The sequence below is a fragment of the Nuphar pumila genome, chromosome 2 (assembly GCF_984573655.1).
Source record: "Nuphar pumila chromosome 2, dmNupPumi1.hap1.1, whole genome shotgun sequence".
Taxonomy (NCBI): domain Eukaryota; kingdom Viridiplantae; phylum Streptophyta; class Magnoliopsida; order Nymphaeales; family Nymphaeaceae; genus Nuphar; species Nuphar pumila.
The window spans coordinates 147,503,571-147,575,659 of NC_143250.1; the positions used below are offsets into that span (position 1 = coordinate 147,503,571).

Here is a 72,089-nt window from a genome sequence, read left to right on the forward strand (position 1 = left end):
CTTTCTTTGTTTATAAACCACACAGTGGAGTTATTCAAGAGGGAGAGAAAGAAAGTAGAGCGAGAGAATCGCAGAATCTCTTGGCTTCTCAGAGTCACAAGGCCTTTTCCTTCCTCGCTTTTGTTTCTCAGGTCTGCTCCTCGTACTCTCTCAGTTTCTTTCTCCTCCTATATGTTGTTGGTAATGCACCTTTTGTTCTGAGGATTAACAAAATAACAGATCGGTTTACCACCACGGGATCGCCCCGTGACCAGCGGAGTGGTTGTGAGGGTGCTGAGGTGCCGGATCCATGTAAGGCACGGTGGTCGCGAGGACTCATCCAGGTTTTTTTTTTTCACTTCGACGAGTGTTGCTCGTCATAAAAAAACAAATAACAGGTCGGTTTATTTGTAACAGAGATGGCAGGAGGCTCTGAGGAGCATTCGGAAGATATCGAAGTAACGGGTAACAATGAGGCGGAGAATGACATAAGTAGGCTCAAAAGCTTTTCACATCTCTATGCGCCTAAGAAACTTCCAGCAAAGGTATACCACTCCTTCTGGCTCTTTTGAAGTTTTAAGAATTGGAGGAGTGCAATGAAACAGAAAAAAAAATGGGTTGTTCTTAATTTTGTTGTTTCTTATGGAAAAACAGGAGTATCAGACAGCACAGACATTGCTTCTTGCTTACCAGTCCCTTGGAGTTGTATATGGAGATATAGGGACGTCCCCACTTTACGTTTTCTCATCCATTAACCTTCCAAATCCTTCAGAAAGGGATATATTATCGATCTTTAGTTTGATTTTTTGGACTATAAGCCTGATAGCTTTGACAAAGTACGTCTTCATTGTACTGCGTGCAGATGATCATGGAGAAGGTAAATCATCCTGCTTGATTTTATGTGAATTGACTTTTGAATCGTCTGATTTCAACACCAAGTTAGGTTTTTATAAGATTCAAAAAAAAATTATCCTTTTTCTCAAAAAAAAAAAAAGATTTAAGTGTGATTTCCTAGCAAATGACGATGCAGGTCAGATTTTTGAAAAACAACCTCAAAACCCCTGCCCACTGGTGGCAGGCACAAAAAGGGTGAGGCACCTGCCCGTCTCTCTCTCTCTCTCTCTCTCTCTCTCTATATATATATATATATATATATATATATATATATATATAGAGAGAGAGAGAGAGAGAGAGAGAGAGAGAAGAAACCCTGGCAAAAAAACAGGTCACTTAATTAGCCCACCTCCCTGAGAGGTAAACTCCAGGTGGGGTCATTGACACCCAAGCTCTTACAAAACACTAGTTTAAAGCAACCACACATCCAGTAAAAAATAAACCTGGGATAAAAGGGTCAGCACCTTCTCTCGAAGCCTGCTGCCACGGCGAGTGTAAAAACTGTATTATATGATGTTAGTGATCTTGTTTTCCTTTAGAAAGAGTCTTAATGATCCTCTTTTGCCGTATCTACTGTGCAGGTGGCACGTTTGCTCTGTACTCGTTGTTGTGTCAGCACATAAAATTTCATAACAAGATCACGGGGAGGATCATAAGGCTGGATTCAGACACAAAGCTTAGGTTTCATAGCGAGGAAAGTCTTTTAAAGAGCAAGACAAAGGCGTTCTTGGAGAAGAGCCCAGGCACCCAATCTTTTATAACCTTTGTTGTCTTGGTTGCTACATGCATGGTCATTGGTGATGGAGCACTCACTCCTGCAATTTCAGGTAACAAACTTCTCTTTCCTTAAACAATTCCTGCTGCTGCTGCAAACATTTTGTTTAATCTAATTTCACGAGAAAATACTTAGCTGGCATCTTCTTTCCCTTTCTTTTCCGTCATGAACAAACATCAAATCATCATGGTAGTAAAGTGTCATGCTGGCACAAGCGGGACCTAGATTTTTCCCACCACTTACTACTTTTCATATGTAAAAGTGTCAGTATAGTTATCCTGAATCGTTTGGCCAACAATTCAGGTGAATCTGCCAATACTGATATTGAAGTGAATCGTTCTGAATCGGTCATAAAATAATTAAAAAATAATGTGTCAATCAGAATATGACAGGTGTTAAAGCTATTAAAATAATATTAAAAAATAATTGTAAGTATTTTTTTGTATTTATTATAAAATAGCCGATTCAGGGGTGATGCTTATCGATTTTCTGCTTATACGAATACGTATAAGCCGATTCGCACTGATATTGACAATATCAATGTTGTCAGTATAGGTGTCGGCCTTGAATTGTTCAACGATTCAGGTGAATCGGCTGATACTGATTCTCAAGTGAATCATTTTGAATAGGCTACAAAATAATTAAAACATATTTAATATTGTGTCAATCATAATGTGACACGTGTTAAAACCATTAAAATAATATTAAAAATACTTTTAAGCACTTTTATATTTATTAAAAAATAGTCTATTCAGGTTAGTATAATATCGATTTCCTGCCTATAAGTATCGGCTCATACAGGCGGATACTGACAACATTGTGCAAAATTTTTCATACCTCCCTCCAATGAAAGCTTTCTCACGAGAAGGCTGAGCTGGCAGGATTTTTAGAAATCTGTGTTCATTCCCATAAGGCCTCCTTTCCTTCCATGGGAATGAAACAAATTGACAAGCCCGTAATAGATTATTCCTTCTTTATGTTTCCAAAAAAAACATTCTTAGTTTGATAAATAATATGATAGTAAGAAATACTTGGTCATTTACTTTTGGCATTTGTATTTGCAGTGCTTTCTGCTGTTCAGGGCATCCAAACTAGATCTTCACAGATCAAGACTGGTACAGAATGATATAAATTTTCCTTGGTTGGTTTTTATCCTCATTTATTTTCACTTAATGATGCTTAATTTTTTTGGGGGGGTTTCCTAATGACCAGAGCATGTTGTGATCTTCTGTGTCATCATCCTTGTTGCCCTCTTCATGTTCCAGACCTACGGTACAGGCAGAGTCAGCTTCTCCTTCTCCCCCATCATGCTTGTTTGGTTTACATCAACTGCATCAATTGGTGTCTACAACACCATAGTTTACTATCCAGCAATCTTCAAGGCACTGTCACCACACTATATCTATTATTTCTTTTCTAGAGACCTTAAGACTGCATGGCAGCTTCTTGGATCAGCGTTTCTCTGTGTAACAGGTGGGCTGACAAATTTAAATACTGCTCCACAGATCACATAAATTCACAATCTTCCTTAGTTGCCTTGGCGTAAATCTACAATTTTTTTGGGTTCAGGTGCTGAAGCTATGTTTGCAGACTTGGGACACTTCAACAAGAGAGCAATTCAGGTTTTTTGAATTACTTGAATCATATGTGACTTGTATGCTTATAAATCTATTTTTTCTGTATAATAATGATGCACGGTTTGGAGATGCAGACAGCATTCTCCTTCATAGTGTATCCAGCACTGATCTTAACTTATGCTGGGGAAGCAGCATTTCTGATGAAGAACCCAGACAAGATCAGCACTACCTTCTACAGCTGCATTCCGAGCCCGATATTCTGGCCGATGTTCATGGTAGCCACACTGGCAGCCATTGTTGCAAGCCAGGCTTTGATCTCTGCAAGTTTCTCCATTATAAGGCAATCTGTGGCACTAGGTTGCTTCCCTCGTGTGAACATACAGCACACCTCCAGCACCCATGAGGGTCAAGTTTACTCCCCAGAAATCAACTATTTCCTCATGGTTATGTCTGTTTTGCTTGTTGTTGGATTCAAAGGTGGTGCAGAGATTGGCAATGCATATGGTATATGCTCTCTCTCTCTCTCTCTCTCTCTCTCTCTCTCTCTCTCTCTCTCTCTCTCTCTCTCTCTCTCTCTCTCTCTCTCTCGAGTGATGCCATTGTATTAGGAAATCAATTGATGCATTTTCCTTGTGATGCAGGAGTTGCTGTTGTGTGGGTCATGCTCATTACCACAAGCTTGATGGTGGTGGTTATGCTCACCATTTGGGATGCCAATATATTCCTGATACTGCTTTTTTTTATACCATTCTTTTTTGTGGAGGGTGTCTACATGACATCCTTGCTTAACAAAGTTTCACAAGGTGGATGGGTTCCCTTTGCACTGAGCACCTTCTTCTTGATTATCACACTGTCTTGGACATATGGTAGAAGCAAGAAATATGAGTACGAGGCCAGCAGGAAGTTGAGCCTAGATGGCTTGAAACAACTAGCCTCTAACCCGGAGCTTGCTCGCACCCCTGGGATCTGTTTCTTCTGCACAGACCTTGTCAATGGTGTCCCTCCCATTATCACACACTATGTTGAGAATGTCGGGTCTCTTCGAGAAATCATGGTGATAGTGACCGTAAGAATTCTTCCTATCAAGACAGTTCTTCAAGATGAGCGCTTCTTGGTAGGAAAATTAGGCCCTGGAGTGTATAGGTGCTTGGTGCAGTATGGCTACAAGGATGTGCCTAACATGGAAGGAGAAGAATACATTGCTTGTATAGTTGGCAAGCTGAAAGAAGAGACTGAGAGTGCCGAAGAGAACAGACAGATTGAAATGGCTGCAGGCAAAGGGGTTGTTTTTGTTGTGGGAAGAACCATAATGAAAACAAGTAAATCAGATGGTTGGTTCGAGCACATTGTAATTGACAAGATCTACAGGTTTCTGCAGAAGAATTTCAGGTCAACAGTTTCAACGTTGATGGTTCCCCCAGCAAAAACGCTGCAGGTTGGAATGCTGTATGAACTCTAGAAATCTTGATTATGGTTGGTGTCAGCTGGTGATCCAGAAGTCATGATTCTGTGGACTCAGACCCCTGTCTTGTTTTTTCCTTGTTATTTTTAGTGTAAGATGAAGTTATTCGCAATCTATTACTGTGGAAGCAAATTTGTTCCGTCGAGTTTTTTTGGTCATTCTATATGCATGGTGAGATCAATTACCATCTAACTGGCAATAGTTAGTTAAACAATTACTCTCTAACAGCAATAGTTGGTTAAACTGACATTTTGCTCTCTCTCTCTCTCTCTCTCTCTCTCTCTCTCTCTCTCTCTCTCTCTCTCTCTCTCTCTCTCTTGTGGACAGTGTGAAAGGAATAAAAAAGAAAATTGATGAGGGAAGTTGAAGGCCCACCCGGTCAAAATGGATCTCCTGGTATGGTTTTGGGTTCATAATCGATCTGCCCCCACTATTTATCCACACAACAGGGAACGTATATTAGAACATTTTATTTCCTTCAACCGTACATTATTTTAAGTAAATGATCAATGGCATATATTGCATCAACATAACAACCATCCTAAAATAGGCCAAGTAGGTATGTTAAAGGCAACCGCATAGGAGACATACTCAATCTGCCAAGACAAACATGACCTTTGTTGAGTGGATGCATACAAACAAAAAGGAATCATGATTAGTTGAGACAAGCGATATGCTGCCTTTTTTTTCTTTTGGAGAGAAGTATGCGGCTCTTTCCACTCCTATCAAGTTCAACAAGGCTCCATAGTTCCTAAGTGACTGCGGACAGACTTTTTACCTGGCATACCATCGAGTCGATTCATCAAGTTACACACAAAGGTGCTTATGAAGCACTCAAAGTAAGCATCAACAGGAGACTCATTGCTCAGGAAATGCAGAAACTGCTTGATGCTTTTTTCAGAAGGAATATGATTCAATGACATTTGCATTTCAACAAATAATGACAACAATTGCATCAAAACTCCAGAATGCCAAGAAGGAAAATGGATTTGCTATAAACAAACGTAGTTCTACAACATTAAGGGACACAGGCAGTTATCTGCACAAAATCAGGAACACCATTAATTTGACCAATATGACCCTGCAGTACATACAGATGTGCTTTGGCAGGATAAGAGGCTTTGTTTTCACATGATTATAAGCTTTCAGCAATAACTTAAAGACATGGGACATCTGGGCGGACTGACCTCGGGCCTTGGTCATGAAAAAATGGAGTAAGATGAATAGTTGAACCTGGTTTACCAAATGCCGCCAAAGTAGCTTGTACTAAATCTCTGCGAGGTCATAAATTTGCACAACCCGACAATGGATACAGAGGTCAACAGTTTCCGTTTAATAAGGTCTGTATCTTGCTGTTGTTCTAGGAGCTCGACTTGGAGCATATTCATGGGACAGCTCTGTGCTCCCACTGCCTCTGTACTGTGCCAACTATCAAAATCAAGCAAATGATAACCGGAATCAATATGTGTTGGTGAAAACCACTTCATATGTTGCACAAACTAAATGGTACATACATGAAACTGACAAAGGCACGCAGCAGCAAAAACATTTGTGGACAAATGCCATGAGTAGAACGCAAAATCTTGCATTGGTGTGTGTGTGTGTTGGGGTAGGGGAGAGGAAAGAATGGAGCATTCAAACAGATATTCCTTTTTGTTGACAGCTAGCTAAAAAACTTAAGATTGTCCACATGAAATTATGCTTTTTTGCAACCAAAGTGATGAACAGTCAAGAAATTATCTACAAAGTGGAAATTCTTGAAGTTCAGGAACTCACCATAAGATTGTAAGATTGTTGGTTTGTCAAAATCTTGTAATGACTATCCCAAACTTGGGTTGTAGATGATCCACCTAAAGTAGCACCAACCATTACAGATGACGAGGGATCTAAATTACCTCCACTCTGTGCTTCATCAAGAGGAGCTGGACGATCCAACACAATCTGTGAGACAGAACAACGGCAAAGTCAGTGTAAGATGAGCAGCATGGATAAAATCATGGGACGGATTCACAAGAGGTTCAGAATAACCAATGAGAAACAGTGCCAGAAAACCAGCTGCAGAAATTCTTACAAAAAATAAATAACTAAATCTCCAGCAAGTGATTAAATCATCATCAGCAATTCTAAATCATGAAGCAATTGCCCGCTTGACGCTTGACAATTTGTGACACCAGGTTGAGAACAACAATCTAGATTTCAAAGATCCCGTATCTGGTAGAAAGCATACATTTTTTCAAATGAATCCTTGCATCTGGAAAGTGATGAATTTTGCAGATTATTCAGGATAATCTCCAAAGTGTTTCACAAATGTTAACTCATGTTAACCATTTCAATGTATCACAAGAAAGTCACTTTACATGACTGTTAAGAGGCAATCTGGTGCAATAACTAGGACAAGGAACTCTAATGGTAGGAAGGCATAAGTGCCAGGTCATGCTAGAAGATAATGCCCAGTGCATGCATGTGTTAGAGAGAGAGAGAGAGGCAATTCTATGATGAATATTAAAAAAACTCAACCTTTTACATAGAATATATCAATGACTCTGTTAAAGACCTTCGTGCCGATTCGACTAGTGCAACCCACCTTTAATCAATTGAGAAGAAATCTCTAAAGAGTCCATCTCTGCCACAGGTTCCTAAAGAAAGTAGTCCAGCAAGTAATCTTGATATCAAGGAAAGACTTGGAGATCAAGAATATGGATATGGAAAGTTTCTAGAAAAGTGTAATGAAAATATAAAAGAGTACAAGTTGGTCCCCCTTATGGGCATACAAGAACACAAGAACATATACAATCAAGACCACTTATGGGTCAATACAAGAGCACAACCACACAAACCACTTAGGGGCTAAAACACAAGAAAAAGTATAGAAATATTATTAAGAGAATGTTTATGAACAAGCTTCCCAACAGCTCTATTCCAAGGGCATTATAAGGACTATAAAGACTTTGAGAGAAAAAATAAAATACATTAAAAAGAAAAACTTTAAAGTGCCCTCTAGGAACACCACTAATTACATAATGTGTAATGACCAAAATACCTCTAATGGGTTTCACTTATATATATATATATATATATATATATATATATATATATATATATATATATATATATATATATATATATATATATATATATATATACAAACACAGTTTAGCACTCCCCCCTTAAACTTATGGTATAATCATCAAAAGTTTGTCAAGCAAAACATAAAACCAGAGAGAAGGAAGAACTTTCATAAAAAAGTCGGCTAACTGAAATTCCGATGCTACATAAGGCAGGATGATGGTCGTCTTTAGATACCCTTCACGAACATAGTGGCAGTCCATTTCAATATGATTGGTGCGCTCATGAAACGTGTAATTGCTAGATATGTAGATGGCGCTTTTATTGTCACAGCATAACCTTGAGGGTGCGAGCATATGCACCTTAAGTCTTCCAATAATCTTCTCAACCACACGATTTCAGATGTTGTGGTGGTCATGACACGATACTCAGTTTTAGTGAACGACAACAACACCTTTTATCGCTTCTTGCTTTTTCAAAACACCAAGAAGTCACCTACAAACATACATAAAACTGTAGTTGAGCATCTATAATTAGGATTTCCTCCCCAATATGAGTCACTGTAAGCAATTAATTCGAGTGGGGAGGAGAAAGACAATACAATCCCCTTAGAAAAAAAATTTGTAAATATCTAATGATACGCATAACGGCACTCATGTGCATAGTGGTAGGATAACGACACTCATGTACATAGTGGTAGGAGAATGCTGAAATTGACTGACCGAATAGATTGCATGTAAGATATCGGGTCTAGTAATGGTCAAATATGTGAGGCCCCAATTATTTGGCAGTAAGGAATAGGATCATCCAGCGGTGTGCCATCATCTATCTTCATTTTTGCATTTATTACTTTAGGAGTGTCCATCATTTTCTTATCTGTAATGTCCGACACGACTATGATGTCAAAAGCAAACTTGGATTGAGTTAGAAAATAGCCATATAAGCAGAATATGCAACCTCAATCCCTAAAAAATATCTAAAAAAGCCTAAATCAACTGTTTTAAAGCTTTGTTTCAAAATATTTTTAATAAAACTAACTCTTTGTTTGTCTCCACCAGTGATGATCATGTCGTCAACACAGAGGAGGAGGATAACAATACATACAGCAGATCTCTTAATAAACATAGTAGTGTCAATATAATAGGAAGCAAAGTCAAGTTTAACCATAACAGAACTAAAACGATCATACTAGGTGGTTGTTTCAAACCATACAAGGCTTTCTTTAAATGAATCACACTTCCAATAGGAACCTCATATCCAAGTGGTAGGTCCATATAAACTTCTTCCTTCAATTCACCATTGAGGAAGGCATTCTTGACATCCAATTGATAAATAGGCCAACATCTAATGGCAACTACAACTATAAGGGTTCTAAAAGAAGTCATTGTAGCTACTGGAGCAAAAGTTTCATCATAATTTATGCCATACTCCTGAGAGTGATTATGCCTCTTTAAAGTTTCATCACTTTTTTGTTTTAATTTTAAATACTCATCTACAGCTTTGGACTTCTCTAAGGCTAGTATTTCATCATTCATAACATTCATCCATTAAAAATAACTTTTGGCTTGTTTATATGAGAAGGGTTCAAAGTAAGAAGATTTTGGCTAGACAAATTCTATATTGAGTAAAGTATTCCTAGGATACAAACCTATCTAAAGGCCTATGTATTCTTTCTGATTTCCTAAGAGTGTTTTGTTCAAGATTTTCAATGCTAGAATATTGTTTTAAGGAAGTGGAATGTCTATCATCAGTTCTTCTGTATTGGATAACTAAAGGTCTATCATTAATATCATGGGACTCACCACACTGAATGTCATATTGAGGTTCATCATTAACAATATCATTGTTGTTTAACATTTCATCCTTACATTTAAGAGACAATTCCAAAAAAGAGTAATCATTTTTTTTCTTTAATAGGCACATTTAAATCAAAGAAACTTTTTTCCTATAAAGGTAACATCACTTGATATATAAAGTTTATTATGCTTAAAATCATAACATCTAAATCCTTTTTTATTTTTTCTATAACCAAGAATGGCTTTTGGAGAAAGTTTGTCATTTTTATTGGTAAGAATAAAACATTTACATCCAAAAGTTCTTAGTTTGAAATAGTTGGGGTAGTTTTATAAAGTTTCTACAACAACAACAACAACAACAACTACGCCTTCATCCCAAAACAATTGGGGTCAGCGATATGAACCAAAAAAGAAATTCATTTTGGGTCTTCCACATGAATCCTTTTCCTCCAATCATTTCTATCCAACGCCATGTCCTCGGTGAGGTTCAAAGCATTCATATCCTTTCCTATCATCTCCATCCAAGTCTTCCTAGGCCTACCCCGACCTCTTTTAACTAATATATTTTCCCATTTCTCCAACCTTCTAACTGGAGCATCATTAGGCCTTCGCCGAATATGTCCAAACCACCGTAAACGATTCTCTCGCATCTTATTTTCAATGGGTGCAACACCTACCTTCTTACGTATCTCTTCGTTCCGAATCTTATCTTTTATTGTATTTCCACACATCCATCTAAGCATCCGCATCTCAGCTACACTCATTTTTTGAATATGATGTCTCTTGGCAGCCCAACATTCCGTACCATATAGTAAAGCGGGTCTAATAGTCGTCCTATAAAACTTTCCCTTCAACCGCAATGGCATTCTACGATCGCACAGCACTCCAGTAGCACTTTTCCATTTCATCCACCCAACCTTTATCCTATGATTTACATCTCCATCAATTTCTCCATACTTTTGAATGATGGATCCCAAATATTTGAAATAATCATTCACCGGTATATCTTGCTCACCAAGCTTCACTACACTCCCATCCCTACTTCGTTGCTTACTAAACCGACATTCCATATATTCAGTCTTACTCTTACTCAACTTAAAACCTCTAGCTTCCAATGTCTGTCTCCATAATTCTAACTTAGCATTAACCCCAGCTCTAGACTCATCAATCAAAACAATATCATCAGCAAACAACATACACCACGGTACATTTTCTTGAATTGATCTCGTAAGCTCATCCATCACTATCGCAAATAGGAAAGGGCTTAAAGCAGATCCTTGATGTAACCCAACCGTTATCGGAAAATTGGTTGTCACCCCTCCACAAGTGCGGACATTGGTTACTACTCCTTCATACATATCTTTAATTATACTAATGTACTTTAGAGAAACACCTTTCTTCATCATTGTCCACCAGAGAACGTCCCTAGGTACTCTATCGTATGCCTTCTCTAAATCAATAAAAACCATATGCAAATCTTTGTTCCTCTCTCTATATCTTTCAATAAGTTGTCTAAGAAGATGTATAGCTTCCATAGTTGATCTTCCAGGCATAAAACCAAATTGATTCTCCGATATCATGACAACCTTCCTCAACCTAGACTCAATCACCCTCTCCCAAAGTTTCATAGTATGACTCATGAGTTTTATACCACGATAGTTTGTGCAATCTTGTATATCACCCTTATTCTTATATAAAGGCACCAAAGTACTCTTCCTCCACTCATTAGGCATCTTATTTGTTCGCCAAATCAAGTTAAAAAGATTTGTCAACCATTCTAAACCTTTCTCTCCCAAGCATTTCCAAGCCTCGATAGGTATACCATCTGGGCCAACTGCCCTTCTTGATTTCATTTTCTTCAAAGCCTCTGCAATTTCTTTCTTTTGAATCTTGCGCATGAAGTCACGATTTATCTCATGAAAAGGAATGGAGAAGTCTCCAAGATCTTGAGCATGACTATCATTAAATAGCTTATCAAAATAATCTTTCCATCTCTCCTTAATCTCCTCATCTTTGACTAAAACCCTTTGCGTTTCATCTTTGATACATCTAACCATACCCAACTCCTTCGATTTCCTATCTCTCATCTTTGCAAGCCTATAAATATCCTTCTCGCCTTCTTTGGTATCCAACTTGTCATAAACCTCCTTATATACCTTAGCCCTAGCGTTTCGAACAACTTTTTTAGCTTCCTTCTTTACTATCATATACTTCTCCAAATTCTCATTATCACGACTCTTACTTAGATTTCTATAACACTCTCTTTTAACCTTAATAGCTAATTTGACATCCTCGTTCCACCATGATGTATCCTTACCTAGTGGTGCACCGCCTTTAGACTCACCCAATACCTCCTTAGCTACTTTTCTCATACCACCCGCTATCTTATTCCACATTGATTCTGAATCCTCCTCGAGACACCAATCAACTTCCTTAACTACCTGCTCTACAAACATTCCTTGTTTAGCTCCTTTCAGTGCCCACCACTTAATTCTAGGATCTATCCTATGTCTATCCCTTTTGCGGCATTGTCTAATTCTAAGATCTAAAATTAAGACTCTATGTTGTGTAGCTACACTTTCTCCTGGTATAACCTTACAATTGATGCAACAACCCTTATCTCTCTTTCTAAGTAGGAAAAAATCTATCTGACTCGTATTAACCCCACTTTTAAATGTTACTAGGTGAGACTCCCTCTTCCTAAACCAAGTGTTTGCTAAGATCATATCATAGGACAAACAAAAATCTAAAATTCTTTCTCCACTTTCATTTCTTTCTCCTATACCATAGCCTCCATGGATATTCTCAAATCCATCCCTACTAATGCCTACATGTCCATTAAGGTCACCGCCGATGAAAAGCTTTTCTCCATAGGATGTCTCTTGTACTACTCCATCTAAATCTTCCCAAAATTGATGCTTAATGGAATCATCTAAACCTACTTGAGGTGCATAAACACTAATAATATTAATAATATCCGTACCTAATACTAATTTAATAAGTAAAATTCTATCACCCTTCCTACGGACCTCAACTACATTATCTATAAACTGACGACTCATAACAATCCCTACTCCATTCCTATTCCTATTTATTCCTGTATACCAAATCTTATATCCCCAAGGTTCTATCACTTTAGCTTTCTCACCTACCCATTTGGTCTCTTGAAGACATAAAATATCAATCTTTCTCCTACACATAACATCTACTAACTCTACCAACTTACCAGTTAAAGACCCTATGTTCCAAGTGGCTAACCTAATTTTATGGTCTTGGACTAACTTCTTTACCCCCACCCGTCCAACAAAGTGAGGGAACCCTTGCCTATTTGACACCACACCCGGGCGCCGGTGTGACGCGTCGCTTCTGGGCGACGACCTAGCAACCCTTGCACATTTATCACTGCCTCCGGGCCTAGAGAGTACAGCGCGTCGCTCAGTAGGGAACGCCCCAACGAAATTCTCATATTGGTTCACTTTCATAGGATATGACAAAGTTTTTATGCTGGCTGTCACAGGCCTACCGCAACCCTCCTCCTTTATCCAGGCTTGGGACCGGCAGTTTTATAAAGTTTCTCATAAGGAGAAATATTTTAAAGTTTGGATGAAGAAAGTCTATTTATAAGGTATACCGAAATAAGCGCAACTTCAGCCCAAAAATGTTTTGGAGTATATTTGAAAATAAGCAATGTTCTAGTGGTTTCAATTATATGCATGTGTTTTCTTTCAGCCAAACTATTTTTTTGAGGCATGTTTGCACAAGATCGTTGATGAAAGATGCAATGATTTTCAAATAATCTTTAAAGTCATTTGACATGTATTATCCTCTTGAATCAGAATGAAATATAGAAATATTGGTTTTAAGCAAATTTCTAACAAGGTTATGAAAAGTTTTGAAAGTTTCAAAAAACTTCATATTTGTGCCTAAGAAAATAAATCTACGTGAATCGAGAATAATTATCCACAAAAATTACATAATAAGTAAATCCTCATTTAGAGGCAATAGGAGCAGGACCCCAAACATCTGAATATATTAATTCAAGCAGTTTGGAAGCAAAAAAAGTTCTCAATTGAGATTTTTTCATTTTCTCAAGAATACAATTCGTACATTGGATTTTTTCATTACAAAATTTTCTCAATTGAGATATATTGGATATTTTAGAGATGCTGGATAACATATCCACAAAAATTTAGTCTATGATGCCACAAAAACATATTCATTTTTTGTACATTTAAACAAAAAGTATCTTTGGTCTCCTTCTCTATGACCTTCCCCAATCTGTTTGTCGGATTAGAAATCCTGGATAAAACATCGATCAAAAGTGAAGAAGATACTATAACCATGGTCAATAATTTGGGAAACTGGAAGAAAATTTAAATTATGTTTTGGCACAATTATGACTTTTGAAATAAAAATTTTTGAAGAATTTATAAAATTTTCAATTCCTTTAATTTTAAGAAAGGATCTATGTCACATGTGTGCGGGTGCGGGGGTGTGACACTTTCAACAGGGGTGCGGCAAAATATATATATATATATATATATATATATAAAGTCCAAAAGTTGGACATAAATGACTCCGGGTGCGTTGACCGCACCCAGGGTCAGGTTGGCTGCACGTGCACCCGCACCCGACGCGGGTGTGGCACCTAGTTGGCCGAGTCCGTGTGACATAGGAAAGGATCCAGCTGCAATAAAATAATTAAATCTACTTGAATTAATGCTATAGTCGAAGAGTATAGTTTCATTTGGGGTCATATGAAATAAAGCACTGGAGTCTATGAGCCACGTGATCTTACCGAGAGGTGAGAAAAAGAAGACCACGACACCGGTTAAGAAGGATGAGCCCTTAAGGAGCGGTTGTAGAGCTTCTACGAGTTGAGACAAAGACATGTTTTTGTAATCGGAGTTGTTGATATCTTTGTCTTCTTGAGGAGCTTCTAAGGTAGCTACTCTTTTCTCATCCTTTTTGAATTCTGGGCAAAAAGGTTTGATGCGCCCTATTTCTCCTCAGTTATGACAAAAGATTTTCCCTTTTCTATTATCATTTTTTCAATCATCTCCCATCATTGTTCTTTGGCTTACAATTATTTTTGTCGAAATGAGGCCTAGAAGGATGAATATTGGCATCGGATCTAGAAACCATCAATACATTATCCTTGGACTCCCTAGATTCGGTCATGGATTTTAGCATTATTTCTTCCATGCAAACTTGGGCTAAAATTTCATGTAAAGGTGGAAGCTCCTCTTGATTTTTGTTCCAGTGGATAATAGAAACTTGAACATGTTCAAACTCGGGCCTAAGCCCTCTTATAAATTGAAAAAATTGCTCCCCAAGGATTTAATTTTTTTTACGGCGAGCATCATCAATGGTATCCCAAATTGGCTCCATTTTGGCCATTTGGTCCCAAAGTCTTTTAAGAGTACAATAGTACTCTATAACACATTTTCACCTTACTTGCAATTGTGAATCTTATCTTACAAGTCCCATTTATGGGCACCATCATGTTAGGTGTAGGTTTGTTTGATAAACCCACACTTCATCCGCCCTCCCAAATTCAAATATATTTTCACAAGGTTATTCACACATACTCCCTATAAATAGGGATAGAACCTTGGCATAACCAATATTTCATGCTTTAATAGTTTTTTTGTAGTCTAAGAGAGTTTTCTCTCTCTCTTTGTCTTTAAGAGTTTCCTCTTTGATTTCACCATCTTCCCCACAAATAGATTTTATAGGAATAGGTTGAGGTTTCGATATGGAGTCATCAACATAGTCCCACAAGTCTTTGTTAACTAAGATTTTTTTCATGGCGGTGGCCTACATATTATAGTTTTTTCCATCAAAATTGATGAGAACAACTGTAACTACTTTTTCAGTCATTGTACGAAGAAAAGAAAGAGTCGAGGAAGATAAAAAAATAGAGAGAAAAAAGAGAAGAGTAAAGTAAGAAATATGTTGAAGAAGTTTGATGGCATGGTTTTCGAGGCAGCAAATCAAAGATTCACCACTCTTCATGATCTTCCTTTTGATCTTCACTTATGAGGTACAACCCAAGAGCACCAAATGCCATGTAATAAAAATACAAAAAAAGTAAAGTGGGTGTCTCTTATGGGCATACTGTTAAATATATATATATATATATATATATATATATATATATATATATATATATATATATATATATTCCTTTTGATTCAAAATACCCGATAGAGGTATTTTGGTCTTTTCACATGTAATATAAGTTGTTTTAAAACAACTTATTTTAGATTTTTTTCCTTTCTTTATTTTATTTTTTCGCCTTTTATTTTCTCCCTTTTTGGATCATCGGGGACCCCACAAAGGGAGTTGTTGGGGCTCCCCAATGATTATTTTGTGGGGAGCCCCAATGCTCTCTCTCTCTCTCTCTCTCTTTTGCTTTGTATATAAAGGGGTGCTCCCCCTCACATTATGTTGTCGTTCTCTCACCTCTTCTCAATAATATTGATTCATTTTTTTGCCTTTTGGCATTTTCCCTTAATGGGTTTGTGTATTTGCACTTTATGCGCTTGTGATTTTCCCTTAGTGGGTTTGTGTATTTGCACTTTATGTGCTTGTGATTTCTTGTCCATTATTAGACCTTCAAGTATTATCACTTGTTATTTGTATCTCCACATATTTTCTTACACATACAAGAACACAAGAACGTACACAATCAAGACCAATTATGGGTCAATACAAGAGCACAACCACACAAGCCACTTAAGAGTTAAAACACAAGTAAAAAATATAGGAATATTATTAAGAGATGCTTGTGAACAAGCTTAAAATACAAAAAGGGTTACACCCCTTATTTATACACAAAAAGAAGCAAGAAAGAGTCATTGGGAAGTGCTCCGAACAGCTAGAAATATAGTTGTTGAGAGCACTCCCAACACCTATATTCCAAGGGCATTACAAGGACTATAATGCCATTGAGAAAAGGAATAAAATACATTAAAAAGGAAAACCCTAAAGTATCTTCTAGGAACGCCACTAATTGCATAATATGTAATAACCAAAATACCCCTAATGGGTTTCACTTATTACATATATATATATATATATACACACTTTAACCTATGTCACACGGACTCGGCTCCAAGGTCGCCGCACCCGCGTCGACACGCACCGACACGGGTGCGGACACGAGTGCGGCTCGGACTCGGTCAACCCGACCCTGGGTGTGGTCAACGCACCCAGGGTCATTTTGGTCCATTTTTTGGAAAAAAAAAATTTTGAATTTTTTTTTTTATTTTTTGGGCTACGGCTGCAAGGAAAAAAACCCATCACAACTAAAAAACCTGTACACTTTCAAGTTTTAAGTACAGAATGGGCACAACTCAAGTTTTTGTGGTTTTTTCCTGTATGAAGAAAGTGAATTATTACAGTGTATGAAGAAAGTGCCCAAAAGTGAATTATTCCTGTATGAAGAAAGTGTACAGAATGCCTTCACAACTATCACCTGTCCCCTAATGGGCACAACTTTGATCGAGTCTTTATATATATATATATATATATATATATATATATATATATATATATATATATATATATATATATTTTAATATATATATAGCCGAGTCCCCGTGTCCAAAAATTTTGAAATTGCGCCGCACCCGTGTCGCACCCGCACCCATGTGACATAGACTTTAACAAAAAAGTGGTGTCTATTGAAAGTGGGATACCAAAAGTTGTGGGACTTGGATATTTTGATAAGAGAGGGACTCCAAAATGTGTAACGTGCTTGAGACTATAAATATAACCGCTTGATAAGAGACAATATTCATCATGGATGTAGATCCTTTAGGATCGAACCACGTAAAGTCTTGTCTTCCTATGAGTGTTTGGTTATCGGTGTGTGTTAGACCAGGTTTGATATCTTCACATGGTATCAAAGCCATAACCATCACCACCATCAATGGAGTGGATCTACTAAAGTCATGGCTGGCTCAAGTCAATCAGATCTAAGTTATTCTAATGCTTTACTTGTGTTACCGGCTCCAAATAACTTTCAGTATTTTCTTGGCACCAAGTTGAATTCCGACAACTATAAGTTGTGGGCTTCTCAATTCAATCCCTTATTGATATTTTATGACTTAGATGGGTATATTAATGGATCCAAGCCCCAGAAAAAAGAGTTTATTACTCAAGATGGCAAGGAGGTTCAAAATCCTGAATATGTGATTTGGCATAGGCATGACCAGCTTCTGTTGACCTGGATCATCTTATCCTTGACTGAATTCATTCACTCTCAATTCGTTGGACTTGAGACCCCTTATGAGGTGTGGAAAACTCTGAAAGATGCCTATACTGCACACTCTCAAGTTAGAGTGATGCAGTTGAAGGAACAACTGTGGTGCATTAGGAAAGGAAACAAGAGTATTGATGATTATTTCCAAAAGGCAAAAGCTTATTGCCCATCAACTGGCTATAGCCAGTAAACCTGTGGCAGATGATGACCTCATTCTTTATATTTTAAGAGGTCTTCCCATTGAATATGACTCTTTTAGATTCTCTCTTAACACCTACGATCATTCATTGACGTTAACTAAACTTAATAAGTTGCTTTTGGCTCATGACGTTCATCTAGCCGATTATGATGAAAATAAGGTTGACTCAGTATGTGAGGCTAATATGGCTCAAAAGAACAGTCAAAATCAGCAACGATTCGACCGAGGTAGTTTCAGAGGAAACCGAGGTGGTCAACAAGGATGGTGTAGAGGTAGAGGTGGTTGAGGACATTTTTCAGGGCGGTCAGTCTGGTTGTGCTTCAGGAGAGTCTGCTAATGCAGTACAGCAGGTCATATTTCATTTTTGTGACAATCGGTCACACTGCAAAGACATGTAGGTTGATACAAGGAGAGAACCAGTCAACACTGTCTCATGACTACTTTGTTGCACCTATAATGGCAGGTGACGATGCTTGGTATCCCGACATCACACCAGAAATGAATGCCTATTGCCTTATCCCTTCATTTAGACTATCAGAGAAACAATTCCATTAAAGTTGATAAAACTGTAGGTTTGGAAATTTTTAACATTGTGGTCACTTTGTTTTTCATTTTGGAAATTCAAAGTTCTTAATGAATGATGGTTTGCATGTTCCTAACACACAGTTGCAAATATCGGTATTGGCTATATCTCGCGATATTATAAGTTTGGTGATAAATCATGGAAAAATCTCAGAGCTTAAAAAATATAAAAATAACAAAAATAATTAAGAAAATGTCATGTTTAAACAAAAATATATAAATAATAAAAGAAATAAGTAAAAAATATAAAAGAAAGAAGAAAAACATATTTAAAATGTAAAAAATAAATAAAAACAGTAAAACTAATTGATAATATCATGATATTATCAAATTGGCGATATTTTCAAAATATCGCGATATTTTCAAAATGTCGCGATATTTTCAAAATATCATGATATTTTACCTATAGTATCATTTGCTGAATCTATAACGATAATATCGTGAATTTTTTAAAATATCGCCGGTACATGTGACTATGTCCTAACATGACTAAGAAATTACTCTTTGTGCAAAGATGCACAAAAGACAACCAAGTGGTGCTCGAATTTCATCCAATGAATGGTAGAATCAAGGATGCTAACACAAGGATGGAGCTTCTTCAAGGAAAAGCTAAAGATGGAATTTACTTTATTGATTTGTTTAGTAAATTTCAGCCTAAATTGGCCTTCATTGGAGAAAAGCCAACTTTGATAGGTGGCATAATAGACTTGGTCATGCTAGTTTGAAAATTGTTCAGAAAATTGCTCAACAATTTGATTTTCCTTACAATACTGCTTGTGGTTTTCATATTTGTTCTGCATGTAAAATAGGGAAACAACATAAACTGCCCTTTTGTAGAGTTTCTTATGATAATATTGAGCTTCTTGAGATTATTTTTTCAAATGTTTGGGGATCAACACTTGTTATGGGTGCTAATGGTTTGAAATACTATCTAGTTTGTGGATGCTTTTTCAAAATATACATGTTTTCTTAATGAGCAGTAAAGCAGAGCTTATGAGTATCTTTCAAAAGTTTAAGGTTCTTGTCAAAAATTTGGTTGGAAGAAAATTAAATACTTACTGATGATGGTGGTGAATTCAGAGCTCTTGCCTCATTTTTTAGTATTTTCGGTATTGGTCACTTGTTTCTTGTCCACATATGCAAGAACAAAATGGGGCCCTTGAGCAAAAAACACTAGCATATTGTTGATACCGGGTTAACACTTAACACTCATGGTTCATGCAGGTGTCACACAGAAATATTGGACTTAGGATTTCTGTGTAGCAGTTTATCTCATAAACAAGCTTCCTTCTCTTAGTTTGGAGGCTTGGAGCTTATGAGCCCTCTTGAGCTGTTGTTTAAAAAGGAGTCAAATTATGTTTTCCTGAAAACCTTTGGTTGTGTATGTTACCCCAATCTCAAACCTTATCGTAAAAAAAAACAGGATTTTAGGTCAAAACTACATATGTTCATGGGGTATAGCAATAGTCATCATGGCTATTTGCATTTTGATCCTGCGTCCAACAAGGTTGTGATGTCTAGAGATGTCAGCTTTGACAAAAGCTCGTTTCCCATTGGTGTGAAAAATGAAAAACCTAACCAGGTCTCTTCCACACCTTTAGTGCCTATATTTGTACCTTCTTTCTTGTCAGTCCAACAGCCAAGGGTTGATGAAACAATATTATACCCAAGTTCAAACACCCGATCTCATGAAACTTCCTCACCACAACCACTTGTTCAAGAGTTGCCTCAAGAGTCTAGTTTTGACTCATCCTGTATTAATCTCATTGTTGACCTTAGATCAAGTCATGAACCTCAAACGGTTTCCTAACCAGCTCAAAGGACACCACATAATAACTAGAGTACAGGATGGCACTCTAAAACCAAGAGTCTTCTCAGAAACAAAATATTTGTTTCCCTTAGCCTATATAGCTGAGCTTACCCGTGATTTAGAACCATCAAATTACAATCAAGCTGCCCAAGATCTCAACTGGTAAAAGGCTATGAATGAGGAATTTGCGGCATTGAAGGGGAATAATACTTGGTCTCTAATGCCACTTGATCCCACTTACAATCTTGTAGGATGCAAGTGGGTCTACAAGATCAAACGTAAGTCAAATGCGACCCTTGAAAGATATAAAGCTTGTCTTGTTGCTAAGGGGCTTCATTAAGAGGAAGGTATTGTTTTCTTTGAAACTTTTAGCCCAGTTGTGAAGCCAACAATCATCCGCATTGTTTTATCCATTGTTGTGAGTGCAGGCTGGCTTGTTAGACAACTTGATGTTAATAATGCTTTTCTTAATGGTACTCTTGTAGAAAACGTGTTTATGGTTCAGTCACATGGTTTTGAAGACCCAAGATTTCCTAGGTATATTTACAAGCTTAATAAGGCTTTTTATGGTCTCAAGCAGGCTCCTCGAGCCTGGTATCAGGAGTTGACTAATGCTCTCATCAAACGTGGGTTCATTCGCTCCAAAACTGATCTGTCCTCGTTTGTGTTAAATAAAGAAGGGTTAGAAGTCTATGTCTTGGTGTATGTTGACATTTTAGTTACCGGTAACTCAAATTCCTTTTTTAGAGCAGTGTTGTGAAAAGCGCTGAGGTGTAGCGAGGCGCTCCACCAAAATCCGAGGCGAGGGGTAAGCCTCAGAAAAAAAATTAACTTAAAAAACTATAAAAATTATCTAAAAGCGGGAAAAGATTCAATGTGAATGATAACATTGATGAGTTGTGGAGCCTGATTCAAAGTTTTTGCCCTTACAGAAGGGGGGGTCTGAGGGTTCCCCCTGGCGCCGATCCGGGGGGGGGCAGAGCCCCCTAGAACAAATTTGTTTTTGGGTTCATTGTTTCCTTTGATTGTTTTTTGCTCGTGTTTTTCTTAACAAACAGTTGATGGTCTTTCTATATTCTCCATGTTTAATCTTTGTTGCTTTGAAAAACTGAACTCAAGGAGCATCCTAGTATGATTTATTGCTAACCAATATCTCTGTTGGTAAACAATCCTAATTTCCCTATCCTGCAATTTTCCCCTGGAATCTCCAGATTGTCATCTTAAATTTTGTTACACATATCTGTAAATGATGTTAATAAGGTTGTCACTGTAATACCCGTAGAAAAAAGGGTAGTTTTATGCATTATGGGCATAGGATCCATTACCGGGATCCATATAATAATTGTGGGTGAGTTGGGTTTGGACCCACGTTGGAGCCAAATGGACCCATCCAGTGGATCCGACAGTTCAATGCCGACTCGGATCCACTTGGATCCCTTAATATAGGCTGACCCGGTGTAATGAAGTATGTGGAAGAATCCAAGAATGCCAAAGCATTCACTATGTCCAACACGGACAAATGAAACAAGCATAAGAGAGGAAATCCACCAAAGGATATACGAAGGGCCTTATAATAAGGCTACACACATAAAAAAAATGTCTTTTATTGGAGAGGAGCTCTCTAAAGCAATACCAAATACAAGGGGGGTTCCCCCTATTTATAAGAAAAGGGAGACCAAAGGGGGCTCCCAATAGAGTCGTTGGGAGCCCCCAACAACTCCATTGTGGGGCCCCTTTTGGTATCCCAAAATACATTTTAGAAAATAAAAAAAAACAAAAATAAAAAACAGGAAAATAAAAAAAATAAAACAAGTACCCCTATTGGGTACTTGTGAAAAGACCATAATACCCCTATCGGGTATTATGGTGAATACATCTATATTTATATATATAGATGTATTATTACATATGTCTTAACACCCCCCCCTCAAACTTTACGGGGAGATGACCGAAAGTTTGCCAAGAAGGAACAAGAAGCGAGGAGCAGGCAGGGCTTTGGTAAAGAAATCTGCAAGTTGATATTCCGAAGTGACATATGGCAGTGTAACTGTCCAACGAAGATATTCATCACGTACATAGTGACAGTCCATTTCAATATGTTTAGTCCTCTCATGAAAGGTGTGGTTGCTGGCAATATAGATGGCACTTTTGTTGTCGCAACAAAGCTTCGAAGCACCGGTAATTTCGACTCCCATATCTTGAAGAAGACTTCGAAGCCACACAAGCTTCATTGTAGTAATTGCCATAACTCTGTATTCTGTTTCAGTAGAAGACAATGAGACTTTCTGTTGTTTCTTGCACCTCCAAGCAATTAGCGAATCTCCTAAGAAAACATAAAAGTCAGTAGTTGAGACTCGATCATTTGAGTTTCCTCCTCAGTCAGCATCAGTATAAGCCAGTAAATCTAATGAAGAGAGTGAGGATAGGAACAACCCTTTAGTCAAAGTATTCTTGATGTATCGAATGATCCGAAGCACAACACTCATATGCACAGATGTAGGGGCATGCTGAAATTGGCTTGCAGAGTGCACAACATGAGCAATATCAGGCCTGATGATAGTCAGATAGGTGAGAGAGTCAATGAGTTGCCGGTAGGGCGTAGGATCATCCAACAGAACTCCATCCTCCAGACGTAGTTTAGCATTGATAACCTCGGGAGTCTCCACCTTTTTGTCATCTGAAATCCCAGATTTGGAACATATGTCTGCAGCAAGCTTCATCTGTGACAATATATACCCTCGAGGAGAGTATGCTACTTCTATACCAAGAAAGTACCTGAGAAAACCCAGACCAGACATATCAAAATTATATTTTAACATATTTTTAACATTAAGAATACCACTTTCGTCATTGTCAGTGATGATCATATCAAACATAAAGCAGAAGGATGATGATACTATTACCTGCACGTTTAACAAAAAGAACAGTGTCAGTATAACATGAACGAAATCCCAATTGTAACATGATAGCACTAAATCTATCATATCAAGCCTTAGGAGCTTGTTTAAGGCCATATAAAGCTTTTAATAATCGAAGTGTTTGACATTGGTTAACACTAATTCCCGGCAGAGGGTCCATATATACTTCTTCATTCAACTGACCATTAAGAAAGGCATTTTTAACATCTAATTAAAATATAAGTCATTTCTTAGATGATGCTACAACAATTAGAGTTCTAACGCTTGTCATGCGAGCCACGGAGGCAAAAGTCTCCTCATAATCAATGTCATATTCTTGTGAATATCCCTTAGCAACTAATCTAGCTTTATAACGTTCTAGGGAACCATCACTTTTTGTTTTGACTTTGTAGACCTACCGACATCCTATAGCTTTTTTATTTGGAGGAAGTTGAACTATTTCCCAAGTTTTAGCCTTATTTAAAGCATCTAGTTCAACTTTCATTGCTTCAACCCAATGAGGAATACTTTTTGCTCGATTATAATGGGAAGGTTCATAGTAAGAATGCAAGGCTATTAGACAAGCTCTATAGTTCGGTGAGAGAGTTTCATATGAGACAAACCTATTAGGTGGAATTGATTCTCTAGAAGATCGCCTAAGGGAGGTTTCTTCTAGAGGTTCATTAAGCCGCAAGAATTTTTCTAAAGCACTAATAGGTTGTGCTTCCTCACGCCGAGTGTATACTTGGAGATTGTCACCATTAGTTGGTGATACATCATTATCATGAGAATCATGAGTATTTTCTAAAAATTCTGGATGACTCAAAGAGTCATCATTTGAATCTTCTAAAAGATCATTGATAAACATATAATCAATTTCATTTGGTTTTTCCAATATTTCAAATCCATTTTCATCTTCTAAAAAGGTCACATCTTTGGAGACAAATAACTTATTGTTTTTATAATCAAAGCATCTATAGCCCTTTTGATTTTCACCATATCCTAAAAGTACGCATTCTATTGCTTTAGGTGACAATTTATCTCTTTTATGTAAAAGAACAAAGCACTTACACCCAAAAATACGAAGACGATTGTAGTTGGGTGTCATATTGAAAAGTTTTTCATAAGGAGAGATATTGTTCAATTTTGAAGATGGCATTCTATTGATTAAATAGGTGGAGGTTAACACAGCTTCGGCCCAAAAACTTTTAGGAATATTTTTAGAAATGAGTAAAGATCTAGTGGTTTCTAAAATATGTCTATGTTTTCTTTCCGCTAGGCCGTTTTGTTGAGGAGTTCTTGGACAAGATTTTTTATGACAAATGTCATGTTGTTTCAAATATGATTGAAACTCATTTGATAAGTATTCTCCACCCGAATCGGATCTAAGAATGGATATTTGACTTTGAAATTGATTTTGAATTTTTGCATGAAATTCTTTGAAGAAGTTAAAAACTTTCGATTTAAGGTTAAGAAAATAAATCCATACATATCTAGTATAATCATCAATAAAGGTAACATAATATGAATAACCACCTTTGGATAGAACTGGAGATGGTCCCCATACATCGAAATGCACCAATTCAAAAGGTCTTGTTGTCACAAAGGTTCGAATAGGAAAAGGAATAGACTTCATTTTTCCAAAAATGCAATCTTTGCAATTGATATCTTTTTCTTTACAAAACTTGTTTCCAAAAGGAAAAGGATACATTTTAGAGTAACTTGGATGTCCAAGCCTTTTATGCCAAGCTTCAATATTTTTGTCTTGGACATAAGTACAAAATGAGGTATTTGGAAGCATTAAGTTATCCATAAAATAAAGATCTCCCTTCCTATGGCATTGCCCAATCCGTTTCCCGGACCGGAGATCCTGCACAAAGCACCCTTGGGATGAGAAAGATATTTCACATCCATGGTCGGTAATTTGAGAAACGGAAAAGAGGTTAAGATTTAATTTAGGAACTATTTTAACTTTTGGAACAAGAAAATTTTGAACATTTTGAGAATCAAGAGTTTCAATACCATTTATTTTGAGAAAAGTTCCATCGGTCGTAGAGACACAAGATATTTTTGAATTGGTGTGCAGATTGGTTAATGCATTTTCATGAGGAGTCATGTGAAAAGAGGCTCCGGAATCTAAAATCCAAGAGTACGTACCGGGAGGTGATTGATGAGGCAATGGCGGCACCGGAGGCGGAAGAAGTAGCCTTTAGAATTTGTTGGAGAGACAAGGAGATTTGACCAAGAGTATCTTTGAGATCCCCGTTCTTGCCGTCATCTTCTTTGGTGGATGATTCTTCAACGGAAGCCACCTTTGGCTTGAATGCCCCATTTAGCTTTGGGCAAACGGGTTTAATATGTCCCGGCTCATAACAATGATGACATATAATCATTTTTCTTCCACCACTCCCTTGCTTACCAAAATGAGGTGGTTTGTATGTTTTAACATGATTGTCAGGTTTAGATACGGCAAGAACTTCATCTATGCTTTTACTCATGCTATGCCTAGTCTCTTCTTGAGTAATCTCGGCAATAGCCTCTTCTAAAGGAGGAAACGAAGATCTATGGAGAAGTGAGGATCTAACTTGTTCAAATTCGGGACGAAGCCCAAATAAAAATTGAAACAATCTATCTTGTTCCATTTGTTTTTGTCTTAGTTCCACATCCTTCATAGCCACCCATTTAGGCTCTAAAAGAGCCAATTCATCCCACAAAGGATTTAGAGCACTATAATAATCTTGTATGTTCATGTCGCCTTGTTTTGTGGTTCTCACTTTTTCTTGCAAAAAATAAACTCTTGCAAGATCCTTTTGGGTAAACATACCCTTCATAAAAAACCAAACTTCATTTGCCCGGCGGAATTTTGCAATATTTGCACATACCTTAAGTTCGACATTATTCATAAACCATGCTAGGATTTTTGCATGGTTGCTCTCAATCTTCCATTTGGTGATGATAATCTTCTATGGCCTTGACACGAGCATCACCTTCAAGTGCTTTCTCTTGATCTTCTTCCATCTTTGTGAGCTTAAGTTGGGGTTCCGGAACGGTTCTCATTACATAACCCCAAAGCTTCTTGCCTTTGAGATTATTCTCCTTTGCGGATGCCCACATCATGTAATTTTTCCCATTGAGCTTGAATGATAGATCGATCTTGACTTCCATTGCTACACAATGAAGATGTGAAAAAGAAAGGAAGTAGAGAGACATGATTTTACCTTAGAAGATCGTATGGCTCTGATACCATGTAATGAAGTATGCGGAAGAATCCAAGAATGCCAAAGCATTCACTATGTCCAACACGGACAAATGAAACAAGCATAAGAGAGGAAATCCACCAAGGGATATACGAAGGGCCTTATAATAAGGCTACACACATAAAAAGAATATCTCTTTTATTGGAGAGGAGCTCTCTAAAGCAATACCAAATACAAGGGGGGTTCCCCTTATTTATAAGAAAAGGGAGACCAAAGGAGGCTCCCACTAGAGTCGTTGGGAGCCCCCAACGGTCACAATTGTGACCGTTGGGGGCCCCAACGACTCCATTGTGGGGCCCCTTTTGGTATCCCAAAATACATTTTAGAAAAAAAAAAACAAAAAAAAAAACAGGAAAATAAAAGAAATAAAACAAGTACCCCTATTCGATACTTGTGAAAAGACCATAATACCCCTATCAGGTATTATGGTGAATACATCTATATTTATATATATATAGATGTATTATTACATATGTCTTAACACCCGGATCCATATTTTTTAAACATACGGATCCAGATCGCTCGGATCCAGCGTCGCGGGTCGCGGGACCCGGACCCAACAACAAACAACAACAACTACGCCTTCATCCCAAAACAATTGGGGTCAGCGATATGAACCAAAAAAGAAATTCATTTTGGGTCTTCCACATGAATCATTTTCCTCCAATCATTTCTATCCAACGCCATGTCCTCGGTGAGGTTCAAAGCATTCATATCCTTTCCTATCATCTCCATCCAAGTCTTCCTAGGCCTACCCCGACCTCTTTTAACTAATATATTTTCCCATTTCTCCAACCTTCTAACTGGAGCATCATTAGGCCTTCGCCGAATATGTCCAAACCACCGTAAACGATTCTCTCGCATCTTATTTTCAATGGGTGCAACACCTACCTTCTTACGTATCTCTTCGTTCCGAATCTTATCTTTTATTGTATTTCCACACATCCATCTAAGCATCCGCATCTCAGCTACACTCATTTTTTGAATATGATGTCTCTTGGCAGCCCAACATTCCGTACCATATAGTAAAGCGGGTCTAATAGTCGTCCTATAAAACTTTCCCTTCAACCGCAATGGCATTCTACGATCGCACAGCACTCCAGTAGCACTTTTCCATTTCATCCACCCAACCTTTATCCTATGATTTACATCTCCATCAATTTCTCCATACTTTTGAATGATGGATCCCAAATATTTGAAATAATCATTCACCGGTATATCTTGCTCACCAAGCTTCACTACACTCCCATCCTTTTTTTAAAATAATCATTCACCCGGACCCAATACCTTTTTTTTAATAGGGCCCGATTACAAGAATCGTGCCTAAGGCACGATTCTTGCAGAGCATTAAGAAGGCAAGGGGAGGGGGTTACAGAGGAGAGAAAAGGTGGGGTTCGGTTCGACAAAGGGAGAAGGAGGGTAAGGTCTCGCCCTCTCTCTTCTCATCCCTCTCTCTTCTCATCTCTCTCTCATCGTCGCATGTAAATGGCGTGCGATGCTCAGAACACCCCAACAAGGAAGCCTCCTTGCGTGCGACAGAGCCTCCATGTCGGTTCTCTCTGGTACACTCTTCGACCTCTCCTCATCGGCGTGTGATAGTGCTGACAACGCCGGACGTCCATCGACATCGGTTCCCTCACAGTGGAGCAATCGATGCCGGCGACCTCCCAACCGCGGCAACCACCTCCTCCAGTCGCCGGAAAAGGTAGGATTTATGCACTTTTCTTGTTTGGTGTTGATTGTATCCTGTGTGTGTTGTGGGTATGTCAAGAAAGCAAGACATTGGGTGCTCGGGCGTTCTTGATAGGGTTCTTAGCTACCGGAAAACGCAGGCCCGTGAGTTGGGGTTTCCGATAGTCGTGATTTCCGATTTGGGGGTTTTTCTGTTTAAACCCTAACCTGAAAAACCCTCAAATCGAAATCGATGGGGGATTTTTCGATTCTTGATGTCGAATTTGGGGATTTTCCTATTTTTGGATTCGATAAACTGAATGAGGAAGGGGGGTTTCTGGAGATGTGATTTACTGGGAGGTATTGATTCATAGATGGTATGGTTGAGAATTTAGTTGTTATAGAAATCTTTATGTTTCAGATCTTCACGTTAAAGTGAGTTAAAATCTTGATTTGGTTTCTTGTTTTAATTTCTGTGATATTCAGTTTATCCGATTAAATTCTGTTAGGTGTCTATGTAAACCCCGTGTTGTTGTGATACACATATGAAAAAAAAAATCAAGGGGCTATATTGTAGTTGTATATGTCAAGTGATGTCCATTCTATCTGGTGTAATTCTATTAGCTGTATGTTGATCATGTTTGTTTCTTGATCAGATTAGTTTTTCTTGATCAAACCCTGTTTCTTGATGAACTGCATGGGAAAATTCCACATCTGATTTTAATCTTTAAGCAAATCTGTATATGTTTTATTGCTTATCTAATCTCGTTTGAGAATAAAAAAGATAGATTATTAAGCCTACCTTCTTGATTGATGAGTTGTGTGGATGCAGAATGTTTGATACTGTAACCGACACCTTTAAAACTATACATGATGGTTTTGAATCTTTTATTATTTTTGGATTAGCCAGAGATGGCGATTTCATGTTAACACAAAAGAGTATCCTTAAGATCAGTGTTATTTTTCTTATATACCCTATTAGCAGTTAATTCTAATGGTGGACATTAGCTGTATGTAAGAAATTATTTTAGTTCATGAATGACCTAAATATTGGCACATTTGGAGCTGTTATCAGATCTTATCTTATTTTGGTTGTGACTGATTATTGAATCTGGCTGAAGAAGTAACATGTTATCTGTTTTCTTTAAAATTAGTTCGATTAGATACTGCACTCTTATGCATAAAATGTTATATTTCTTTTAAATTCCACCGAGGTGTGTTTCTGAACTGATTCTGTGTTTAACTGCATTCTATATTGGACAGTTGTCAGCAAAAAGATAGTTTACCACAAATTTCAGGATAACTTAATTGCTATTTAGCTGAAAATAAATCGGTTAGAACAAAATCTTAAGTTATATGATACTTTTGTTAACAAGAGCAACTGGGTCATATTTATCAGATAGATAACTATGATGGGTACTCATGTTTAGTATATGGGGAGCAATGGATATAACATATGACAAGAAAATTTTGGGACTTAGTTGGATGTTTAGCTAGGAGGATAGCGGGTTCGGGATTGGTAAAGCCAACCATCGTCCCTAGCATATGCAGAAACTCATCCTTCTGTCGGATGTATATGAAAAATGTTATCTTAGCCTTTCAAAATACTTATTGTGTAATCATGAAGGTGATCATGGTTCAGTTATTAACATTTTTCTTTGAGCATGTATGCTTGATGTGGATATAAAATTTTACATGTACACTCCCACACTCAAAAGAGATATGCATTGGTTAATACTCGTATGTGATGTAGGTGACACACGTAGTGAAGATGCACATGATTGAGATATGACATGCTTATGATTGTGTTAGGGTTGCATGAGTGCACATGCATTTGGCACATGTTAGCATGCTTTTTAGTTTGTAACATGTGAGGTATTTGATGTCTAATAATATGTCATGGCAAAGTTGTTTTGATATAGGCGCATACATGATATGAATGTGTGCAGCCCTGAAGTTTCAATTGTTAAATCTGGGTTATGTTCATGTGTGTGGATGTTAACACATGAAAAGGTTTCTTGTGCCTATATTGATGGGACATGTTTATTTATCGTGCATTTATGGATTTGTTTTGAGTACATGTGCATACACGAAATCGATGTGTGTTTAGCATGTAAAATCAAGTATAAATGTCATTATGTGCTTATGAATGATGGATGAATGCATGTGTGTTAAGTGATTACATGAAAGCACTACACATGGATGGTGAACACATGCATATGACTGTGGAAGCTCATGCACATTGTTAAAATGGTATAAATGAATGTGCATTTGGAATCATATTGGTATTATTGCATACATTGCAAATTATGATTTTTGCATACGATGCATCAATGGTCTAGATGAATCATCACAGGCCTCGAGAGCCTTGAGCTTGGGTTTGCTTTTTCTTTAATTGTTTAAATGCATCGCAAAAATCATACTTTATAATATTGTTCTATATTGCATTGTTCGATGTGTTTCCACGGGCCGGAGTCTCGTGATGGTTCTCGCAGGGGTTGATGCGAGCTTTTGCCTTGTTTTTTCATGTGGAACTGCAAAACTCAATAATTGACTCTTAATAAAAAGATAATGAATAAGAACAGTGTAATATACATTCTGGGATATCTCATCTAGAGTATGAGAATCTTAGAGATCCGGTCTTGGAGAGACTCTGAGGATACAAAAACTTTGTGTGTTGTAATTTTGTCACCTGAACCCGATATTGAGGTTCTTTCTCCTGGCCACGGTTTTAGGGAGAGTCCGCCACTTTACCCGAGAGTGGTGTGTTGGTCACAGCTGTGAGTTTGTTTGGTACCAAAGAAGTGACAGTTGTGGGCGTGGGGTGTCCCTTGTGTCCCCGACATTAAATGTGGAGGTCTAATGTTCCGAAGGTGATTCGGTCGAGGGCTAAGTTGGAACCCATTAATAAAATACAAATTGTGTGCTAAGCTACCATGTGAACCTACTTGACCTCGGGGTTTGTACCTGTTTGGTGTATCCGCAGACAACGGTAATTAAAAAGAGGAACTTAAATTGTATGCATTTAATAGGGCATGCATATGAAAAGGGAAACTTAAGGAAAGATAATAAGAGGATCCATGTATTACACATAAGTCATGCATTTTCCTGCTATGCATTAGAACATGCATACATTATCTGTTTTCCTTAATTGTTATATGTTTGATGAATGTGTGATGTTTAACTTTCAATGTATGTTAAATGCTTTGTTGTACTAAAATTGTGCATCATGGTATGGTTTAATGTTTATTTATGCATAATGGATGTACCTTGTGGTATGAATGCGTACTTGAATTATGAATTGTCATAATTGCATTTCTCTGAATAATTGTGTGGATTCATATTGTGGTTGTGGGATATATAAATGTTGTTATTGATGTTACCTGTCAGTTAGCTTCTGATAAATTGTTGACTGTCATAGTATAGACCTTTGTTTATTTTTGGTATATATACTGAACATCATGCTTGACACCCATATCACATACTGGATTCATGATGTACCACATTAAAAGTTACGGATTTCCTACTTAGACAGTTGTAGCCTAATTCCTATAAATTTCAGGTGAAGAATTGAAGTTAGGAACGACTGCGGGATAAGACTTCGATCGAGACTTTTGGATTTACTGTTCCAGAGATGGTGTGAGAAACTCTGATCTTAATTTTCATTGATATTGAAATGAAAGGAATGTTTTGGTCTTGCTCCACCTGTAATGTTCTGAAATGCTTAGCCCTATGGTATGACTGGTTTTCGCTGTATAAAAAAAAATCCTCAAAAATCTGGGTTAAGATTTCGGGGCGTTACAGTCAGAGAAAAAAAAATGAGGAATGAACTCATATACTTACACACTATGTCACAAAGATTCGGCTAGCAAAGTGCCGCACCCGAGTCAACGCGGGTGAGGGACCCACGCCGGAGGGAACCCCCGAATATATATATATATATATATATATATATATATATATATATATATATATATATATATTACATTTTTGCCCCTATCGCACCCCCGCACCCGGGTTTTTTGGAAGTGTCGAATCCCCGCACCCGCACCCATGTGACATAGACACATTGTATGTTGAGAGGGACAAGGCTGCACCAATTAATTGAGTGATGTAATGTTTTCTCTATCTATCTAAGCTCTTAAGCACCTCCACAATCTATGTAGTGGTATCGGTCTAATGCACTTCAGAAAAAATGAAAATATCTTTTCAAGCAATTGAAATTTCATTAGATGACAACCAAAAAGAATGAAAAATAAATATAAATGTACAAACATGTAAGGTTGATGTATTCTGATAAATTCATGAGAAAGAAAAACCTACCTTCTGTGATTCTCCAAACAAATTTGTTCGATCATGAGGTGGGAGACGCGTGAGAGACGAGAAAGACACGAGTGAGGGACTCTGAGAGAGATGAGTGAGAGACGAGTGAGGGACAGACGAGAGAGACGAGTGCAGCGTGAGGGACTGCAAGAGACGAGCGAGAGATGGAGAGACGAGAGAGAGATGAGAGAGACGAGTGCAGCGTGAGGGACTGCGAGAGACAAGAGAGAGATGAGAGACGAGAGAGAGATGAGAGAGAGAAAAATTAGGGCCCCTAACCCTAATTAGGGTGGGGGGGGCATGATTTTTTAAAATTTCATTTTTTGTCAAATGAGGGCTTTGACCCTCATTTGACCAAAAAAATGAGGCGTGAACGCCTCACATTGAGGCGCATTTCGCCTCGAGGCGTACGCCTAGAGCCTTTTACGCTTTATGCCTGCGCCCCAAGGCACAAAGGCCCTCGCCTAGAGGCAAGGCACGCTTTTTGCGCCTTGAGGCACATTTTTAATAACACTGGTTTAGAGTTTAATTAGGTCAATTGGAGATCAATTTGCACCCAAAGATATGGGCTTGTTATATTTCTTCTTGGGAGTCGGAGCAACTTACATGTCATAGTGACTCTTATTGTCCAAATAGAAGTATATTATGGATCTACTTATGAGCTCCAATATGATTGATGCCAAGCCAAATTCAACACTCATGGCAGCTTCAGTCACACTTTCTACATCTAGTGGACCCAAATTTGACAACCCCTCTTTATACCGAAGCATAGCATGGTTTTAAAACTCGCTGAGTCAACTCGGTGACTCGGCTGACTCAGCTCGGCTCAGCCCTCCAGCGAGTCAACCCGGCAAGGCAAACTCGGTTTGCGAAGACTCGGCTGCTGACTCGGCCTGACTCGGGCGAGTTCTGGGATGTTTGAAATTTGATTTTTTGGGTATTTCAGAATAAAAAATGATACCGAGCTAATGGTATTTGGGTATTTCAGAATAAACATGACCACATAATAAGAGTGATGCTTTGGGTTGTGTTGTTTACACTATCAAAAAATACCAAGACTACAGTTCATTGAAAAGATGTAGGAGATCCTTGTGTTCTCCTCATTAAAATGAAGAACAACTTCCACAATGAACAGGATCTTGCGCAATATCTATGTCACACAGACATGGCTACACATTCGGGGATACAACCATTTTCATGAAGTTTCCAATATTACTTGAATATAACAGGATAGGGAACGGGAGCAAAAATGGAGCATCCATGTCACATAGGTTACTTTTATTTAATTGCATTTATCTGAGACTAATTAGCAGGCTATCCTAGAGTTTTTTGCTACAACATTAGTTGCTTTTAATGACCTTTGTTCATTTGTCAAAAATGTACATTTATATATGGTCACATGGACAACAAAAAGGACACATGGCATGCCGTCGTTGTTCAATTTTTCATTAAGAATAGTGTATAAGGGGGCATGACACAAGGGTAACTGGTAAGTTGGGAATATGCCTGTGAGATAGTCTGGCAGAGATCAGCCTATGCATTTTTCAATGCTACTGCACTCTATGAACCTCGGCAAACCTGTTAATGAAAGCTTTAGCTATAAAACCATTGTCAAAAGCTCAAGATATTGCAAGTAGACGACTTATCTCCCTTGTCAAACAATTGCAGTTAAAGGATTCTATCGTTTTTTAATTGGATGGTTTAACTAGAAAATGACAAACCCAGGAAGTAATACAAGCAAAAACCAAGCTAATTTAGTTGATGCCAATTGTTATCAGTTCAAAAGTAACCTGAGAAAGAGTCAGGTCTCTCTCACAGTTTCAGTGATTACATTCCTTAACACAACCCAAGGATCTCTTGTTTACTGAAAAACATGGTTTGAGACAAATTATAAATTGTTTTTTTTTAAATCAAAAGTTAACAAAACCTGGTCCGAGTCACCGAGTTGACCCGCCGAGTCACGAGTCGAGTCCCGAGTCACTGGGTTTTAAAACCTTGAAGCATAGTAGGCGTGCTTCAGTATGTTACCATGACTCGAGTATGCCAGTATATGCATCATTCTACAATAGAACACTGGGCTGCTGTAAAGCATATTTTAAGATATCTCAAGTTCACTATTTAGTATGGGTTATTTATGAGACCATCCAAATCCAGGCTTATTTCAATCTATTGTGATGTTGATTGGGCAGGTTGCCCAGCTGATAGAAAGTCCACTTCAGGCTTCGTTTTTCTAGAAGACACACTTTGAATTCTCCAAATTCAAGATGAGATTGGTATGCTTGCTCACCAAGGGTGGCAGCCTCGTTCAGCTTGCGAGGAATCTCATTGAAATAATCCTCGTCTATTGGGCCAAATCTAATTTCTTGGAGCTCAAAAAACAACACATAGTATCTCGCTCCAGCACAAAAGTAGAATATAGAGTGGTTGCTAATGCAGCAGCTGAAGCTATATGGATTCAGTATCTTCTTCATGAATTAGGAGTTGAGGTGCTCTCTCCACCCACTATTTGGTGTGACAATTTTAGGGACTTCCACAACAGAAGCACATAGAAATCATGTGCGCTTTGTTCAGGAAAAAGTTGCAAAGAAAAAGTCTTCAAGTGCAAAAGTTGTCTAATAGAGATCAAATAGCAGAAATTCTTACCAAGCAGTTGCCAATCAATAAGTTCCATCACCAAGCTTAATGTCACCTATAGGACGTTACTCTTGAGGGAGGCTGCTAAAGACCTTGGTGCTGATTCAACTAGTGGAACCCACCTTCAATCAATTGAGAAGAAATCTCTAGTGAGACCAGCTCTGCCACAGGTTCCTAAAGAAAGTAATCCAGCATGTACTCTTGATAAGGAAAGACTTGGAGATCAAGAATATGGGGATGGAAAGTTTCTAGAGAAGCTGGTGTCTATTGAAAATAGGATACCAAAATTGTGGCACTTTGCTATTTTTATAAGACAGGGACTCCTCCTCTACAAAATGTGTAATGTGCTTGAGACTATAAATGGAACCTCTTTCTCTCACGTTGATTGATAGGAGAGAAAGAGAGTATTAACCGTGGATGTAGATCCTTTAGGATCAAACCACCTAAAGTCGTCTTCCTATGAGTGTTTGGTTATCAGTGTGTGTGTTAGACCAGCACACTCTAGACTATGAGCTGTGATTTGCTAGGAAAAATAGCACGAGACTCATGGTCTATGAAGTTGGGTAGCATGGATGAGCTGCAATCTTTAGTAGATGATCCAGTGACAATAAACTAAACCTTGGGTTACACAAAAGATCAGCAGGATATATTACATGAAGAAATAATATCTATAGCTGTGATGACGCAGAATCTCCATAGGCAACATGTTGGCTCTCAGATTTATACCTATCCAATTATCAAGGCTCCTCATTTTATAAGACGTCAATGGTCTACAGATGGGTAACATGACAAGAAACATATAGGAGTATCACAATTCCGTATTCAATGTAAATTCATCAAATATCTCTTCCTCCTACTCACCCCTCCAAAATATATAAATCCTAGATATGGGCAATCTAAACAAATTTGTCTACTGACACCATCAATGACTGCTCCAAGGCATGATATGGTTGGCTCAGACACATATGCTACCAATATTTCAAAAATACTGTAACATTGTCAAGATATAATGAAAGATGGTTAAAAAGGGTTTCCGCAAACTTAAATTTTTTTAAAAATCATCATATTATCACATTTTTCTATTCTTTAAATGTGAAAAAAATCTTCTAGTTTTTGTATTATTTCATATTTTTCTTTTTTCAAAAGCCCTAACTTTTCCAAATATTTATAGAAAATCCTCTAATATCCCAATAAATTGCATTGTTGAGACATTCTCAGAGACTATGAATTGGGGACATCTTAAAACATAACTGAGCACTGCATTCTCCACATGGCACTTTCATACAGATTACAAGAACACATGAAACTTGATGCACATCTGATTGAGCCAACTCAGCTTAGAGCTAATCAGGGTAATTAGGACATGGATGACACTGTGTGACATGGCACCAAGGAGGGTTTGCAACTCCAAGTCTATGCCGCCTGTTTGAACTGTGGCTATCTATCGTCCAGTTATGTGTAGGTTTCATATAAAAAAGGACCCAAGTTGACTTCAGATCAGTATGAAAAGCATGAATTACAATAAAAACTAAAATGCAATAGAACATATAATTTTTCCTCATTATTTGTAAGTCAATATTCCATATTCTTGGTAAAAAAACAGGAACAATTACCTTTTGACCTAAAATCAAATGCACCTTTTGAGAAGCGTATTCAGCTGAAATTTCATCTGCAAAAGTAACAAATCCAAAACCCCTGTGTGATGTCTTCTTCCCATCCTGTGTAATAATAGCACATGAACCACCAGTCAATTAGCCAAAGTGAAAATAAAACACATTAAAAAAAAAAGCCAGCAGAGTTGCCACAATAGGAAAAAGTACTGACCTTGGGAAGGTACACATCTAAAACAGGACCAAATTGACTAAAATGAATCCTCAGATCATTAGAAGTAGCTTTAATTGGAATACGGCCAATGAAAAGCTTTTTCCCCCATTTAGTGAAAGTAGAAGAAAAAGTCACAGAACCATCATTGTCAGTTGCACCTACAGCAAATTCAGATGACAGCTCTTGCACCACCTGCCCACCACCACCAGGAAGACGATCTGAAGGTGAAGCAGAATCAACTGCAATCTGGACATCAGAGAATCCACATCATAATCAGCAGGAAATTCAAACTGAAATAAGGCAGTGACTGCGGTGGAGCAAACTCTTCCACTGCTGTCAAACGAAAGAACAAACATTGCAAATCCCACAGGGGTCTCCCCCCAGCTTGTTATAAAAAAAAAATTACAACTGTTACACTGGTATTGGAAATTTGCAATTATGAGACCTTTAGCTTACCAAGAAGTTTTTGGATAGTATTCAATATGAAGAATTATTCAGAGACATTAACTATGCCAAACTAAATCTTAAATGAGAAACAGAACAGTTTTGAAGCTCCAACAACATTCTCATATGCAGTATACAATCATTTATATCTTCTTAGAAAACTAATCAAAATAGGAGTAGGCTTAGTAGATAGAAGTAGAACAACTTGAGAGGAGGGGTGTGGGCATGTTGGCAGCGAGTTACACATATAAAGGTCATAGAGACATGGTATGAAATCAGTAAACTGCATTGCATGAAAGCGTACTGAAGGAGTTGGATACTGTGGACTCAGAAACAGATATGCATGCCTAGGCTGTATAGGACTGGATGATTATGCATCCACATAGCAAGTGAATATCTTTGCAAGCCAAGCGCTCCTTCGTTGTAGTTTTAGTTTCATTCAGTATATCCACTTCCATTAAATGAAATAAAAAATAACACAAATTCCACTACCCTCTCTTTTCCCAGATATAACCATCATACTGAAATAAAAGATTGACAAAGTACCTCCCGACCGTGAATAAAATGTCTACCCCGGGCAACATGTGCAGCTGTCGCTTCATCTGCAAACGTGACAAACCCAAATCCTCTGTGAGATATTTTCTTTGGATCCTGTATGCAACCAAAAACAAAACAAAATAGTGTACTCATATTCATGCTCTAACAAACATAAAGTACATAAAACAGAAAATAGTTGTAGTCCACAACTGAGTACAAGCATGGAAGCTTCATACCTTTGGAAGGTAAACATCTATAACCCAACCGAACTGACTAAAATAGGCTTGTAGATCTTCATCAGTTGCTTCCACTGGAATACGACCAATAAACATTTTTTTCTCAACTCTTGGAGTAGCAAGAACAACCTGGCTATTATTACTTCCTGCTGAGTTAACATCCCCCCCAATCAGAACTTGCCCTCCACCTGAAATGCCATCTTGGGATATATAACCAGAAGGCAGGACATTGTTGGTTGGAGCCTCAACTCCAATTATTCGAGAAACATTATCAACATAATCATAGCCAGTCGAAGGTGATATCACTAAGGACTGTGGCGTCCTCAGATAGTGGCCGGACATCCTATGTCCTCTGGACTCCTCCTGAAAAATATCCATGATTAACTACATTAAATCACAAAACTTTTCAACTACCGCAAGTGATCATATTAAAGAATGCGTGAAGCTTCAACCACAATTCCAATTCAACAGTGATATGCATGACAGGCAGCTTTTTTGTTTCAATTTGAAGATTAGATTATCGAAATACATTGATTATTGTTTACATTCACACTTCAACAGAAGCATAAAAATGGTTTCCAAGCATTAAAGACATACTAGCCACAAGGTGGGTTGGCGTAGTAGGGTGGGGCTTTGGCTGCTAGATGGGCAGTCAAGGTTTGATTCCCATAGGTGTCACCCATCTGCGCAAGCCGATCCCCGGCATAGGCCTCGGGGGCGGGGTCCTAGCCTCAGAGTTTAATGCCACTGGCACAACGACTGTAGGTATGGCAGGCTGATCCAGCGCGACCAGGTCTTCGTGCCGGGAGCGGTTTCTTTGGGTTATAAATTGAAAGAAAAAACATTAAAGATATACTAGATACAGTTGTCATCAATATACAGCATGGAAAGTCATGTACAAGTTACTTGCTAAGCCAATGTATACAAGAGAGTTTGAAAATTGATTGAATTATGACGAGAATTCAAGTTGACCATGATCTAAACAAACCCTTGGAGTCGCTCTATCCACAGCAATTGTAGAACCTCCAAGCTCATGAGACTCTGACATAAGTTGATCTACTGAATCTGCATTTGGACAATGCACAACATCAAGCGGGTGAGGATTTGGCAAGAATCACAGCCAAACATGAGATTGTTTTAGGCTCCAGATCTTCCATGTGCACAGAAGTACAAGAAAGATTACTTGACAAAAATGTCATCTAACATATATTGCAGTTAAAGAAAAATGCAATATCCTCAGTATTACCTGCATTCTCATATGTCACGAATCCAATCCCTCTATGTTGCTTTGTTACATGATCCTGGAATGCATTTGAAAGATTTTCTTAAGGAAACATGTAAACAAAGATTAAACTGTCACTCAGAACATGCAGTTTGACATTGTGAAGTTTGCTGATGGTGATAGCCATAATGATGATTTGTACACTTCATTGATGGCAATGGTGGATACAGTGATGATCATCATGATGGCAAAATTCTTGTGTCTAATGAAAGAATTGATTTTTCTTTTTAACCTTTTACAGTCATGACAAAGCATCAGTAGTAAAATGATTCATTGATATGACAATGCGGAAGAAGGTACATCAACAAATTCTCTTACGGTTTCTATTTCTAGCATACTTGAAGGAGAAATCAAGCAAGCAAATTATGATAGAGCTTCTTTTTTGGAACAATTATGCTTTAGTTTCTTAAACAAACTGTGAAGGTTGCTAAATGAATTTATGACAAAGTCAGGAATACCTTAGAAAATGATGAAGTTCAACACTTACTACATAATCGCATCAATTCCGACAATTTGACTGCCATTACAATATATTCATATAGGATTAAGTGTATCTGGATGAGCGATATGCATTAATAGAACTAAGAAGGTAAATTAAGCAATGAAGAACTGAACATAGACATTCCTAACAACTTAAATCACTTTGACTAAGTGAACTAGATTATTTAATAATTAAGTTTTTGCAGTTGGTTTCACATCTTTCAGCACTCATTGGTGAGCATGTAGTGTAAGCTTACAGATTACAAGGTTACATCCACATATAGGATTTATTTTCCCCCTTCAAAGCTCACATGTAGGCATGTTACACAGCATAAATATGGTCAACTCAACACTAACATCAGACCAAGAAATAACCAGGTATATGTTATTCTAGATTTTTTTTATTCTGCATATATTGCTTCTTGTCATGATTTTTTCATTCCTTCTTGACTTGATAATGCTTCCTTTCCTTCATTGACGAAAAAAGTCATTCAAGTAGAAGACGTTCCAATTATCCACGAGTGCATTAACTATACTCAAAACAACCATGGCTTGTTCAACAGTGTTCTTTTTTACCTTCTTTTTCCTCTGCCTTGTGAAAATATACAATAAAACTGGATACTTTTCTTTTACACTTTCTTTTTCCTCCATGTTTTCACAAGGCAGAGATGGACATAGCCGTGGAGATTCTCAGCATTAGCATGTGATATTTTATCATTTTCCATGAAATTTAGAAACACAAAATGTTATTGACTTACAAATATATGTTCAGATTTTGAAGGTTTATCACAGACTATTTAGGATTTTAGTCCTTTCTTTTGTTCCAAATTAAGTCCAATGATCAGGTACCAATGTATCATGACCCCCCGTTAAAAAAATTTGGGTTGCTGAAACTTGTTTCAATCACAGTAGCCACTTCCCCAAGGTTTACAGGAGAAACAAACACAAACGAAAAGAAAAAGTTTTTTCTCACCTTTGGCATGTAAGCATCGACTATTGCACCATATTTCAAAAAATAGCTGCAAGGACCATCCAAAATGCAGTCAATTATCAAATTTCAACGAATATACAAAATATAATATAAAGAAAAGAAGTTACTGCATGTTCACAATAAGATATAAAAAGTTGATGCAGTATTTATAACCAAAAGTTGTCATAGAACCTGTGAAAAATATCATCTGTCACACTAGATGGTATTCTAGCAACAAAAATGCGAGCGCTTTTTCTGTATGGTGGCATCATCTCCTCCTATATAAGCAGACAAAGTCAACAACTTTACGGCCATTCATGGTAGATAAGCATGTTCACCACCCTTCATATACCACTTCAGAAGTCCAAATAAGAACAATATAAAGAAAGCAAATTAATGGATAACAGAGCAAAGGACATGTCGGCAAAAATAAATCCTAGGAAAATTGACATGTCATGAGTCAGAAGAAACAAGAACCAGATCGGTTCTTATAATGTGGCAAAGAACAAACGTTCTTCAATTATCTTTATTAGTCCCCCATTCACACATGCCATTTACATTCAAGCGCACTTAGATGCTAGGCAATCGAAAGGGACCATAGTGGCACCCGGAAACATGAATTTAGGCTGCGATTGTTTTCGATCATGTTCCACTAAAAGGTACTCTCTTCATAGCAACACTTACTCTTGCAACATCACACTGCTACGGTTATTCTTCTGCCTTCACATCCAGAACCATTTTCCCTTATTTTGGGGAAAATGTGTCCTCCGTACTCCACTTCCCTCCTGCCTCCTCACCACAAAATATGAATGGAGAACACAAAACAAATACATCAGGAATTCAATAAAAAAAGGTAATTCCTTACACTTCTAACAAATTAAGTTATTTTATGAAAATTATAAAGATGGTTAACCTTCTTACTTACCACAGGAGCATATAATTGTCCTGTTTATATGAAGTTTTGAGCCCAGTACATATTATATATATACACACACATATATATATATATATGCTCTACCTGACAGTCAATATGGTAAAATGAACGATCCACTCACTAAACATATGATATCCATCAGTTGGAGGCCACAACTCATGCAGTCCTACAACTCCTTGCATCTTAGCTCTTACAAGTTACGAGGAAACTCCAATTGCACTGTTTAGCTTCATGTGGGATTTGAGGGATGCCAAGAATACATAGTTTTTTTTCGTGCTTTCCTTTATAGGGGAAATTTTCTCCTTTCATAACCTCGTACAATCCTATACACAAATAATTGATGAGGGTAGACAAGCTACTTTTGTCCTCCTATACCACTTATGTTTATGGTTGTGAACTGTTGAGAAACTATGTTTTGATGATACATAATATGATATGTTGTCATACATACTTTAATATGATATGATGATATGCCTTCATCAAAATGTTATATTATGACTAGATATGATTTGTCATGCATTTAACGAGTATTTGATGCAAGGTTATTTCCCCTAAGAAGAATGGAGACAACCTGATCAAGTACAACTAGTTGATGCAATCATACTCTCTGAAGAAAAAGCTTGATGGGTCATACATTCATAAAGATTATCCAAGAAGATCGACTACTTCAAGATGAAGATTTTTTTCTTCTTTAGAGTCATATGTAATAGAACCTTCAGAAGCATGCATATTGCATATTTCATATTACATGCTTTAAATATCGTACAAGTCATCTATTTACAAAAAGCAAAGCTTTCATAAAATGATACGATATTTCGAAAACATCTTTTTAAAACAAATCATTTATTATAAGAAAAGACCCATTACAAATTATATCTCATTTAAAATACAACAACGAATAATGTACCCCAAATGCTATAATTATGGAAAGAACACTTTTTGAAAAAGCAATATAGTACACACAAAGTTGTTTTTGAAATGACCTGACACCTCATATCCCAAAAAGGACAATCATTTCAAAAAGGCAACGACTATTTTCTTAAGACTATATATATATATACAAACAAAATAGTCTTTCAAAAGATATGTGAGCTTATAAAGAGAAAAACTCTTATTCAATATTCGAAAAAGAGAGATTAGAAAAAGAAAGAGAAAAAATCAAGAAAAGCTCTTTGACAAAAAGAACCAACTGTGTGTGAAAAGAAAAGAACATTCTGAGAATCTTCATTCGTGCATTCATATCATTCTGAAGGTTCTATAGGAAAGTATTATAAATTTCTGTTTTCTGTTGTATCCCTTCTCTGTTGAGAGAAGTAAACCTCTGTGAAAGACGGTATTTCCCTTCTCTGTTGAGAGAAGTAGACCTCTGAGAAAGAGGGTGTTGTACTATTTATCCTGTAACAAAGATGTTATAGTGAAAAGCTCAAGTGTTTTACTTGAGAACTGGATGTAGGTCACTAACTCGACCGAACCAGTATAAATCCTGTGTTTTCTGTGTTGTGCCTTATTGCCTTTAATTTTTATTTTATCGATCTTTATCATATTTCACTATTCATCCCCCCTCTAGTGGAATTTCATTTGGTATCAGAGCAGGTTTTGCTGGTTTCGACCTAACAAGTCTTTCAACACTAATGACATCAACTTCTTATGCTCGTGACATCGAAGGACAACACGCATCTCGCCCTCCTTTCTTCAACGACTCTAACTATGGATATTGAAAATGCAGGATGGCCATATTTCTCAAATCTATAGACTTTGTTGTATGGAAAATTGTTGAATGTCCATACACATCTCCATTTTCAGAGTATAGCTTATGGTCTGATGAAGAAAAGAAGATGGCAAATCTAAATGCAAAGGTCATGAATGCTTTGTATTGTGTCATTGATCAAAATGAATTCAACAGAATATCAGTCTGTGAAACTGCATATGATATTTGGCACTCTCTAGATGTTATCCATGAAAGAACCAACAAAGTAAAAGAAGCAAAGATCTCATCTCTGGTTCAAAAATATGAGTTATTCAAAATGAATAAAGATGAAACCATAACAGAGATGTTTACAAGATTCACCAACATCACCAACGATCTTAAATCTCTGGGAGAAACCTATTCCCAGACCGATAAGGTGAAGAAAATCTTGAGATCTCTCACAACTGATTGGGAGAAAAAGACAACAGCTATTGAAGAAGCTCAAGATTTATCCAAGCTTACTCTGGATGACTTAATAGGCAATCTTATGACCTATGAAGTTCATATTAAGGAAAGAAGAGAAGAGAAACAACCTACGAAGAAAAATCTAGCCTTCCCAGCCATTTCTGACAATGAAGACTCAGAAAAAGAATCTGAAATTGCGCTGCTTACTCGAAAATTTCAGCGCTTCATGAGAAAGAACAGGCTATCAAATAAGCACAAGGAAAAGAAAGATTCTAAAGAAGATACTATGTGCTATCAATGTAATAAGCCAGGTCACATGAAACGCGACTGTCCTCTTTTAAAAAGAAAATCTAAAACCGAAGAACCAAAGAAAAGGTTCTTCAAGAAGAAGGCTCTACATGCTCAATGAGATGATTCAGAACCATCCACCAGTGAAGAGTCAAGTGACGATGAAGCTGAAACGGCTAACATGTGCTTCATGGCAGAAGAAAGCTTTGTAAGTGAATCTTTTGATTTTTCTTTTGAAGAACTTCAAAATGCATTTCAAGAACTTTTTGAAGAATCTAGGAAAATGATTCTTAAAAACAAAATTTTAAAATTCGAAAACTTAGAGCTTTCCCAGAAAAATGAAAAGCTCAGTATTGAAAATTCTGAGTTGAAAAAGAAAAACCTTATTCTTACTTTTGAAATCATTTCTATTAGTTCCAAGACTAAAAATCTTCAAGTAGAAATTTCAGAATTGAAAAGCAAAACTGAAAACCTTATGAAAACGGTTTTCAAGTTTACCAAAGGGAAAGAGAACCTGGACAAACTCTTATCCTCTCAAAAATCCTCTTTTTACAAGAATGGTATTGGTTACTCTCATCTAAATAAACCTTCTTGTATGAATCAAAGGACTACATTTGTCAAAGGTTCTTCTGAGCCTAAACAGGAGTATTACAACTTCAATTTTAATACCATGTACTCCTCTAAATCTGTAGACAAACACAAATCTAAATGGATATGGGTTCCAAAGTCTAACAAAAAGGGACCCGATCGGGTACCAAAAAGAAGTTTTACTTGATTTTTTGCATGCTTTAAAGAAGAAAAACAGATGGATACTAGAAAGTGAATGTTCAAAACATATGACAGGACATCCAAATCTTTTTGTTGTTCTTCATCATAAAGAAAGAGGAACCGTCACCTTTGGAGATAACAACAAAAGTTTGATAATTGGTATTGGTAATATCGATAAACCTCTTATCAAAGATGTTCTCCTTGTTAAAGGTTTAAAACATAACCTCTTAAGTATAAGTCAAATGTGTGACACAGGTTATAACGTTAGCTTCAAACATGATGCATGCCTCATAGCAGACACCAACGAAAATATTATTTTAAAAGGTATAAGAAAAAATAATATATATGAATTATACCTAGAGAATATTACTAAACATTGTCTTATAGCTAATAATGACTCTCAAAATTTATGGCACATGAGAATGGGACATGTTAACTCTAAATATATGTCTAAATTAGCTAAGAATAACTTGGTACGAGGGTTACCTAAAATATCATTTAAAAAGGACTATTTTTGTGATGCTTGTCAATTAGAAAAATTGTCAAAATCATCTTTCAAATCAAAAAATATTGTTTCAAGTAAAAGACCTTTAGAGCTTCTCCACCTGGATCTTTTTGGTCCTTCTAGGGTAGCTAGTCTTAATCATAATAAATATGCTTTTGTCATTGTAGATGATTATTCAAGATTTACTTGGGTAATATTTTTGAAAAATAAAAGTGATACGTTTTATGAATTTGAATTTTTGTGTAAAAAGTTACAAAATGAAAATTTTTCTACAATTATCAAAATCCGTAGTGACCATGGAGGAGAATTTGATAATGACCTTTTTGTAAATTTCTGTAACTTGCATGGTATCTCTCATAACTTTGCCTTTCCTACAGTAGCACCTCAAAATGGTGTAGTAGAAAGAAAGAATAAAACCCTTCAAGAATCTGCTAGAACTATTCTCCAACATAATAATCTTGCTAAATATTTTTGGGTTGAAGTTGTTAACACTGCATGCTATATCTCAAATAGAGTTCTTATCAGGCCCTTATTGAATAAAACTCCCTATAAACTATTCTATGACAGAACTCCAAGAATAGACTACTTCAAAGTCTTTGGGTGTAAATGCTTTATCCTTAACACAAAAGATAGTCTTGATAAATTTGATCTTAAATCTGTTGAAGGCATATTCTTAGGATATTCAAGTCATAGTAAAGTATACAGAGTTTTTAATAAGAGTTCAAATACTATTGAAAAATATATGCATGTCAGTTTTTGTGACTCTATTGATCAATTTGTTCATAAGCAGACTAACGATGATGATCTTGAAAGTACAGATTTGTTCTTAGATAACACAGCTAAACCGAATGAAGATGATCTTCAAAGAACATTTGCTGAAATCAGAGATCATCCTCAAAAGCATATTTTGGGAGACCTGACTAAGGGGGTTCAAACTAGAGCTCAGCTGGAACGGATTGCAAATATGGCATTCATTTCTCAACTTGAACCAAAGAAGATTGATGAAGCCATCATTGACGAGTTCTGGATGCTAGCCATGACTGAAGAACTGAATCAGTTCCAAAGAAATGATGTATGGGATTTTGTACCAAGACCAAAAGATCATCAAATCATTGGGACAAGATGGATTTTCAGAAACAAGCTGGACGAAACAGGTAATGTTATAAGAAACAAGGCAAGGCTAGTGACTCAAGAATACAATCAGAAGGAAGATATTGATTTTGATGAAACATTTGCTCATGTTGCTAGGCTTGAATCTATAAGAATGTTTTTGGCATATGCAAGCTATATGGATTTCAAACTATACCAAATGGATGTTAAAAGTGTTTTTCTAAATGGTTTTATAAATGAAGAAGTTTATGTAAAACAACCTCCAGGTTTTGAAAATGAACAATTTCCGGATCATGTCTTTAAACTAAAATGTGCTTTATATGGTTTAAAACAAGCACCTCGTGCTTGGTATGACAGACTTAAAACTTTTTTATTAAAAACTAGATTTCCTGTAGGCAAAGCAGATTCAACTTTATTTGTAAAAATAGTGAATGATCATACCTTAATCGTTCTAATATATGTGGACAATATCATCTTTGAATCTACTAACAACAGTCTTTGTAAAGATTTTTCTAAGTCTATGCAGAAAGAATTCGAAATGAGTACGATGGGAAAACTCACTTACTTTCTTGGACTGCATATTAAGCAAACCAAGGATGAAGTCTTCATCAATCAGTCTAAATATGCTCATGAACTTCTGAAGAGGTTCAACATGAACTCAACTGCTTCAAAGAATACTCCTATGAGCACAACTACTGTATTGGACAGAGATGAAGATGGTAAGACTGTGGATACAAAGTTATTCAGAGGTATGATAGGATCACTACTTTATTTAACTGCTAGCCGTCCAGATATCATGTTCAGTGTTTGCTTGTGTGCTAGATATCAATCAAATCCAAAGGAATCACATCTTAAAGTTGTAAAAAGAATAATGAGATATCTAAAAGGAACAGTTGATTTTGGGTTATTTTATTCAAAATCATCTACATTTGATTTAATCTCATATAGTGATGCTGACTTCGCTGGAAGTAAATCTGATAGAAAAAGCATAAGTGGAACATGTTATATGCTAGGGCACTCACTAGTTTCATGGTTCAGTAAGAAACAAAATTGTGTATCATTGTCAACTACTGAAGCTGAATACATAGTTGCAAGCCTAGCATGTACACAAGTCATCTAGATGAAACAGACTTTAAAAGATTTTGGTTTAAAATTTGAAAATACAACTATTTTATGTGACAATACAAGTATTATAAATTTGTCTAAAAATCATATTCTTCACTCTAGAACTAAGCACATTCAAATTAGACACCACTTTTTAAGAGAACAAGTCTTAATCAACATAATCAAACTGTAATTTATACCTACTAATAAACAATTAGCAGATATTTTCACCAAACCTTTAAAAAATGAAGACTTTATAAGAATTAGAAGAGAATTAGGAATCTGTAAATTAAGTGATTTATAAATTTAATTCATAGGACTAATCGGGATATAGTAAAATCATTCTACACGAGTTCACCTTTTCAAATATTAAACTATAATTTTACTACAAACTTTCCTTGACAAAATTTATCTTAAATAAAGCTTAACATGTAAGGATGTCAAAAACACTTTATGTCAAATCATCTTTTGTCTTCCCACACTCATTTACGAATTGAATTTTAGACTATCATCATAATTTATGCTCGAGCGTTTATATTTTTATTCTTTTCATGTTTTGTTTTCATTCTCTTTTATCACCTTTTTCAAAGTCAAAAAGAGTAATTCACATATTCACGTACACCACAAGCTTTTTAACACAAAACAAATGTTTTATGTCACTCTTCCCTTTTCAATATATCATATCTTTCAAAGTACACTCAACTTTATGTCCAATCACCTCTTTTACACATCTCTATAAGAATCCATACAAAACTCATTCTCGACAATCATGTCTCTTTTCTTATATATTTTTTTAAATCAATTAAGTATTAGTTGTCCTTTTCATTGGTCCCATCTTTCTCTCTTTTACGAAATTTGAATCCACCTTTTGTCATCTCAAAACCGTGGATTTGGCCCTATGACAAGATTTTAAAATCCAAAAAAAAACTAGACTCTCCCATGCCGAGTTTCTTTTGTCTTTAAACATGTCCTTCAACAATCTATGAACTATAAACATTAATTCAAGACAATCATGACATTTCTTTATGTCTTTCATCTCATGTCATTCATTAATTATTTTTGTCCTTTTCTCCATCCATGTCTTATTTGAAAATCCATGAATGTCATCACTCGTTTCTTTGACTACTCTTGCTCTCTTCTCTCATAAGTCTTTTTTGTCTCTTTCTAAATACATCACTTACGAATATAGAATCTATCCTCTTTAAGTAAAAATAATTTTTTTAACTTGTTTGTCTTATTAGGCCATTATTCATCTTCCATCTCACATGATATCGCTTTATAACATTCTTACACACTTTCTTTTCACGATATTTTTTTATTCCAAGGCTCTTCACATCTCATCACCTCTTTAATGGAAATCTTCAAATCTATGGGTCATTATTTACATCGTGCAACTCACCTCTTTCGTTCTATTCATCTCTCCTCTTTTATCCATCCGTTTTCAATCACTCACAATAATTCCAAAGAGCACTCCATACTCAAACCATGACTACTTTCACAATACGATGGACTCTCCTATATCAAAGTTTCTTTATACACAAAAATAATTTTCGAAACTATGTTCTTCTTGTCATCTATCATAATATAATATACTCTCATCCACACACTCTTCCAAAGAGTGATTTGATCTATTATTCACAAGTGCCTTAAGTTACAATTCACGAGTTCTCAACTCAACTAAAATCCAAACTTCATTTTCTTCAATTGTCATTCACTTGTTATTATAATAAATTTCATCCTTCTATTTAATGAAATGATTCACTCTTCACGAATTCATTCGAAAATTTCTATCAACCTACATTCTCTCCAAGTTCTTATTCTCTCAAGTTACTTGCAATTGCCTCTTCTTCAAGATCTTTTGATGTCAACATGATTGAGTCTGCAGAATTGAGATATCCTGATCTCATTCATCACTTCCACTCCATTAGCTCTCTTCCAATCCAAACAGGTAAGCTAGTCCACTTTGAAGCATTCCCCTCCTTTGACCTTGAAACCTCCCTTCAAGACTTTGTTCAAATATTAGGATCGTCCAATTCTATGTCATATTATCCTCATCTAATCAAAATTTTTTATACCAACCTTTCTGTCAACCATGACCAATCGATTATCACCACCATGGTCCATGGTAAAATAATTTTTTTTGACATTCCCTCGTTAGGTTGCATTCTTAACATTTCTTCCTATGGAATTGAACTACCAAACATAGTACATATAGATCGTACTGTGTTTAAAAAGGTACTCCACTCCACTCGATCCACCCACTTCTCGTGGCATACGAGCAATCTGAAACCTCATGCTCTGCTATTGTCACAAATCCTCTCCTCCAATGTCTTCCCCAAACAACCATCCAAGGGATTCGTGGCAAACAAAATCTTTCTTCTCATCTATGCGATCTTCTGCTCCTTCCCAATAAACTGGTCAAGCATCATTTTCAATAACATGATTAATTTTCGTACCTTCCGTTCTCTCCCATTCGGTTATTTTATCACTCATATTCTTAACTACTTCGATGTGCCACTTCAAAATGATGTCATCTCTTATTCTATTCATACATTTAATGACACCTACTTCCCTGAAGAAGGGTCACCTTCACAACATTCTGACGACGAAGGCCATGGTGAGGCAGGTCCGGCGACAACTTCTGAACTAGACATATTCTCAGCTCTTGTCGACGTCCAGAACACTCAGGATCTCCTATTGAGGAACCAAGCTTCTTTGCACCAAGTCTTTCAATCATTGAAGATCGGCCAAGATGGTCTACTCCAGAAGTTTCATCACTCATCCGATTCTGAATAAACTATTTTTTTGGTCTGTAATAATACTTTTTATACTCTGATCCCTCCTTTTTGTCTATGACAAATGGGGAGAAAAAAATGCCTTTCCTATGTTGGAGAAATTTGTTCCTTAAACTTAAACTTTTATTTTTTTATGCATTTTTTTATGATATCATTATTATAATGCATGGCTTTTTGACAGGGGGAGCATATATTGTCATCATCAAAAAGGGGGAGAATGTTGAGAAACTATGTTTTGATGATACATAATATGATATGCTGTCATACATGCTTTAATATGATATGATGATATGCCTTCATCAAAATGTTATATTATGACTAGATATGATTTGTCATGCATTTAACGAGTATTTGATGCAAGGTTATTTCCCCTAAGAAGAATGGAGACAACCTGATCAAGTACAACTAGTTGATGCAATCATACTATCTGAAGAAAAAACTTGATGGATCATACATTCATAAAGACTATCCAAGAAGATCGGCTACTTCAAGATGAAGACTTTTTTCTTTTTTAGAGTCATATGTAACAGAACCTTCAGAAGCATGCATATTGCATATTTCATATTACATGCTTTAAATAGCATACAAGTCATCTATTTACAAAAAGCAAAGCTTTCATAAAAGGATACGATATTTCAAAAACATCTTTTTAAAATAAATCATTTATTATAAGAAAAGACCCATTACAAATTATATCTCATTTAAAATACAACAACGAATAATGTACCCCAAATGCTATACTTATGGAAAGAACACTTTTTGAAAAAGCAATATAGTACACACAAAGTTGTTTTTGAAATGACCTGACACCTCATATCCCAAAAAGGACAATCATTTCAAAAAGGCAACGACTATTTTCTTAAGACTATATATATATATACAAACAAAATAGTCTTTCAAAAGATATGTGAGCTTACAAAGAGAAAAACTCTTATTCAATATTCGAAAAAGAGAGCTTAGAAAAAGAAAGAGAAAAAATCAAGAAAAGCTCTTTGACAAAAAAAACCAACTGTGTGTGAAAATAAAAGAACATTCTGAGAATCTTCATTCGTGCATTCATATCATTCTAAAGATTCTATAGGAAAGTATTGTAACTTTTTGTTTTCTGTTATATCCCTTCTCTGTTGAGAGAAGTAGACCTCTGTGAAAGAGGGTGTTTCCCTTCTCTGTTGAGAGAAGTAGACCTCTGAGAAAGAGGGTGTTGTACTATTTATCCCGTAACACGGATGTTATAGTGAAAAGCTCAAGTGTTTTACTTGGGGACTGGATGTAGGTCAGTAACTCGACCGAACCAGTATAAATCATGTATTTTCTGTGTTGTGCCTTATTGCCTTTAATTTTTATTTTATCGATCTTTATCATATTTCACTATTCACCCCCCCCCTCTAGTGGAATTTCATGAACTACACCACATCAATTACAATATCAACATCATATCAATTCCGATCAAGCTTGCAAAGCACAAGTGAGCAGCCTATACAAAATTATGCAGAAATATGGTGATGCATGGTCTTGCAATCACCAGACTGTCAAATAAAACAAAACCGCAAAACTGCCATGATTAGGTTTATCTTCCACAACCCCACACAAACTACACACAGAGAGAGAGAGATGCAAAATTGCACAAAAAGTGAATCTAATTCACATTCACATAATAAACTGCAGATGAGTGTAGTATGTGGCAGAAATAACAAAATGCACGGTAACCCAAAAGGAATGAAGATACAAGTATTCAAGTGCAGAACAGTACAACTCAAGAAGACACTTGCCTTCGGAGTTGCCACCTTCACATCAAGTGCCCTCCCATTGATAACATGCTCAGCGGCAATTGCTTTCTAAAGATATTGCATGACCACAAACAGAAAAACAATCATTGCAAACATACGAGCATGTCAAGATTCTTTTATTGCAATAAATTTGAATGAAATACCTTTGCATCTTCTGAAGACAAAAATGTCACGTAACCAAAACCACGTGAACGTTTTGTCATCCTATCCTGATGATCACAAGAAATAGTTGGTATTGGATAATATCTGGCATTAATAGCTAAAACTGTTATAATTAGTCATCAAGTCAAATTGTGATAATGATTTCACAAGCCAAACAAACAAGCAGGACATCAAAAGTATGAGGAAATCTACTTCCTGCTAAGATTAATGCTATACATTTATAAGCACAAATGATGCTAAATGGCATAAAAGCTAATATTTTCAAAACAGCCGAGTTTGCAGCCTTTTTACAGCTTCCTATTTTCCACCATTTGTCTACTATATCAAAACAATCTACTATATTCTTTTGAAATGCTTCAAACATAACTAATATGAAAAACCATGTCCAATCTTTTCTGAACAATGATAAAATAGAGAAATCTTAACCCAGGATTAAATTAAGGCAAAACTATACTATGAACCATAATCATTCATATGCACCACTGTCATTCATCTCCACCACACACAACAAATAACATACTGCCAACTAAAAACCAACATCCAGTGGAATCAAAGGAAAGGAATTTCCACCGATGATTTAGCAAAGAGACAAGTTTAAACAATATTGTTTCAAATGTTACATTGAAACCCACATCAAATTTTCAACATGTCTCATCAATCAGGTGGTGAACAATAGTATGTGCATGAATCCACAGAAAAGCAATTGACAAATAATTGAAGGTAAGGGTGCCCTTTTTGTTCCGCAACCCACAATTAATATAAGGCACAACAAGTACAATGTTAAGTTAATTATTTCAAAACAAACAAAGCAGTAAATTAAAATTATAATTAAAAATTTACTTTAATAATTGTTGCATCAACCAATTCACCAAATTGGCTCATGTGTTGCCTTAAACCTTCATCATCTACCTCCCAAGGAACACCCAGGACCTGAGAAGTTTTAAACAAAACAGGATAAATATATTCCTATAAGTAAATGTATAAGGAGTAGGTTTCATAAATAACCATACCACCAGCCTTGTGCTTCCTGTAGACATTGTTCTCCCACTCCACTCCTTACAAATGACCTTCCACACAATGAAGTAGGGGAAAATAAGTTTAGTCATTCGTGAACTAGCTACATTCAGAAAAATACCACAAATGAAAGCGACCAACATGGTCCATATTACAGCTTCATAATACATTAATGGCCGGCATGATTCTTAGCAGTTTGCATAAAAACATCAGCTTTAAAATAGGTATTCATGTTTTTGCACAATTTCATTCTGTGGAGTTGTAAAACCTGCTCCCTTGGTAAGGGACATTACTAATCTCTTTGTTCAAGTCAAGAGAAAAAAGGAGAGAAAGAGACACGGATCTTATATTATCATAACAGCTATATCTTCAGTTGCTTAACATATCAAAATCCATATCAGAAAAGCAACAGCAGACACACCAATAGTATGTTACGAACCAATGATGCAAGTGCACACACAATACACAGTATCAAAGTCACACTCAAGAATGTCGGGGGTACATACTCTAAGACATCCTCATGCTCATATGCATAACGCATGCATATACACATAATTTTGCATATAGGTAGAATCACATATGAATTCATCATTAGAACACAAACCAAGAAATAAGCGATTCATCTTATCGTACATGAATTCACCAACAGATGAGAAATTCAAAAAACAACCATAATGATGCAATATAGTGTAACTAACACATATCTCGAAACACAAGTTCCATTCTTCTTCAATTCACCCAACAATTGTCGAAAACCGAGTCTGAAGCAAAGAATAACCCAATGACAGTGCCTAAAGGCTACGCCAGCTACACCAACATTCCTACTAATAAAACAATCAACCATAAAAATGAAATTCACCTACATTCACGACATAAGACGCTCATTTCGACACCAAACTCCCCGCTAATCAAGCTAACGCATTGTATTAAGGCAAAAAATCTCTTTTTGCGACTTTTACGCTAACTAAGCCCAAAGAGAGTTCTCCACGAGACTGGGATCAACGTTGTCAAAAGCATCAGGACAAAGAACCCCCATTCCACTATTTCGCCCCAAAACCAACACAACAACACAACCGAAACGATCAAGCGAGACTCACCCACCAACCCATACATCAAGGGGCAGCTCTCCTAAACCCTAATTCTGCGAACGGCGGTGAAATCGCTGCTTCCAGAGTGACGCTTCGGATTGAATCGTTATTCAAAAAGGCAGAGCCATTTCCTCTAAATCAAATCAACTAAACCCTAACCCTCCCGGAATGGAACTAGCCATCTGAAATCACTAAGGAAAAAAACGCAAAAAAAATAACGTTTTTTTTCCTCCTTCAGACAATCCGAAAGGGGGATTAGAGGAAGACGGTCGGAAAGATAGCGGCTGAAAATAACGCAAATACGACGGGAAATAATCGGTGAAGACGATACCTATAGTCGGAGAAGAGGAAGAAAGGCGCTCTTCTGCAGCAGAGAGAGAGAGAGAGAGAGGGTTTATGCGACTAGGATAGCACGCACGTGCGAGCCGCGAGATCGCACGTGTACGCTAATTTATCGGGCCTCACTACGAATCGGACACAGTCCGGATCCGTCTACCGTGCGCTTCTTTGCAATGTGATTCTTGGATTTTCTTAAGATCTTGTGGTTGAAATCACAAACACAGCGGTTTTTCGGGACAGTGAAACATGAGAAAGTTGTGATTGTGATTGTGATTGTGATTGCGAGCTGATACTGCTTCTACGGTGAATCTTGTGAAAGTGGATGACGAGATTGACCTTGTAAGAAACTGTTTGTCCTCAAGATCAGAGACCTGGTCACGCTAGTTCTGCCTGTGGCACTTACCATCACTGTCTTGGCAGCGTAAAACTATGTGGGATTACCCTTTTGCCCCAAGGAAATCACCACGCTTGGGCTTGCACAAGGGGGTGGTGACACCCATGAAATTTAAACCTGAACTGCTTGCCTAGCGGCCTAAGCCCCAACCCACTCGGCCAACCCCTTTGGGGCCCCCCATAAGGGTAAATGCAGGCTGAATTTGAATTTTTGTGAGCCAAACTGAGCTCAAAGCTCATGGCAAGCCCGATCTAGGCGAGCCAAGGTCGAGGTGGCTCTTTTCATGGTTGGAAGTAATAGGGTTGAACTTTAGACCTATTGAGCCGAGCATGAGCTTGTGATGAACCCAATCTTAATGAAATCGAGCTCGAGCTGGTTCATTTGAAAGCTAAAAATAATAGGATTTGATCAATAAGATTTTTGCACTCTAAAACCAGATGCCTGCAAACCAAACACTTCAACCATTTGTTTTGACATTTTGTTTGTGATGCCAAGTGTGTTTAAAGCATATTTACTGCTAATTAATGAGTCTATACAAGCTAAGATGAGGAGAACACCAATTCATGTTTGGTTTAGCGATCCAATTTTAAAAGTTTGAACAAGTTCTTATTGATGGGGGCTCAGCGGGGTTGGTAGGAGCTGTCAGTGCAAGTCTCCTTGTGGTGGGACGTTTTAGGTTCAAACCCCAGTGGGACGTTGAATAATAATTGGTGGAGGTCTGCCTAACCTCAGCTTGCCTTAAAAAAAACAAAAGTTTGGACAAGTTCTTTACAAGCTGAGCATAACCCAGAGCATGGCTGTGGATTGTTTTAGGCCTTAACACAGTATTTAGGAAATATTAAGATATTATGATGTTTATGTGAACGAAACAATGCTAAAATGTTTTTCATATTTTTAAATTTTTCTTCATACTTTTATATATGTTCTATTTTTTTGCATGTCAAGTTTGTCAATAATTCTCCAATGTTTTTTCTCAAGAAAATAAAATTTTAAAGTTTTAATGAGATTTTTCTCTCAATGACAAAACTCATTACTGAGATTTATGACATTGGCATGGGATTGGAGACCTTAATGTCTGTTTATATATAAATTGTCTTTTACTCTTTCTTTGAAAATAAGTTAAAACCACTCACTTGTCTAAAAATGGCAGGTTCTCAACCTATGTCACAGGGACACGCTCGAATAAGTGGACACATGGACACTTACATGTATGGGTAATATTTTAATATTTTAAGGTTTTTATTAGAAATGCATTTTTAACATTAAAATAACAAAAAATAGTTTTTTATTGACTATGAATTAAAAAAATGTATGCCCTTGTGTCCTGTTTTCCAAAAAGAATTTGAACTATCGAACGCATGTCACACATCCTCGTGTCCACGTGTCTTTCTAACATAGCTCTCAACTTGCAAGCTGGATGTCTTTGCTCCTCAATTTAATGATGAGCACAACACACAATGGGATTCAGCTTCCTTGGATCAGATTTTTTTATCTTCAATTTCTGAAAATTATCAAAAATTATAAGAACATAAAACATACTAAACGTGAGACAAATCAAATCTAAAACAAAGACAAGGAATGAAAATAAAAAAAAATATGTGATTGACTTCATACTATGAACAACGGGTTAACGTTTGGTGCTATTGAAGGCATTGAACTTTTTTTTTTTCATTTTGTAAATCAGACCCTATGGATGTGATCTATATGGTTTGGTGAATCACGTGATTATGAAATGTAAGCGGTGTTTTAATTGCTTCAAAAATCAATGGACCATAATGCACTAAAATTTCACAACTCAAAAAATTATTATCCAATGTTTGATTCTTAACAAAAAAACCATACCAAACACATCTATGTGGTCAGATTGAGTCGACAAAGCTTGAACATATGATTTCAGCTCAATAGTTTTGTGCCTTCAACAACACCGAATATCAACCCATGAATAATTGTAGCAAATTCTTTAATCACACTAATTCTTATTTCTCAATGATATCCACAAGCATGACAATGGGTTGAATCCTATGAAACCATTTCTTAGATGTTCATTGCTATCTTATTTTTATAAAGCATTCTTTTTAATAATTCATACTACTATTCTGATGGGAATTAATGTAATCAAATTAATTTATACTTAAAAAATATAAACAATATCAAATCTCTCTAGAGCCCAAATTATCATTTGGCCAACTCATTGCTCTCCTAGCTTAGTACTCGTTGGGGGAGCTTGAGTGGTTTCCAAGAAATAAAAAACCCAGAACCAATTTGGGTAAGTTGGTACAAAAAAGTTAGTAAGAAGAGAAATTTCACAAAGATTCGTTATAAGAACTCATAATTTTTCTTATTTTTTTTTTTCATATACACTCTTGCCTTATTGGTATTCTAAAAAAATGCCCTGCCTTACCCGCCGTTAGGACATATTGCTTCTTTTGTTGAGCTAGCTTTAAGTAACTGTGGTTAAAAGATTACAATGGTTAAGTAGAGTGGAAAATGACAAAATTGCTCCTAAACCTTCACATAATCGTAAGACTCTCATCTGTCAATCATGTCATCCACTTAGACTATCTTCCTCTCTTGTTTAGCAGCATTCTTTTTTACCCTGACCCTCATATGATAATCTCAGGCTATCTTCCTCTTTTCCTTAGCAGCAAGCTTTTCAACTTGCATCCTCCTTGGCAGCGTGCTCCACCTTATGCATATTTTCTAGAATCGGGTGTTGTGGATCCATGATTTTTGAAAAGAAATTTGAAAATGGATTGTTCTAAAATGGGTTTTAAATCTGGATTCGGATTTGTTTTAGTGAAATAAAGGTTTTGTTCTTTAAGAAATCATGTTTTTCCTCCTTTTTAGAGTAGAGATCAACAAGAAAGTCTTTGATGACTATTGCCAGCAGGTTGCTTTAGAGGTATAACTTTCTGTCATTGGGTTCTTTTGCACGCAATCCGACATACCTCTACCCAAACTCCTAAAAGAATGTGAGGCTATGATGCGAGAGGGTGGTGTATGTCCCCCCCCCCCCCCTCGATGATTCACTGAATCCCACATCTGTGTTCGGGGCTTTGAATGAGCACCACGTATACAAGCACATGGGGCTCGTATTCCCGTGTATGTTGACATAACTTTGCATCGGACTCTGGTGTTGTTGCAAAGACTTAAGTACCCTTTCTTGCTATTCTTCTCATAAAGTGATGGTTTGAGAAAATGACAAAAATGACCTTTATTCAAAAAAGAAAAAACAAACAGTTCAAAAAAAGGACAAAAATGTCCTCCATCCAGAAAGTCGAGGATGATGTTGACTCTTCAAAGTCTTCTTCTTCTTTCTTTGTTCAAAAAAAGGACAAACATGTCATCCATCCAGAAAGTCGAGGATGATGTTGACTCTTCAAAGTCTTCTTCTTTCTCCGTAAAACACTGTAAAACCCTCTCTCTTTAGAGAAGAAATCAAGGGAGGCAAAGAGTTCTCCCTGGAGAAGATCATGAACATCAACTTTCTCACTCTCTCTCCCTTCTCTCTCTACTTTTGTGCACATCCAACAGACGATCCTACATTGCTCCATCAAACACCGACTGACCTGCACACTGACTGTAGTATCGTTCAACTTGAAGAGTTGATATATATAGAAGAATACAAAGATGTTTCTCGGATTCATTGGAACCTGTTATTTCTTTTTCAATGTGCAGTTGGCTCTTATCATTTTCAGTTGCTTTTTAGATTATACTTTCAATTCTGGTGTATTTTAAATCTATCGATTTGTATGTAATCAGAGCTCATTTTGATCTGAATTTTTTACTGCAACTTCATTCATATGTTTTCATGCTCTCCACCAAATATCAGATCATTCTGAGTTTGTTTGACCCACTTTAAAAATCGAGGTTCAAAACCTATTATTTTGCACCGTCAGGATTTTAGCAGAATCAGGACCAACTTGCGGGAGTGATTTCTCTCTAACCAGAGATGATCTTTCCAATCCGTAAAAGGGTTGTTTTTTAAATTAAATCTAGTTTGTCTATACCAAATTTCAGTGATTTTTATAGTGTTTTCATACCAGTTTTGGGTCAAAAATCACAACCCTATCACCCTGTGTCATTTTAACAACTCAGATTTTGATCCATTTTGTCAAAATTTTATTTCCCTAATGAGAGATCATTCTTCAATTTCATAAAATAGGTTCTCTTCGTTTATGTGTCTAGTCATTTATGTAAATTTTCAGATTTTTTCATGATCAATTGCTATTTTATTTTGATTTAATACCAGAACCCTGAATCCAGATTTTGTAAATGTTCTAATTTTGGCCTCCATATCATGACTGTTGTAGTCTTCCTTCAACAAATCGCTATTTGATTGACAATATTCTTCAACGAATCGTTGTTATGATTTTTTTGGGTCTCTAATGTGCTTACTACGATTTGTAGTGTTTTCGGGTCTTCAACGACCCCTATAATGATTTATAGTGTTGTATGGTCTTTTAACAACGATTTGCAGTATTTTCGGGTCTCCAACGACCCCTACAATGATTTATAGTGTTGTCCGGTATTTTAATTACGATTTGTAGTATTTTTGGGTCTCCAACTACCCCTACAACGATTTCTAATATTGTCCGGTCTTTTAACTACGATTTATAGTATTTTCGGGTCTCCAACGACCCCTACAATGATTTATAGTGTTGTCTGGTTTTTTAACTACGATTTATAGTGTTTTTGGGTCTCTAACGACACCCACAATAATTTATAGTGTTGTTGGACCTCGCTATAGCGATTTGTAGTATTTTTTGCTAAACACTACAGCGATTTGCGATACAAATCGCTGTATATCGCTACCAAAATTAGGACCAACTTGTCAGGGTTATATCTCCCTAACCAGAGATTGGATTTCAAATCCGTAAAAAGTGGTGTTTTTTTTTTATGAAGTCTAGTTTATTCCTGTAAATTTTCAGCAATTTATATAGTCATTTAGTACTCCATTTGGATAAAAAACCAGACCTCTATCAGTTTGCCTTATTTGAATGACACAGTTTTTAGTTCATTTTGTAAGAGTCATATCTCCCTAACGGGAGATCATTTTCCAAATCCGTAAAAAGGGTTTTCTTCCTCTATGTGTCTAGTTTATATCTAGAAAATTTCACAGCTTTCTATGCTCATTTGATATTTCAAACCTATTAAGAACCAAAACTGGTTACAGAATTTTAAATTTTGTAACAGGTTCATTTTCTGTTTGGAAATAGTGACTTCTCGAAGTCGCCATTTTCAAACCAAAATCGATTTTTAAATTCTGTAAATTGGGTTAGTTTCTTGATTGAGTTAAGCAACTTCTCCCTCAAATTTGGAAGAAATTGAGTCTATTTAGCATCTGCAACATCCAGTTTACTGAAACCTGTCTCTTAAAATCCAATTTTCTGTTTCTGAAATTAATGCTCTGATATTTTGATTATAACTCTAGTTTCAGAAATGATTTTGATATTTTGTAAAAAGGGAGTGCTTCCTTGTTGAGCTGTGAGTCCATGAATTCATTTTAAACTAAACTTCGGTTGTTTAAGACTCCCATCTATCTAAAAATGATCTTTCAAATGCTTTCACAAAATCATGCATCATATATGTTTATTTTGTTTACTTTTATTTATCTCTGAGGCATGAAAGGCTAATTTTGGATGTATTCTTCATTTTTTCAATAATTGAGGAAAAATCCATAAAGGCCTACACTTATATCTAACTAGTTTGCTCATTTTGCAGGATTTTCTATTTTTGTTATTTTTTTTTCAATTGTTGTATCAATTCAAATGTTGTAATAAATCAATTAATGAGAAGTTTACTTTATGCATAGATTATAATGAATGAGCATGTAGTTTAATTTTTCCTTTTTCATAATCAATATGTTGCATTTTTATTTTTATTTTCAATAACACTATAGTGAAACACGAATGGCATAAGCACCATTCTAATAAAAGGTGATTAAATCTTAAGTTGATGATACCAAATTTTGGGTCAAAAACCACAACCCTGTCACCACAACATGGTGACAAGTTGGTCTTCCGCAAATCGCTATAGCGATTTATAGTGTTTTTGAATCTCACTATAGCGATTTGTAGTGTCTTTTGCAGATCGCTATAGCGATTTATAGTGTTATTCAGTAAGCAAATCGCTACCCAAATTAGGACCAACTTGTTAAAATTTATAATTGTTTATACATATTTGATATTTTAAATTTCTTAAAATTCAGGACTGGTTACAGATTAATCTTATTTAATAATGATTAAACAAAATAGTTCCGGTTTTTTATATATTTGAAATATCAAATAAATATATAAAGTTATAAAAAATTCAAGATATAAACTAGACAAATAAAGCAAAAAACTCTTATTACAGATTTGAAAAATGATCTCCCGTTGGAGAGATATGACTCTTGCAAAATGAACTAAAAACAAGAGTAACTCAAATGATATATAGTGTGATAGGGTCTTGGTTTTCGACCAAAAATAGATATAAAACAATCATAAAAATTGTTGAAAATTGACAGGAATAAACTAGACTCAATAAGAAAGACACCACTTTTTACTGATTTGAAATCCGATCTTCGATTAGGGCGATAAACTTCCGACAAGTTGGTCTTGATTCAAATATCAATTTACGCGTGACGACTATTGCGATTTATAGTGTTAATCGCTATAGTCATCACGCGTAAATCGTTATTTGAATTAAGACCAACTTGTCAGAGGCGTATCTCTCTAACCGAAGATCGGATTTCAAATCCGCAAAACGTGGTGTCTTTCTTATTGAGTCTAGTTTATTTCTGTCAATTTTCAGCAATTTTTATGGTCATTTGTTTTCCCATTATTATTAAAAACCAGACCCCTATTAATCTGCATTATTTAAGTTGCATATATTTTTTATTTCATTTTGCGAAAGTCATATCTCCCCAATGAAATATCATTTTCCAAATCTGTAAAAAAGGTTTTCTTTTTTTAGGTGTCTAGTTTATATATGGAAATTTTTATAACTGTTTATACAAATTTGATATTTTAAATTTGTAAAAATTCAGAACTGGTTATAAATAAATCTTATTTAACCATGATTAAACAAAATAGTTTCAGTTTTTTATATATTTGAAATATCAAATAAATACATAAAGTTATAAAAATTTCCAGATATAAACTAGACAAATAAAGAAAAAAAACCCTTTTTACAGATTTGAAAAACGATCTTTCGTTGGGGAGATATGACTCTTGCAAAATGAACTAAAAACATGAGTAACTCAAACGATATAGAGTGTGATAGGGTCTTGGTTTTCGACCAAAAAAAGGTATAAAATGATCATAAAAATTGCTAAAAATTGACAAAAATAAAATAGACTCAATAAAAAAGACATCGCTTTTTACCGATTTTAAATCCGATCTTCGATTAAGGAGATACGCCCCCGACAAGTTGGTCTTGATTCAAATAGTGATTTACGCGTGACGGCTATAGCGATTTGTAGTGTTAATCGCTATAGCCATCATGCGTAAATCGCTATTTAAATCAATATCAACTTGTCAGGGGCGTATCTCCCTAACCGAAAATCGAATTTTAAATTCGTAGAAAGCGGTGTCTTTCTTATTGAGTCTAGTTTATTCCTGTCAATTTTCAACAATTTTTATGGTCATTTGTTTTTCCATTTTGATTAAAAACCAGACCCCTATTATTCTGTATTATTTAATTTGCACATATTTTTAGTTCATTTTGCGAGAGTCATATCTCCCCAATAATATATCATTTTCCAAATCTGTAAAAAAGGTTTTCTTTTTTTAGGTGTCTAGTTTATATCTAAAAAATTGTATAACTGTTTATACATATTTGATATTTTAAATTTACTAAAAATCATAACTGGTTACAAATAAATCTTATTTAACCATGATTAAACAAAATAGTTTCGGTTTTTTATATATTTGAAATATCAAATAAATATATAAAGTTATAAAAAATTTCAAATATAAACTAGACAAATAAAGCAAAAAAACCCTTTTTACAGATTTGAAAAATGATCTCCCGTTGGGGAGATATGACTCTTGCAAAATGAACTAAAAACATAAGTAATTCAAACGATATATAGTGTGATACGGTCTTGGTTTTGGACCAAAAATAGGTAATATGACCATAAAAATTGCTAAAATTTGACAGAAATAAAATAGACTCAATAAGAAAGACACCGCTTTTTACGGATTTGAAATCCGATCTCCGATTAGGGAGATACGTCCCTGACAAGTTGGTCTTGATTCAAATAGCGATTTAAGCATGATGGCTATATCGATTAACACTACAAATCGCTATAGCCGTAAATCGCTATTTGAATCAAGACCAAGTTGTCGGGGGCGTATCTCCTTAACCGGAGATCGGATTTCAAATCCGTAAAAAACAGTGTCTTTTTTATTAAGTCTAGTTTATTCTTGTCAATTTTCAGTAATTTTTATGGTCATTTCATACCTATTTTTGATGGAAAACCAAGACCCTATCACACTCTATATCGTTTGAGTTACTCATGTTTTTAGTTCATTTTGCAAGAGTCATATCTCCCCAACGGGAGATCATTTTTTAAAATCTGTAAAAAGGGTTTTTTTGCTTTATTTGTTTAGTTTATATCTGGAAATTTTTATAACTTTATATATTTATTTGATATTTCAAATATATAAAAAAACGAAACTATTTTGTTTAATCATGGTTAAATAAGATTTATTTGTAACCAGTCCTAATTTTTAGTAAATTTAAAATATCAAATATGTATAAACAGTTATAAAAATTTCCAGATATAAACTAGACACCTAAAAAAAGAAAACCTTTTTTACAGATTTAGAAAATGATATATTATTGAGGAGATATGACTCTCGCAAAATGAACTAAAAATATGTGCAAATTAAACAATACAGAATAATAGGGGTCTGATTTTTAATCAAAATGGAAAAACAAATGACTATAAAAATTGTTGAAAATTGACAGGAATAAACTAGACTCAATAAGAAAGACACTGCTTTCTACGGATTTGAAATCCGATCTTCGGTTAGGGAGATACGCCCCTGACAAGTTGGTCTTGATTTAAATAGCGATTTACGCATGATGGCTATAGCGATTAACACTACAAATCGCTATAGCCGTCACGCGTAAATCGCTATTTGAATCAAGACCAACTTGTCGGGGGCGTATCTCCCTAATAAGAGATCGGATTTCAAATCCGTAAAAAGCGGTGTCTTTCTTATTGAGTCTATTTTATTTTTGTCAATTTTTAGCAATTTTTATGGTCATTTTATACCTATTTTTGGTTGAAACCCAAGACCCTATCACACTCTATATCGTTTGAGTTACTCATGTTTTTAGTTCATTTTGCAAGAGTCATATCTCTCCAACGGAAGATCATTTTTCAAATCTGTAAAAAATGTTTTTTTGCTTTATTTGTCTAGTTTATATCTAAAAAAATTTATAACTTTATATATTTATTTGATATTTCAAATATATAAATAACCGAAACTATTTTGTTTAATCATGGTTAAATAAGATTAATTTGTAACCAGTCCGTAATTTTAACAAATTTAAAATATCAAATATGTATAAACATATATAAAAAATTTTAGATATAAACTAGACATATAAAAAAAGAAAACCCTTTTTACAGATTTGGAAAATGATATTTCATTAGGGAGATATGACTCTCGCAAAATGAACTAAAAATATGTGCAACTTAAATTATGCAGAATAATAGGGGTATGGTTTTTAATCAAAATGGGAAAACAAATGACCATAAAAATTGTTGAAAGATGACAGAAATAAACTAGACTCAATAAGAAAGACACCGCTTTTTACGGATTTGAAATTCAATCTCCGGTTAGGGAGATATGCCCCCGACAAGTTGGTCTTGATTCAAATAGTGATTTACGCGTGACGGCTTACTGAATAACTCTACAAATCGCTATAGCCGTCACGCGTAAATCGCTATTTGAATCAAGACCAACTTGTCGGGGACATATCTCCCTAACCGGAGATCGGATTTCAAATCCGTAAAAAGTGGTGTCTTTCTTATTGAATCTAGTATATTTCTATCAATTTTCAGCAATTTTTATGGTAATTTCATACTTATTTTTGGTTGAAAACCAAGATTCTGTTATACTCTATATCGTTTGAGTTACTCATGTTTTTAGTTCATTTTGCAATAGTCATATCTCCCCAACGAGAGATCATTTTTCAAATATGTAAAAAGGGTTTTTTTGCTTTATTTATCTAGTTTATATCTGAAATTTTTTATAACTTTATATATTTATTTGATATTTCAAATATATAAAAAACTGGAACTATTTTGTTTAATCATGGTTAAATAAGATTAATCTGTATCCAGTCCTGAATTTTAACAAATTTAAAATATCAAATATGTATAAACAGTTATAAAAAAATCCAGATATAAACTAGACACATAAAAAAAAAACCTTTTTACAGATTTGGAAAATGATATTTCATTGGGGAGATATGACTCTCGCAAAATGAACTAAAAATATGTGCAAATTAAATAATAAAGAATAATAGGGGTCTACTTTTTAATCAAAATGGGAAAACAAATGACCATAAAAATTGCTAAAAATTGGCAGAAATAAATTAGACTCAATAAGAAAGACGCCACTTTTTACGGATTTGAAATCTGATCTTCGGTTAGGGAGATATGCTCCCGACAAGTTGGTTCTAATTCAGGTAGCGATTTACGCCGTAAATCGCACAACGATTTAGTAAAAATACTATAAGTCACAATAGCGATTTACACATAATGATTTACTGAACAACACCACAAATCACTTTAGTGACTCATAAAATACACTACAAATCACTATATGTAGTGTTATTCAGTAAGCCGTCACGCGTAAATCGCTATTTGAATCAAGACCAACTTGTCGGGGGCGTATCTCTCTAACCAGAGATTGGATTTTCAATCCGTAAAAAGAGGCATCTTCGTTATTGACTCTAGTTTATTTTTGCCAATTTTCACAAATTTTTATGGTCATTTCGTACCTGTTTTTGGTCAATAACCAAGACCCTATCACACTTTATATCGTTTGAGTTACTCAGGTTTTTTGTTCATTTTGCAAGAGTCATATCTCCCCAACGGGATGTTATTTTTCAAATCTGTAAAAAAGATTTTCTTTCTTTACTTGGCTAGTTTATATTTGGAAATTTTTATAACTTTATATACTCATTTGATATTTCAAATATGTTAAAAATTGGAACTGGTTACAGAATTTCAGGTTCTGTAACAAGTTCATTTTGTGAAATTGAACGGTAACTTTCAGAAGTCACCATCTTCAAACCAAAAAAAAATAATAGAAAAATCATGAGAAAGGGTGTTACAAAAACTTTTAGCAAGAAACAACCGAATGAAACATGAGCACCATGATTAAACAAAACACTTTATTGCGTCGGGGGAAGCCCCCAAACCCCCCTCATGTAAGGGCAAAATCTCTGAATCAGGCTCCACAACTCATCAAGTTGAACCATGCTACAGTCAGTGTGCAAGTCAGTCGATGCTTGATGGAGAAATGTAGGATTGTCTGCTAGATGTGCATAGAAGTAGAAAGAGAAGGGAGAGAGAGAGGGTTGATGTTCATGGCTTTCTCCAGGGGGGATTCCTTTCTCGGATAATCCTGCAGTGCATCAAGATGAATGATGCTACTCATGCTGGGAAGAGCCCCCATGCCCCCCTCCTATAAGGGCAAAAACTATGCTACTCACACTGAGAAGAGCTAGCCCCCAAACCCCCCTCCTGTAAGGGAAAAAACTCTGAATCAGGCTCCACATCTCATCAAATTGAATAATGCTACCCATGCTGGGAAGAGCCCCAAACCCCTCTTCTGTAAGGGCAAAAACTATGCTACCCACGCTAAGAGGAACTTCCAAACCCCCCTTCTGTAAGGACAAATACTCTGAATCAGGTTCCACAACTCATCAAGTTGAATGATGCTACCCACGCTAGGAGGAGCCCTTAGAGCCCCCTTCTGTAAGGGTAAAAACTCTAAATCAGGTTCCACAACTCTTCAAGTTGAATGATGCTACCCACACTGGGAGGAGCCCCCAAACCTCTCTTTTGTAAGGATAAAAACTCTGAATCAGGATCCACAACTCATTTAGTTGAATGATGCTACCCACGCTGAGAGGAGCCCCGAAACCCTCCTCCTGTAAGGGTAAAAACTCTGAATCAGGTTCCACAATAGTCAATGTGCAGGTCAGTCGGTGCTTGATGGAGCAATGTAGGATCTTCTGCTGGATGTGCACAAAAGCAGAAAGAGAAGGGAGAAAGAGAGAGTGAGATGGTTGATGTTTCATGGCCTCCTCCAGGGGAGATTTCTTTCTCGGATAATCTTACAGTGCAGAGACTGGGTCTTAAATAATCATCTTCGGGGCACTTAAGTCTTTACAACCACTCCTTTTCTAGAATCACCATTTTTTTTGGCACCAATGGAGGAGAGGGTACTTAAGTCTTTGCAATCGCATCAAACTTCAACGCTAATTAATGCTGACAAACATGGGGATACGAGACGCACATGCTTACATACGTGGTGCTCTTTGGGCCCCCCGAACATGAAATGTAGCTAACTGCCCTGTTTGGGGGGGGGGGGAGGACATATAACCTGCTTCGCTATGATGCAGGGCACCACCAATGCTTAAAACACTAGAATTAAACAAGGATATATAAAAATAGAAATAAACATGCCTAATAAAAATAAATTAAAGTAAACACAATAAAATAATTAAGCAAAAAAAAGCTTACCACGATCTTAGATAACCCTTTTTATGACGTTTGACGAGCGCAGACTTTGGCAACACCTTTGCAGGGATAAGCTCAGCAAGGCTTTGATCCAGTAGGGTTGACCCTAGGACTGGACCTAGAATTGAGAAAGTAGGCTAAATGGTTTGACGAAGTGAGGGTGTTCAAGCTAAATTAAGCTTTCAAGGTGGCATGACTCTCTCACTCTAGTTTTAGATACTTGAAATGAGGGTAAAGATCTTTTGTTTATTAGTTTCTAAATGTGGTTTGGGTACTATTGAATCATGGATCTGGCTACTACACATCAGTCATCTCCTGATTGATCAAAGAAATCATATGACATGATCTGGTTAGTTGGAGGTTCAACTTAGGGGCCAAGAAATCTAAGGCTAACCAAGTTCATTGAATGAAGGAGTCCCAATCTAGAATAAGGGGATAAAGGTGATCTAGATGATGCCTATCTTCATGTCTCACGCAGTTCTAATGGTGGCAAAAACTGTTAATGACAAGTGTATTAATGATAAATTCATTATTAATGATAAGTGTAACAACGACAAGTTCATTCTTAATAACAAGTGTACATCCATCATGAATTTATAACAAGTATACCTTAAATGATAATTCAGCAATTCTTAATGATAATTCATTTATTATTAACGACAATCATTGTCACGGGCCTATTTCCTTCAATGGGCCAGCGCGGCGCGACGGTCCTTCCTTACCGCCGCAAGCCTACTCGTCAGCTCGCTTGCCGGTCGCGGAAGCTTATGATCAGAGTGCAAGAGAGCAAGAGAGAATAGAGGGAGAGAAGTTGCAATCACAAGAAGCAATCACAACGAGGGTGAACAAAAGAAAGCTCAACGCATTTAATTCATTCACAATTTTGCCCGCAGGCTATTACAGTTCAAGTATACGGGCTGCCCCTTCTGGGTATTAATTCACCTGAACCGGGCAGCTTACATCAGACTCAACAAAAGCAAAACAGACTCTAGCGCAACTGTACACTGTAAGTCACAAGGGAACATGCTCCCCCCTTCAAATCATGCGCCGTCCTCGGCGCCATCTGTTTCGTGGTAAGCCCTGACTTCAGCCGGGTAGCGGCTGTTCATTCGAAATGCAGGCTCCCACGTTGGTTCCGCTGTTTCCTCCCACTGCACCAAGTATTTCTTCGCTTGTCCCAAGTAGTTGACCTTGTGGCGAAGGATCTGACTGAGGTGCTTCTCGGCCCGTTGTGCTGTCGGGGCCCTCTGCATGATGGGAGCGCGTTGCGGCACATTGCGTTCCGGGTCTCCATCATCTGGATGGAACTGCTTGAGGTTGCACACGTGGAACACCGGGTGCACCTTGAAGTCTGGGGGCAACTCCAACTTATATGCGAGCTTGCCCACCTTCTTTGTGATGGTGAAGGGTCCCTCATACTTTCTGAGTAGTCCGCGGTGCCGCCCGCGGAAGATGCCTGTGCGACCAGGATATAACTTCACCAACACTTGGTCCCCAACTTGGAACCCTGCGGGCCGACGGTGTTTGTCCGCCCACTTCTTCATTCTCTTCGCCGCTTTGTGTAAGAATGCCTTCGCCAACTCATTCTGCTCATGCCAGTCGCGAACAAACTGATAGGCGAAGGATGGCCTTCCTTTTTCTTGTGCGGCAAGAGTGTGCGGGGTCAGTGGCTGCTGCCCCGTGGCTATCTCAAACGGGCTGTGGCCTGAAGATTCGCTCTTCTGCAGATTATAACAAAACTGTGCCACATCAAGGAGCTTCACCCAATTTTTCTGATTGGCACTAACAAAGTGCCTAAGGTACTGCTCCAGTATCCCGTTGATGCGCTCTGTCTGCCCATCTGTCTGCGGATGGAAGCTTGTTGAAAACAGCAAATCAGAGCCAAGTAACCGAAATACTTCACGCCAGAACTTGCCCGTGAAGCGAGCATCGCGATCGCTCACAATGCTCTTTGGTATGCCCCAGTGCTTCACCACATGCTTTACGAACAACTCTGCAGTCTTCTCTGCAGGGCACTCCTTGGAAGCTGAGATGAAGGTGGCATACTTTGAGAAACGATCCACCACGACTAAAATAGAACTGAGGCCCTCTACCTTTGGCAGACTAACGATGAAGTCCATAGAGATGCTTTCCCAATGACGTTCTGGAATTGGTAGAGGCTCAAGGAGACCGGCAGCCTTCTGGTTTGTCCCCTTATCTTGCTGGCAGATGAGGCATGTCCGCACATACCCCTCAACATCGTCTCTCATCTGCGGCCAATAGTAGCCGCGCTCAAGGAGTGCTAAGGTCCGCTCCTGACCAGGATGGCCGGCCCATAGTGTATCATGGCACTCCTTGAGTAGCTCTCGGCGAAGGCTTCCCCACCGTGGTACAAAGATGCGTCCCCCTTTTGTTACCAGGATGCCATCCTGTAGCCAAAATCGTCGAGTCTTCCCTGCCTGCGCCAGAGAAACAAGGTGTTGTGCGGTCGGATCCTGCTGTGTACCCTCGCGGATGCGAATCAGCAATGCACCCTCCAAATGCACTTCAGAAGGCTCTGCGCGCGCAGCAGCTAATTCAGCCCTACGGCTCAAAGCATCCGCCACAACATTGGTTTTTCCAACCTTGTACTCTAAGGCAAAGTCGAACTCAGCCAAAAACATCTGCCATCGAGCTTGCTTGGGCGTCAACTTCTTTTGCGTCTGAAAATAGCTCGTGGCCACATTGTCCGTCTTGACGACGAACTCGGCACCCAAAAGGTAGTGCCGCCAGGTCCTGAGGCAATACACAATGGCGGTCATCTCACGTTCGTGCACTGTGTACCGCCTCTCTGCATCCTTCAGCTTACGACTCTCATATGCGATCGGATGCCCGTCTTGCATAATAACCCCGCCAATGGCAAAGTCTGAGGCATCAGTGTGGACTTCGAAGGGTCTCGAATGATCAGGCAGTCGCAGCACTGGCTCTCTCACTAAGGCTTTCTTCAAGCCCTCGAAGGCATCTTGGCACGCTCCTGTCCAGAGCCATACCCGATTCTTCTTCAACAAATCTGTGAGGGGCGCAGCAATGAGGGAATAACCTTCGATGAAACGCCGATAATAATTTGCCAAGCCGAGGAATGACCGCAATTCTGGCACTTTGCTTGGCGGAACCCATTCCTGGATGGCCCTTATCTTCTGCCCATCCATACGCAGCACACCACGCCCCACAACGTGGCCAAGGAAGCTGATCTCCTCCTGCCCGAAGAGACACTTCTCTCATTTAACACAGAGGTCATTCTCCTTCAGCACCTGAAACACTGTTCGCAAGTGCCCGACATGTTCCTCCATGTTACTGCTGTAGATCATGATATCATCCAGATAGACTACCACAAACTTGTCTAAGTAAGGGTAGAAAATCTGGTTCATTAAAGTCGTGAACGTGGCTGGAGCATTTGTCAACCCGAATGGCATTACTAGAAATTCGTAAGCACCATAGCGGGTGACACAAGTTGTTTTCGGCTCATCACCTTCGGCAATCCTCACCTGCCAGTAACCCGATCGCAAATCTAGCTTGGAAAAGATACGGGCACTGCCTAGCTGATCGAACAAGTCTGCTATCAATGGCAATGGGTACTTGTTCTTCACCGTGACCTTGTTCAAGGCCCGGTAATCCACACATAACCGTTTAGAGCCATCATGTTTCATCTGAAAAAGGACCGGGGCACCAAATGGGGCTTTTGATGGACGAACAATGCCTGCGTCCAACATCTCGTCTAGCTGCCTGCGCAGCTCCTTCAACTCTGCTGGCCCCATACGGTATGGAACCATTGCGGGAGGCTTTGCTCCCGGGGTCAACTCAATCTTGTGGTCGACCTCGCGTCTTGGCGGAAGACGCTTTGGCAATTCCGGAGGCATCACCCCCCGAAACTCCTCCAATAGAGGGGCTAGGGTCAGCGGCACTGCTG

At 36.9% G+C, this 72,089-nt stretch overlaps 2 protein-coding genes across 3 annotated transcripts; one reads left to right on the forward strand and one right to left on the reverse strand.

Annotated features, from left to right (window-relative positions):
* The first annotated feature begins 398 nt into the window (after positions 1 to 398).
* On the forward strand, positions 399 to 4,684 carry LOC149847570 (potassium transporter 26-like). Its single transcript, XM_089994229.1, has 8 exons — positions 399 to 524; positions 634 to 856; positions 1,455 to 1,700; positions 2,713 to 2,763; positions 2,861 to 3,121; positions 3,218 to 3,270; positions 3,360 to 3,729; positions 3,867 to 4,684. The coding sequence occupies exons 1-8, from the start codon at positions 399 to 401 to the stop codon at positions 4,682 to 4,684; spliced, it is 2,148 nt and encodes a 715-aa protein (XP_089850355.1).
* Positions 4,685 to 5,656: 972 nt separating this feature from the next.
* On the reverse strand, positions 5,657 to 55,096 carry LOC149847571 (uncharacterized). Of its 2 annotated transcripts, none has more exons than XM_089997101.1 (15): positions 55,006 to 55,096; positions 53,583 to 53,639; positions 53,413 to 53,502; positions 52,554 to 52,619; positions 52,393 to 52,458; positions 41,160 to 41,245; positions 40,971 to 41,016; positions 39,482 to 39,536; positions 39,224 to 39,300; positions 38,236 to 38,598; positions 38,017 to 38,064; positions 37,019 to 37,264; positions 36,808 to 36,912; positions 6,464 to 6,628; positions 5,657 to 6,115 (listed from the first exon to the last, which is right to left on the reverse strand). In XM_089997101.1, the coding sequence occupies exons 2-15, from the start codon at positions 53,607 to 53,609 to the stop codon at positions 6,020 to 6,022; spliced, it is 1,536 nt and encodes a 511-aa protein (XP_089853227.1). In that variant the 5' UTR covers positions 53,610 to 53,639; positions 55,006 to 55,096; the 3' UTR covers positions 5,657 to 6,019. The 2 variants fall into 2 exon arrangements, with proteins under 2 accessions (XP_089853227.1, XP_089853226.1); XM_089997100.1 differs by having other exon boundaries at positions 38,009 to 38,113.
* Between the last annotated feature and the right edge of the window lie 16,993 nt (positions 55,097 to 72,089).

Excerpts from the sequence above, each read along its gene's own strand:
- LOC149847570 (XM_089994229.1), top strand. The coding sequence starts at position 399 with ATGGCAGGAGGCTCTGAGGAGCATTCGGAAGATATCGAAGTAACGGGT. Across the intron at positions 2,764-2,860 it reads ATCTTCACAGATCAAGACTG|AGCATGTTGTGATCTTCTGT; the intron begins GTACAGAATGAT and ends CCTAATGACCAG. Across the intron at positions 3,122-3,217 it reads AGCGTTTCTCTGTGTAACAG|GTGCTGAAGCTATGTTTGCA; the intron begins GTGGGCTGACAA and ends TTTTGGGTTCAG.
- LOC149847571 (XM_089997100.1), bottom strand. The coding sequence starts at position 53,609 with ATGTCTACAGGAAGCACAAGGCTGGTG. Across the intron at positions 41,017-41,159 it reads ACAGATGATATTTTTCACAG|CTATTTTTTGAAATATGGTG; the intron begins GTTCTATGACAA and ends TGGTCCTTGCAG. Across the intron at positions 37,265-38,008 it reads ATTTTATTCACGGTCGGGAG|ATTGCAGTTGATTCTGCTTC; the intron begins GTACTTTGTCAA and ends TCTGATGTCCAG.